At 33.0% G+C, this 70,686-nt stretch overlaps 7 protein-coding genes and 1 long non-coding RNA gene across 14 annotated transcripts; 5 read left to right on the top strand and 3 right to left on the bottom strand.

The window, feature by feature from the left end:
• The first annotated feature begins 8,466 nt into the window (after positions 1-8,466).
• Positions 8,467-11,881, top strand: LOC107905192 (receptor protein-tyrosine kinase CEPR1). The gene is made up of 2 exons (XM_016831780.2): positions 8,467-11,115; positions 11,198-11,881. Exons 1-2 carry the CDS (start codon positions 8,637-8,639, stop codon positions 11,593-11,595), a joined length of 2,877 nt encoding a protein of 958 aa, XP_016687269.1. The 5' UTR covers positions 8,467-8,636; the 3' UTR covers positions 11,596-11,881.
• Positions 11,882-13,759: 1,878 nt separating this feature from the next.
• LOC107905190 (uncharacterized) lies at positions 13,760-14,888 on the top strand. 2 transcript variants are annotated; one of them, XM_016831779.2, is made up of 2 exons: positions 13,760-14,228; positions 14,539-14,846. In XM_016831779.2, exons 1-2 carry the CDS (start codon positions 13,872-13,874, stop codon positions 14,566-14,568), a joined length of 387 nt encoding a protein of 128 aa, XP_016687268.1. In that variant the 5' UTR covers positions 13,760-13,871; the 3' UTR covers positions 14,569-14,846. The 2 variants fall into 2 exon arrangements, with proteins under 2 accessions (XP_016687268.1, XP_016687267.1); XM_016831778.2 differs by having other exon boundaries at positions 13,773-14,251; positions 14,539-14,888.
• A 10,255-nt stretch (positions 14,889-25,143) lies between these two features.
• Positions 25,144-27,096, top strand: LOC107905189 (tubulin alpha-4 chain). The gene is made up of 3 exons (NM_001326948.1): positions 25,144-25,318; positions 25,597-26,202; positions 26,299-27,096. The coding sequence occupies exons 1-3, from the start codon at positions 25,226-25,228 to the stop codon at positions 26,950-26,952; spliced, it is 1,353 nt and encodes a 450-aa protein (NP_001313877.1). The 5' UTR covers positions 25,144-25,225; the 3' UTR covers positions 26,953-27,096.
• Positions 27,097-27,359: 263 nt separating this feature from the next.
• LOC107905188 (xylulose kinase 2) lies at positions 27,360-32,108 on the bottom strand. The gene is made up of 11 exons (XM_016831776.2): positions 31,801-32,108; positions 30,772-31,426; positions 30,541-30,629; positions 30,138-30,202; positions 29,761-29,816; positions 28,912-29,032; positions 28,761-28,835; positions 28,624-28,677; positions 28,242-28,336; positions 27,975-28,149; positions 27,360-27,849 (listed from the first exon to the last, which is right to left on the bottom strand). Exons 1-11 carry the CDS (start codon positions 31,857-31,859, stop codon positions 27,620-27,622), a joined length of 1,674 nt encoding a protein of 557 aa, XP_016687265.1. The 5' UTR covers positions 31,860-32,108; the 3' UTR covers positions 27,360-27,619.
• A 3,406-nt stretch (positions 32,109-35,514) lies between these two features.
• Positions 35,515-41,047, bottom strand: LOC107905187 (protein FAM135B). Of its 5 annotated transcripts, XM_041094204.1 has the most exons (17): positions 41,006-41,024; positions 40,807-40,878; positions 40,068-40,391; positions 39,905-39,990; positions 39,397-39,554; positions 38,965-39,029; positions 38,673-38,867; positions 38,486-38,543; positions 38,062-38,307; positions 37,812-37,945; positions 37,555-37,747; positions 37,372-37,431; positions 37,047-37,316; positions 36,615-36,873; positions 36,333-36,538; positions 36,210-36,260; positions 35,515-36,128 (listed from the first exon to the last, which is right to left on the bottom strand). In XM_041094204.1, exons 3-17 carry the CDS (start codon positions 40,136-40,138, stop codon positions 35,838-35,840), a joined length of 2,343 nt encoding a protein of 780 aa, XP_040950138.1. In that variant the 5' UTR covers positions 40,139-40,391; positions 40,807-40,878; positions 41,006-41,024; the 3' UTR covers positions 35,515-35,837. The 5 variants fall into 5 exon arrangements, with proteins under 5 accessions (XP_040950138.1, XP_040950139.1, XP_016687262.2 ...); XM_041094205.1 differs by having other exon boundaries at positions 35,515-36,146; positions 37,047-37,301; positions 40,807-41,047; XM_016831773.2 differs by having other exon boundaries at positions 40,807-41,007.
• A 5,807-nt stretch (positions 41,048-46,854) lies between these two features.
• Positions 46,855-50,515, top strand: LOC107905186 (amino acid permease 6). The gene is made up of 7 exons (XM_016831772.2): positions 46,855-47,060; positions 47,174-47,407; positions 47,669-47,762; positions 48,549-48,763; positions 48,914-49,056; positions 49,560-49,787; positions 49,893-50,515. The coding sequence occupies exons 1-7, from the start codon at positions 46,949-46,951 to the stop codon at positions 50,316-50,318; spliced, it is 1,452 nt and encodes a 483-aa protein (XP_016687261.1). The 5' UTR covers positions 46,855-46,948; the 3' UTR covers positions 50,319-50,515.
• Positions 50,516-54,228: 3,713 nt separating this feature from the next.
• Positions 54,229-55,623, bottom strand: LOC121217820 (uncharacterized). Of its 2 annotated transcripts, XR_005914025.1 has the most exons (4): positions 55,463-55,609; positions 54,776-54,843; positions 54,584-54,692; positions 54,230-54,493 (listed from the first exon to the last, which is right to left on the bottom strand). It is a non-coding gene; the product is annotated as an uncharacterized lncRNA (long non-coding RNA). The 2 variants fall into 2 exon arrangements; XR_005914024.1 differs by having other exon boundaries at positions 54,229-54,493; positions 54,584-54,843; positions 55,463-55,623.
• A 7,511-nt stretch (positions 55,624-63,134) lies between these two features.
• On the top strand, positions 63,135-66,122 carry LOC107905184 (probable inactive poly [ADP-ribose] polymerase SRO3). The gene is made up of 4 exons (XM_016831770.2): positions 63,135-64,327; positions 64,652-64,890; positions 64,984-65,108; positions 65,776-66,122. The coding sequence occupies exons 1-4, from the start codon at positions 63,345-63,347 to the stop codon at positions 65,875-65,877; spliced, it is 1,449 nt and encodes a 482-aa protein (XP_016687259.1). The 5' UTR covers positions 63,135-63,344; the 3' UTR covers positions 65,878-66,122.
• The last annotated feature ends 4,564 nt before the right edge of the window (positions 66,123-70,686 follow it).

Here is a 70,686-nt window from a genome sequence, read left to right as displayed (position 1 = left end):
GTTTAAAATTTTAACATTTTAGTTAGTATTCTTGTTAGAAAAATATCATTTCGACTTTTTTTTTCAAAAGATTGATAGTTAAATTTGACTCTTTATAAAAGATTGTGGACCAAATTTAGCTTAAAAAAAACAAGAATCAAATTGACAAAAAAATATAAATATTAAGGGCTAAATTTGGCATTATGCTAGATGTTTTTGATGAAAAAACCTTTAGCTATTTGGTTTATTTTTTTGTTAAACTTTGCTATCGGTCCTTATTATGGATTCAACCCATATACTTTAATTTGGTAATTTTAGTAAAGATATTTTTCAAAATTTGAAATTTCAATCTTAACCCAATAGTAGACATTATATTCATTAAGTTATGTTATTTCCAACATATAACACAAAGAACATATTATTGCCTATATAATGTTATGTCATGTTGTTATTTTTATATATTTCTCACTAAAAGGTCGGCTAAATGATTTTACGGTTGATGTTCGCATCAATACTAAAATTTTGTAATTAAAAAAATATAATGATTGAGAAAAAATTAACGAAATTAATATATATACATAAATTAAATCCACACTTAGCATGCAACTAATAACAAAACCTGTCCTTTATTATTGAAAAAGTAAAACCAAGAGATATAAATATTCAATAAATATTGCTAGGCGGGATCTTAAAATATTGTATTTATTATAATATTTTCCTATTTATTAAATATCGATGGCTAGGTCACCGGGCTTTAGCCCACTTAGACAAGATTTTCAATTATCAATGCCCGGGTCTTGAGCTTATAGACACAAACAACCCAAATTAATATCAATTAGTAATTGTCTAAAAAAGGAAAATTGGGTATGGGCCTAGATGCATATAATAAAAAATGTGTTGGTGGAATGATATTATGTGTACTTGCATATAAATTTTGTGATTGATATTTTATTAGTTGGTAAACACATTATGCTCATCGTGCGTCGTGGTCTATTTTGACGAGGTATTCTTATTTTTGTTGAATTTATTGTCTCAAGCATTCAATTCGAAATGAAGACTAATAAAATAATTAAAAAAAATTTTGCAAAACGATTTAGAAAATAATTAATACGATTTGATTCTTCAACCTCAATTAGGAGTACCCCTGAAGCCCACTTCCCATACTACGAGTGAAAGGGAAAAATGTAAAGACTATCATTAAAGCAGCCCAAACAAAACTTACTATATCCATGTGTATTATGTCCCCTATCTCTATGATTATGAAACAAACATGAAGGAATTTAATTTTTCCATTATTGTTCACTAATAATAGTGGAATTACTGGCATAGGGTCAAAAAGAAAAAGGAATTGTGGCATGCCACCGTTGATGAATGACTTCAATAAATCAGCTTATAACAAGCTTTTCAATTTCTCAGTTTGAGCTACGAGAGAATGTACAAATATTCCTTGAATATTTGGAGTTGTAATTAGTTTCTTATCATTCGATAAGCGTCTTGTATTTCATAAAAATTGGGGGCAATGTAATCCTTACGTAAAGGCCACCCTGTCCAACTTTTGGGCATTAAGATACGTTTTAGTCATGGATGATTTTCATAAGAGATTCCCAACATGTCATAAGATTCTCGTTCTTGAAAATCCGAACTTTTCCAAACCCAAAAAACAGATGGAATTCTAGGGTTATTCCTTGGAGCAAATACTTTTATACATACCTCTTCCGGTTGATCGACACCATACTCTATTCTCGTAAGATGATACACACTGGCTAACAGTCCGCTTGATGCTACATCATAGGCACATTAGGAACATAGATAATTGTAACCATATACATATAAAATAACAGCAATGGAATACCAATCCTCGGGCTTTATTTGTAAAGTCTCTATTCCTTGGTAATCAAAACCCAAAGATCTATGAATTAGCCAGTTTTGACTAGTCAAACAGACAAACGACGCTGCATCTTTTTATCTCTCCCACACTTTTCTTTTTTATTTGTCATTCTTGTAAGATAAGTATTTCGCATTTATGAAGTGAATGACACTTCAAAAATTTCTTTCGAATGAGCCGACCTTTTCTCAACACTCATAATTAACACGTTAACAAAAACATTTTTAGATTTATGAATATTGTATTCCTGACAGTTTTAATCATGGTGGGGTAATCAATTAGAGTATTTGAGTCTAGGTTTAAGAAGTATATTTCAATTAAATTTATCTTTTTCTGTTGTCTTAATGTTTTTTTATGCTCGTTTAAAATATTGTAAATTTATATTTAATTTTTATGTATTTATAGGTTATTTTATGTCGATTTTAAAGCACTCTTCTAATTATTTCATATCTTTTATGTTTTGAGTGTTATAAATTTATATAATTTTTCATGACATGTTGATCTGTGAATGTTGTACTCGTAATATTGTTGTCGTTGTTTTTTTTCCCCTTTTTTGTGTCATGTTGTTTTACATAGTTTATAATAGTAGTCCAACTTCGAAGAACATTATATCTATTTTTATTGCGATTTAATTAATTTCATATTTTACATAATTTTTTATAGTAACTCGACATAAGAGGAAAAATAATAATTTGTGTCATATTCATATTATTCATTTCATGTATTTAAAAGATTGTAAATTTGTATAAATATATGCATTTTATTTAATTTTGGATCATATGTACTCTGTTATAATCGTTTCGATGTCTCGTATTTTTCATAATTTATCATAATAATTTAATTATAATCATAATTTATTTATTTGAGAATTAAACCATAACATAACTTAACATTAACTAATTTAATGCATGAGGTAACACAATTCAACGGTCATTTATGTTATTAATTAAAGAGGATATAGTTCCTCCCCGACTCATGAATAGGAGGATAAAACGCTTCAGTGCATTTGAATCCACGTCTTTCTATATATTGATAAAATTAAGACTCAATCAACTAATTATGATAAAGTTGAATATGATTTAATACTATTGTCTCATGAAATTGCATTCGATTTTCGTAGAGTTATTCACTCTCTTTACACACTTGGCAAGTCGTGTTGATATTTCATATTATTTGTTTGTTTTTGAAGTAATATTTTTATGTCATATTCATATACTTGTATATTTTTAAGTTTTATAAATCCTATTACTTTTATGTGTAGATGTCGTCTTTATATTACTTTTATGTGTTATGTTTTGTAGATATATTTAATTTAGAGAATAATTTATTTATATAATTTTAAAGGTGAGAATAATTTATTTGGTAATATAATATTCGTGTTGTATTTTAATTCGTAATACATCTGATAAAATGTATCATAAATTTTTTAAAATGAAGTATTTGTTTCATTTTTTTTTTCGCGATTTTAATTATTTCAAATTTTTTATCAAGATTAACTCTAAATTTATTTTTTTTGTAGGAATTAAATCAATACACTAAACAATTTTAGAAATCATAATAAAACCTTTGAGGATTCCATAGGAAATTATTGTAGGGAATGAGGGAGAGGGAAAAGCTTATATTGGAAGCAAATTTAAAGTTTATGTGAAATATCTTAGTTGATTCTTACATACACTCTCAAAAGTTGTTCCTAGGCCTTTTCTTTATTTATGAATTATTCAGTCACTTTGATTGATGAAATGAAATAGACAAGAAAACTAATTTTCTTTTTCCTGGAAAAGTTGGTGTGAAAGAAAAATGATTGTTATGTATCTAAAGTTAGGGTACACTATTTTATGATTTATTTCCACTTTTCATCATTTACCTTACAAAATTTGTTAATGAAAAACAATATGTAATAGTGAAATTTATTACATATGAACACATGATTATAGATTGAGTCATAAGGCAAACCGTAACCCTTATTTTCATTATATTATGGAAAGTAAATCAAATTGAAAAAGGAATTGAGCCTCCAAAAAGAATAATATTATTCTCCCCCTATATAATAATAATAAAAAATCAGATTTATTATATAGAAATAGGGTTAGCACTTGAGGAACATTATTCAGTGCATTCAGCTAAAATCGATTACTGTCTGGTCATATTTTGGCACCCATTCATCTATTTTTTTCTTAAACGAAAAAATTAAAAAATAATAACAGAATTCTTATGAAAAAAAAGTATATTTAATTGTGTTCTCAACGACCCAAAAAATCAATTGGCTTTTTTTATTAATGGAAATTGTGGGGTTTTTCTGTTAACATTACTGGCATATTTGACAAAAGTCATCAGAAATTGCCAAATGAAAAACTACGTTTTAAAAATAATTAAAATGTGCATGTAGAACGAGTTAGATAAATTTTGCATGAATACAAAACTAAAAAAAATTTAAATTTTATAAAAAAAAAAGTTAAAAAATGTTAATATTTTAAACATAATTGAATATCACCCATATGCTTTATCTTCAATACTCTCATAAATTTCTCTTCATTCTCTGCTCTCTTGATTCCTCTTGTATATGTTCTCGTTACTTGTTTTGAATTTTACACATTTTTACTCATTAAAAAAAATTGAAAAAGCTTATTATTTTTAGTCCACCTACAGAACACACACTTAACCCGATGAATCACCTCATTCACTGTTCTGTCCACAGTCTCCACTATGGTAGAAGAAGTGTGGTAATGTAATACGATCGCAACTCTTGCAATAAGGCAAATGGATTGTAATTACACCTCTTTTTTTTTTTTTATTTGCTTTGAAGGAAGGTCATGAAAGTCGCATGTTTTAGATCCAATTCCATCATCTCCTTAGCCTCCAAGAGTTTTATAGGGTTAAATCTTACATTATAATTTAGTTTTGTTTAATAGTAAGTATTCATATTATACTTATTTCTGTGCCTATGGGAATAATTAAATTAAAAATATCTGGATCACAATGCTCTAATAATCACTGCTTTTTGTAATTTCATTTGTTAATATTAAGAATGGTTAATTAGTATTAAAAATTGTTAATATTCTAATTTTTTTTACAATTTTTAATATATATTTTTTATAATTTTTGAATTCTTTTTTAGTTTTACATTCATCTGTACAACCAATTGTTCATATTTATTTAAATCTGGACAACAATGCGTCCAAATTTATTTTATAAGCACATTTTACTTATTTAAATATATATATTACTTTTTACTAATTTGATAGTCATATGACAGTTTCTAGTGACTTCCATCAATATGTCAATAATGTTAATGATCAAATTGGTCAACTGACGGTTTTTGTTAACGGAAGGGATTAATTGATTTTTCCATAAAGACTTAAACAATTTTTTAATTTTTTACCGAAGACTTTTTTTTGACCCTTAAGCTTTTTTTTTTCTTTTTTTGGTTACTTATTCATCTACTTTAGATCTAATAATTTGTATAGTTTTTATTTCACTTTGGGATAGACTAACATTTACTCTTACAATTTGTCAAATTTTCTTAATATGCTATTTGAATTTTTTTTTCGTTGATGTTAGTTTTTGAAATTGGATAATTTTGTTGTTTTATGATAATGTGACATAATTATTTAAACTTTTTGTAAAATATATTTTTTAGATGTTGAGATAACACTAACACGATATCAAAGTGCTATCAGATTATAAGAATCAAAATTTATAATAAAAAAATTAAAATTTGAAGATAATGTGGACAAAAAAAAATTCAGAGGCTAAGGATTACTTTTATAGGTAGTAATCATACTTATGGTCTAATTTTGTCTCTAGTCCCTCTAATCTTTGAACTTTTGAAAAATTCATTCTTCTGCTTTAATTCCAAGAATTTAGTACTTCTAATTTGTTAAGAATAAGAGTTAGTTAAAAAGTTAGTCAAGAAAGTTAGTTAAGTACAGTTGTTGTATAGTTAGTCAATTAGCTTCAGTTAGTAGTTATTGACCTACTGTATTAAATATTCAGTGTTCATTTCTTGTATTTTCTTAATGAATTCAGTCTATCTTACATGGTATCAGAGCAAAACCATTTTGAAATGGAAACAGCGTCTCATTGAACAAAACATGGCGTGAAACAAATACTCGGCCATTTGTAGCAAGACATTTATAACCCATCTGGTTAGGGCTAAATCCAAGAAAAACACACTGTTGAGATCAGAACTGAAGCTTATGCTGCTGGAACAGTCTTAAGGACGAATAGCAAGCACTCCCAAATACTTTCAGCTGAGAATAATCAGGTTGAGCCTTAAAGAGTCTCTCATAAGGGGTTTGATGCTGCAAAAGAGGTGTTGGTAACCTGTTGATAAGGTGAACTGCATGAGAAAAAGTAGACGACCAGTGTACCAAAGGCATTGAAGTTTGAGCTAGTAACGTGAGCCCCATATCAACTACATGACGATGTCTCCGTTCAGCCACCCTTTTCTGTTCTGATGTGTATGGACATGTTATTCGATGTTGAATTCCCAGCTGAGAGAGAGTATTATACAAGGACCGATACTCACCCCCCATCTGTGTGCAGCATTTTGATGGATATTCCGAATTGCACTTGCACCATCTTGTGAAAATAAAGAAAACATCGAAACACTTCTGACTTTGATTTGAGAAAATACAACCAAGTATATCTGCTATACATATCTACAAAAGACACATAGTAAGAAAAACTATTTGAAGGCACATGGGAGGGTCCCCAAACATCAGATGCCACTAGCTCAAACGGAAATGAATACAATGTTTGTGAGGTACTGAAGGGCAGTTTGTGAGATTTGCCCAACTTACAAGGTGTACACACAAACTGTAAGTTGCTATGTTTGAAAGAAACACTACAAGACTTCAAAACACGAGCAAGTGTATTAGGACAGGGGTGTCCAAGCCTGTCATGCCAGATTTCAACAGAGGAAGGAGTCTGAACATTGCACAGACGAGGAGACTCGAGGCTTTGAGTAGGATTAGGCTTTTGTGAAGTAGATCGAGAGAAATCAAACCTATACAACCATTATGCATGTGGCCCCCCAGTAGTATCTTCCCTGTCTGAATGTCCTTCACAAAACATATCTCTGGACATGATCAAATTGCTGATATTTTGACCAAGCCTTTGTCAGTAGGGTTATTCGACAAATTCAAGAGAAAACTTGGAGTGGCTTCCATAGGAAGGGATGTCATACAGAAGCAAGGAAAGTCTCATGCAGAAACAAGGAAAGTCGAGAAGCATAGGCCATGTTAGGAATAAGAGTTAGCTGAAAAGTTAGTCAAGAAAGTTAGTTAAGTACAGTTGTTGTATAGTTAGTCAGTTAACTTCAGTTAGTAGTTACTGACCTACTTTATTAAATACTTAGTGTTCATTTCTTGTATTTTCTTAATGAATTCAGTCTATCTTAACATAATTATCTTATCTAAAAATTAATATCTAATAACATTATTAATTAATTTCGGTTAAATTTGGATATGTGCTACCTATGGATTTCAATTCTTAACAAGAACTTGGAATATTAAAATATAACATATTCAAATTTAACAACAATGTTTCAAATCAGATATGTAAAAAGACTAAATTTTATGAAATAAAAGTAGAAAAAGAAAACTAAATTTCAAAGGTTTGAAGAGTATAAGGACTGAAGTCAAATTAAACCTAATATGTTAAATATTTAGCTGAGAATCAAAACAACACCAAAGACTTTATGAAGAGTGGGCATCTTTGCTACAAGCTATTCATCCTTGAGCATATCATCTCTATTCCCCGCTCTATCCAATCCAATCCAAAGATTCCCTTAAGCTTGTAGCATTGTGAATATAGTAATTATATAAGCTTGTCAACTGCATCCATCTTAATTTCCACGAATTATCATGCTAACTTAAATCGCCTACCTGCAGATAACATAAGTATTTAACCTAATAAACTACTGGCAGTGTAGTGTTTTTTCACTTACTTTTAGCGTTAGATCAGTTGGAAGGTGATGAGCTTTCCAGCAACTCTCTCTTTCTTTAAAACATTTGATTCGATCTTTATGAAATAAATATTGAGATGTAAATAGAAGCTTACTTAAAATTCTTTGGTACTTTAACTTAATCTAATCCAGACAAACAAAAACAGGATTCACTGTACTATATCATATTATATTATATATGAATCTCACACGTGAGAGCAAATTCCTGTTGGGACATGAAATGAAACAATGATATGAGCATAATTTTCCACAAGCAAATTAACAGCTAGCAGCATTATAAATGTATAGCAGTAGGACCCCTAGAAAAAGGAATTTATATGTTCGTACATTATTGCACCACGTACAGCGATAGAAGAAGAATCATGGTATCTTTCATGTAATGCCAGAAAAGCAGTTGGCTTTTGATTACAAAAATACATTACACACATGCTCTTGCTTTGAATAAATTTGTATATTTGATGCATGTAAGTGGCAATATTGGCAACATATAGACCTGCAAATTTGTGGAACTTTGGGCCATGGCCATCCACGAGAAAGCAGGACTGATCACATCAAGAGCCAAAGGGATGTTATTCCTGTATATGATATGAGGTAGTGGGGTATAAAACATTGAAAATAAAAGCCTCTTTATGCAAAAAGAAAAAAAAAGAACAGGGGAACCTGCTTTCTTTTCCATCGTCGAGGGGTTATTACTGTTGCACCCCATGATCCCCTCAATCAGCTCATTTATATACTCACTTTTCCACCTTTCTCTGCTGCAAACAATTGCCTTAACATTAAGCTTCTTTTTTCATTTTCTATGAAATGGCACCGAAATTTATTCATCTCCTTCTGCTGCTGGCGGTGCTTAGTTTTGTGTTTTATGATTCTTCTCAAGCTATAAGAGATGATCAATTTCGGTTCTTTAACCTCATGAAGGCCTCTCTATCAGGAAAGGCCTTGTCTGCATGGGATGTCAGTGGAATGAAAAGTTATTGCGATTTCCGTGGTGTCAGCTGCAACAATAGAGGCTACGTTGAAAGCATTAACATCTCAGACTGGTCCCTCTCCGGTAATTTCCCGGCTGACGTGTGCTCTCATCTACCAGAGTTACGCGTTCTCGATATCAGCCGCAATAATCTCCGTGGCAACTTTCTTAACAGCATCGTTAACTGCTCTCTCTTGGAAGAGTTCAGTATGAGTTCCGTATACCTTAGAACAACACTTCCGGATTTCTCGAAAATGACTTCTCTGCGTGTGGTCGACTTGTCGTACAACCTCTTCACAGGTGACTTCCCCATGTCGATAACCAATCTCACCGATCTCGAGGTGATCTACTTCAATGAAAATGATGGCTTGAACTTATGGCAACTTCCGGGGAACATTTCTAGGCTCACAAAACTCAGAGTTATGGTCTTCACGTCTTGCATGTTGTACGGTTCAATCCCGGCATCGATTGGGAACATGACATCGCTTGTTGATCTCGAGTTGAGTGGTAATTTCCTTTCAGGTCAGATTCCAAAGGAGCTTGGATTGCTGAAAAACTTGCAGCAGCTCGAGTTATACTACAACCAGCACTTATCTGGCTCAATACCTGAGGAACTGGGAAACCTTACAGAGCTCGTAGACTTGGACATGTCTGTCAATCGGTTGAGTGGAAGCATTCCAGAATCTCTATGTCGACTCCCCAAACTTCAAGTCCTTCAACTTTACAACAACAGTCTTACAGGAGAAATCCCTGGTGCTATTGCAGAGTCAACAACCTTGACCATGCTGTCACTCTATGAGAATTTCTTATCAGGACAAGTTCCACAGAATCTGGGGAAGTCCTCCGCTATGGTTCTTTTAGACTTGTCGGAGAACAACCTATCAGGTCCATTGCCTGCAGAGGTATGTCGGGGTGGAAGGTTACTGTATTTGCTTGTCTTAGATAACAAGTTCTCTGGAAAGTTGCCCGATAGTTATGCAAACTGCAAGTCTCTTATTCGGTTCCGAGTTAGCAAAAACTACTTGGAAGGCGCCATACCAGAAGATCTTCTAGGACTCCCTCATGCTGCAATTATCGACTTGGCTGACAATAGTTTTACAGGTCCTTTTCCAAGTTCAATTGGAAATGCCAAGAACTTGTCCGAACTGTTCATGCAGAACAACAAGTTGTCAGGTTTTTTACCTCCTGAAATCTCGGGAGCTATAAATCTGATGAAGATTGATCTCAGTAACAATCTCTTGTCCGGTCCAATACCAACAGAGATTGGTGATCTGAAGAAACTGAATTTACTGATGTTGCAAGGGAACAAGCTAAGCTCTTCGATCCCCAGTTCACTTTCTTTGCTGAAATCTATCAGTGTTGTTGATCTTTCCAACAATCACTTGACTGGGAATATCCCAGAGAGTCTGGGTGAACTGTCGTATAACACCATCAACTTTTCAAACAATGAACTTTATGGTCCAATTCCTCTCTCGTTGATTAAAGACGGGTTGGTGGAAAGCTTTTCAGGCAATCCAGGTCTTTGTGCTCCTGTCGAAGTTCAAAGTTTCCCCAAATGTTCACACAAGCACAACCAAAAGAAGCGAAATTCTATGTGGGCAATCATGATATCAGTCATTGTCTTTACTATCGGAGCCATCCTGTTCCTGAGACGGCGTTACAGCAAACAAAGAGGTGTAGTAGAACATGACGAGACCTTGTCTTCATCATTTTTTTCGTACGATGTGAAGAGCTTCCATAGAATATGTTTTGACCGGCACGAAATCCTCGAAGCAATGATTGATAAAAACATTGTGGGCCACGGAGGGTCTGGCACCGTGTATAGAATCAGGTTGCGAGGTGGAGAAGTTGTTGCAGTGAAGAAGCTGTGGAGTAGAACAGCAAAAGACTCCACTCCAGAAGACCAATTGATCTTCGACAAAGGGTTGAAGACCGAGGTCGAGACTCTTGGAAGCATAAGGCATAAAAACATAGTCAAGCTCTATAGTTACATCACGAACTTCGATTGCAAAATGTTGGTTTACGAGTACATGCCGAATGGGAACCTTTGGGATGCTCTTCATAAAGGATGGATCCATTTAGATTGGCCAATTAGACACCAAATAGCACTTGGGGTCGCACAAGGCTTGGCATACCTTCACCATGATCTGTTGACACCTATTATTCACAGAGACATCAAGTCAACCAACATCCTATTGGACGCCAATTATGAACCCAAAGTTGCAGATTTCGGAATAGCCAAGGTTTTACAAGCCAGAGGAGGCAAAGATTCAATCATTACCGTCATAGCAGGCACCTATGGCTATTTAGCCCCAGGTATACATCTTGTTTATTCATATATTTTTAGTTTTTTTTTTTAATTGTTCAATTAAGTTCAATCAATGTGTTTGACGGACAGAATATGCGTATTCAAGCAAAGCAACGACCAAGAGTGATGTGTACAGTTTTGGAGTGGTGTTGATGGAACTGATAACCGGGAAGAAACCGGTGGAAGCAGTTTTCGGGGAGAACAAGAACATCGTGTATTGGGTTTCGACAAAGCTGGATACGAAGGAAGGGGTGATGGAGGTGTTGGACAAGCGAGTGTCGGGGTCATTCAAGGACGAGATGATTCAGGTTCTCAGAATTGCGATGCGTTGTACATACAGGAATCCATCCCAACGTCCACCGATGAATGAGGTTGTTCAGCTGTTGATTGAGGCTGACCCTTGCAGATTCGATTCTTGCAAGCTGTCAATTAATAAAACCAAAGAAGCATCAAATGTCACCAAAGTAGAGAGCCAACCAGAAGTATGATCAGATCAGCGGTGTATGATGAAGCAGCAGGGTATCCACCATCCGCCCACCCTATGTTATTCGGATCAGGATGTAAGTTTCAAATATAAATGTTTTAAGTTATTTCATGTATTTGGAAGATTTTACCTTGGTATTCATATCAATATTTGTGTGTGTAAAGACCAATCAAGCTCTTTTTTCTTTTGTTTTGCTCTTGTAAGTTGTAACCAACTTAAGTGCTTTATGATGATGCATAGCACCCTTACGAAATAATTGTGTATATAGCTCTTAATAGGCCTTTCCCCCACCTCATGAGAGTGATTATTAAGAGGCTTTTATTTATTGAAATGGAGTGGGTGTAGTTCCTGGTTCTGATTATAAAAACTGTAAGGCAAGCATGATTCCCATGGTGGGGTCCACACCATACAAGCTATCCATTAAGAGATGATGAAATTGCTTGACTTTTGAAGAAGCATCCATTGTCTACACATGTAAGTTAAGAGACAGACAAAAAACCTGAGATGCCTTCAGGTTTCTCTTCTTTGATTCCATTTGTTCTTTTTTATTATTATTTAGCTGATTTGCACGAGACATGCATTAAGGATTCAAAGGGTTGGAGCTTGTTTCACCTTAGATAGTGAGCCACGAACCATCCACTCACAAGTTGGAGCACCCCTTCATTTCTTGAAAGGTATTTTTGCAAGAACAGGATTTCTCCATTTTCTACATCAAATTTCATTTAAATATCTTCACTAACAAGTTTAAACTAATAATACATTATCAGTAAATAAAACTATATTTAAACTATAATAATGATAATAATCAAGTAAAGAAAGTTGATGGAAGCTGGTATAGTAGCTAGAGACATGTAGACATAGTTGAATTATTTGCTTCAAATAATGCAAATAAAGTGTATGGTCTGCGGGGTCTCCATGGAAAGAATAAGATTCAATGGCAAAATATGGTTGCTTTTGGAGATGGTGGAGAGTCCATATGGAAAAGTGGGAAGCTATGATCAACGGAATTGTTCTCTAAAAATCAACCAAAAGGACAGGTTATTAAAAGCAACTTGGGCTTTCCAATAAAGAAGAAAAAAAGCTTGACTATGAAATGAGAATAGAAGCTGCTTTCCAGGTTAAAGTACAATTTGAGGATAGACATGAGGCACAGAAAATGGTACATTTTTTCAATCACATCAATCTTCCAAGTAAGGGAAAGTCAAAATTATATGAATGATTCTTATCAAATTTACAGTTTCCAACTAGGGTTCCAGGCACAGAAAACGATAATGAACTACCCAAAGGTCAATTAATTACAGATTCTCTTATACTACAGGGTTAAACATCTGATACCAAAATAAATAAGGAATACTACAACATTTAGTCCTTGAAATTTGTAATTTTTCATTCTCTTTTTTAATTCAAATTAATCTAGGAGATGAACTTGGATTCTGTTAAGATATGATAACATGACATTTTGAAATTGTACCACATCATCACCTAAATTTTTTTTAAAATTATAATTTTATTTTTAATATTTTTGTATTATATTTGAAATAAATTATCACTTTACTTTTGTAAAGTGTATAGTTGTAACTTTCTACTGGTTTGATTTGGTTTCCTTCAATCTTTTGCGTTGAATGTTTAAATGAGAAGCCGAAGCAGGAGGTATGATCTCTAATGAAACTCCATTACCTAACTTGAGCCTTATAAAAAAGGCCATGAAAAACTCCAAGTAAGCTTCTCCTCCAAATTAATAGTTGATAAGGTTTCTTATGTATGGTAGTGGAAGGAACCAAACTATAAATATTCATAGAAATTGGTTGCAAAAAATGAACACCAAATCATAGGATAAACATAGTGTTGGCTGCTTGATTTGTTTCTCAGCTTCATTGAGAAACTGCAACAAGACATATTTTTTTAAAGCATTTGGGTATTTGTACAGCAAAAAAGAAAGTGTAGCTTATCATATGTTTTCAATACTCAATATTTTGATTTTGATTTTTCTTTTCTTTTATGTTAGTTATTATATATTTTAAATTTATGTTATTTATATTAAATTTTTTAAATAATATGGGTTGGGTTCGGACTCATCATCTATAATCTGGGCTGGGCTTAGGTAAAAATTCAGGGCTATTTTCAGGCATATCATTTGGGCCTAAAATTATGTTAAGGACTGGCCCGGCCACGAAGACCTCTAATTGGGAGTAAATGAATCAAATGGATGTTCTGTGGAAATTAGAAGCGAGTTGGCTGAACCAAAACTCCTAACAGCAAACAATCCGACTTTGGAAGAAGATGTTGAAGTTTCTATCCAAAGTGAAGATCGAGTTCAATGCATTGGACCCACGCATAGCTTCATGCATGGAATTCTTAGCCCAGTGCAACGCCCGCAAAGCTAAAGAGTCCAACCCCGCCTGCCAACTTCAGGTCAAGCGCCGAACCGACGATCACCCGCCCCAAATCACCGTTACTTTCGTCAACGGAGTGGAAGAAGCTTTTGATGCCACTTCCACTCCTGCTCAAACCATTAGGACCATGATCCTCGAGAAAGGTCAGATGCTTGAGACTGAGCAAATGTTCCGTGAAGCAGGCGAGAAGTGGCCCGTTATTATACCCGAGGAGGAACTTCACCAATCCTTTCCTGGAACCAAGGTTTGGGCACTTTTCTCTTCTAGGTTGGTTTCCAATTGTTGCTCTTTATGTTTTGTTGGTAGAGGCATTTTGTCGAATAATTGGTATGTCTTGGTAAGTTGTGGAATTATCACATAATTTGGTCTGACTTTGACTCTATTAATATTCTGTTTGCTTAAAATGATAACCTTAAGGATTTCAAACCTAATGATAAATAGTTATTCCAAGTATTTGTCTTTTGTTTTTATTTTGTGCTGTTATTTTGTTTAATCTCTCCAAATATATACACTAAATTTTTATATATACATGGTTTTTTCCCCTTTTTCTTCAGCCAAGGAAAGCAGAAGAGAAGAAGCAGTAACGCCAATCTGTCTGACCATTTTACTGGATCTCACTTTGGAAGATCATAGATATTCCATTGTATGATGAAGCCTGAGAAAGTACCCTATATGAACATTTTGAAATCTGATTTGTGGTGCTAGAATGTGTTTTCTTAAAATTTTGGTGCTAGAATGTGTTTTCTTAAAATTTTCTTTATCAACTTCAATTGAACTATTACTGTTTGAGCTAATCTTTAGAATCCCATTTGGGGATTTGATTTCAACTATTCAATGTCATAAGAAAACTTTGTTTGCTGCATTTCGCTGTAGAGGTCTGCAAATAATAGCAGGTTTGCTATCATATCATATGACTTTGTTTCTGCTTACAAATGAATAAACTGTGGCATGCTATATACACCCTATCGCTGAGCACAAGGGTTGAAACAGGCATCAAAGTAGTTAAAACTTTATGTCCCAGATTATATTATAGTGTTGGCTTCTCTTTATATTCAATTGATTGGTGTTGTTCTTGATGAATTCTGTTTGAATCATCAATCATATGTATCATCATCTTCTTCTCAGGTGAATCATCTCAGTTTGCAGATCTTTTTAAGTCAACCAGGCTAGGAGCAGACACCACTGCTCTTGCATTAAGGCCTTAAATGATTTGGTTACCTTGACGTTTGCTCCGTGAAAAATTCTTTTTTTCTTGCATGATTCTGGACTTGTTTTGCAGTCTTACTACCAATCTCGAACTATGGTTTCTGATGTCGAAGAACCTCTGATATCTATGTTTGCATTCGCTAGCATGCCTTTTTGTTTTTTATCTTTAGAAGAAGAAACCTTACCTTGTTCATTCCTATCATGTCTGGTTTTCCATGCAATTTTTTGAAAGAATTGCATTAATTATGTTGTTTTGTTTGTTGGTCATTGACTCATTTCCATTCACTAATAAGAACCCAGTTCCCTTTATAAACTTTTTTCCGCAAGGCTCCATGTTTCCCATATCCAAACTCAGGTGAGTAGTTAAGGGGCTAGTTAAAGTTATTTAGCAAACTAGAATTATTTAGCAAGCTAATAAGAACCCATGTATCCTGACCTCCTGTAGTTAAGGGGCTAGTTAAAGTTATTTAGCAAACTAGAATTATTGGCCATTCTTGCAAGAGCATCGGCCCAACAGTTTCCTTCACGAAAAACATGGATCAAACATGATTATAAATTATTTTAACATTAATTATATATGTTCTATTAGTGCTTTTTGTTATCTCGGTATAATCTTGATGGTTTACGCTTGAATCAATGAGACGAATAAATGAAAATGAATAATTAAAAAAAAAGATTTTATGTATCACTATTCGCACTGAATGTGTTTTATCAGTATAAGCAAGAGAGAACTTGGAGATTAATTAATTTTTTCGAATTATTATTTAATTGATTATAATTAAATAATTGAAGTTCAAAGTAGAAATTAACTTAATTAATAATTGTAGTTTTATTGAACAAAATAATTAAATTTATTTTTTCATATATTCTAGTATGATAAAATCGTCATTATTTTAATGGAATCAGAATTTATTTAAAGTAAATAAATAACATTTTGAGAATATAAAACAAGTTATTGGTTTGATAAAATTATACGGATTGATTGAAAAAACTAAAAAGAACTATTTAATTGTACTTGATACATGAAAAAGGCTCAGTAGGCCCATAATACATGGGATGGGCAACACACAGGGTTCTCGAAGGCAATGTGGGTGCCGCAACCCACCTTATTATTCTAGTAGGGATATGTGTTTTTTGATTAAAATATTATTATTTTACTTCTCGTGTTTAACTAAAACTTTTGTGATTTTCTCTAAAAATAAAGATTATGGACTAGGTCAAATATACAATACTAAGCATTAACACTCTGTCAATTTTTAGTGAAATAAATTCTAGTTTTGAGAGAGTTTTGCTTGTGGTTTTTAGCCCATAGAGAATTTATCGATCTTCTCTACTAGAACATCCATAAGGTTTTCATTGTGTTCATCGATTCATAAATTAGAGCTTGTACTCTAAATAAGCCGATGTTCGATAAGAGCAGAAAATATTGTGTTGGTAAAAAGCCGAGAAATGACTCAAACTGCCTATTCCATAACACGTACAAATTTGGTAAATGGTTTATTGCCATAAATAACATAATTGCTCGGTTTTAGAAAAAAATCATTGTGCAACAAAACTTTTTTCTAACTGAATTTTTCCAATAGAATGATAGATAGTATACAAAGATCTGACAATGGGTTAGCTGAGAACAATTTATTGGGTTTTTTTCCCCTAAAAATTCCAATTGCTAACCCCTCATTCTCTGTTGCAAGTATTGTTTTATCTTATAATTTGAGAGTAGCCAATATGAGACGTGACAATTTTAATTGTTGTGTAGTTGGTCAAAGAGTATTGCTACATTGGTGTCACTAGGGTGACTGGTGAGGTCATCACTTGCCCCTAATTAGGGATGAGCAAAACTCAATTTAATTTGAAAAAATAAAAATAAAAATTGAATTTCGAGTTATTCAAGTCAACTCGAATAACTCAATGCGAGTTCGAGTCGAGTTGAATTCACAATTCAAATAACTTGAATATTTTGAATAACAAATTGATGTAAATACTCTTTTGGTCACTGTCAACTTTGAAAATAAACAAATTGGTCTCTCTCTTAACAATAATTACAAAATAATTCAAAATAATTTTTAAATATTTAATATAATTTTTAAAATTAAAAATATTTATAAAATTTTAAAATTTTAAAATTTTCTAAAATAATAGTTTTGGGACCTAATTAATGATTCAAATGTATTATACTGAAGTATCTTATTTTTATTATTATTTTGCTTTGAAAAATATTTCAAATATATATGGTCTCAAATTTATATGCTCTAACATAAAATTAGTTATACTATAACAATTTTTTTTATTTGACATGTTTATTTTTTTTTAATTTAACTTGATTTGAAATAAATTCAAATAGAGTTAGGATAATAAAATATGACTTGTGAACTCGAAACTTTTTCACTCGATTTGATCGAACGCTCACCCCTAGACTTGTCCATGGGCCGGGCCACCCGGCACAAAGGCCCACCAAAAAATGGGAGTGTTTGAGTAAAAATATAGGCTCGAAAAATGTGTTTAGGCTAAAAATAAGGCCCATTTAGAAAACAGGTCGGCCCTTGTGTAAGGCTTTTTAGCCTGAGCCCGACCTGAATATGAAAACAAAAAAAAACCTCCTGTTTTTTTATTACTTTTTTTTGCTATTTTTTATTATTTTCTTGCTATTTTCTTCTTTATTATTATTATTTTGCTACCATTTCACAATCATGTTGCTACTATTTGTTGTTATTATTTGAATATTGTATAACTCTTATTTTATTGTTAATTTTGTTATTATTTTTCACATTCGTTTGTTAAGTTACATTTATCTTAGTGTTATTTAAGTATACATATTTTTTAATTTATTTTTAATTTGTTAGAAAATATTTATTTAAATGTTTTTTTTTGTATTTTTGATGTATTATATTTTTTAAAAAGGAATTATATAAAATAATAATATAAAAAATTAATATGGGTCGGTCGGGCTTGAGGCAAAATTTCAAGCCCATTTCTCAGGCCGAGCCTAACAAACAGGCCCAATGTTTTTGTTGAGCTCGACCCGAACCTAGCCCGGCTTATGGACACCTCTACCGCCAACAGTTAAAGGAACAAAAGGAAAAAAAAAACATAGAAAAAAGGTTTCTTTTTTGTAACCTTTTCCTCTTTTTTTTTGTAGTTTTTTTACAATATTTTGCAATCGAGTTTTAAAAGTTTTAGAATTTCAATCCATTAAGTTTAGTAAATTCACTTCAATTTTTATTTAATAAAAAATTAATACAATGTCTTTTTTTTTCTTTCCAAAAAATGATAATTTGTTAAAAAAATTATAATATTTTCCTTACTATTTTATGAAATATTGCTTTTCATATTAAAAATTCAAAATTCAAAAAAATCCTAATACAATATTTTTTAAGGAGGTGATAAAATATTTTTCATTATCTTATAAAATAATATTTTTATTAATACACAGAATCAAACTCATATATTTTAAATTACAATTAATGAATCTCACTAAATTAAGTAATTCTCAAAAAATTGAAATACCAGGGAATTACAGCGATAATTGGGATTAATGAGTTTCATTTTTTTTTAAAATATTCTATTATATGTGATTCCAATTTATATTAGTAATCATAAAATGAAAAATTAAAATATAATTACAACAATAAAAATAGTTTCCTTAAAAAGATTAAAAAATAAACTTTTTATAGTTTCATACCTATGATGCTGTTAGCGACAAAACTACAAATAACAAAATCAACCTGACAAATTTGTAGGGATCTTTTGTTGGCCCCACAGGTTTCTCCTGTTTTGTCTCTTGCAAACCAATGCATTCAGGATTAATTTTTTTCCTATAAAAAGATTAATTTAATTTTTCACTTTTTTTTCACTTTTTAAATTTATGTTTTTTTATCAAGCCACCCTAAAATAAAAAGAAAAATTAATGTCTTTTTAAACTATTTCGACACTGCATACACACAGATGGCACATCAGTATTTAATTAATTTTTAAAATTTAAAAATTTTAAAAAATATAAAAAAATTATTTTTAAAAACTAAAATGCATTAAAATTATTAAAATTTATAAAAATTAATTGAATGCCAACGTGTAATCTACGTGACAGTCTTCATGTATGCCACATCAATTCTATCTATTTTAGAGTGATTTGACAAAAAAATATAAATTTAAAAACTAAAAAGAGCAAAAACAAATAAATAAAGAGTTAAAATAAATTTTTTTATAAAGTTGGAAGGTAAAAAAGTCATTACGTTGATTTTTTTTCCTTTTATGGATTATTGGTTTTTTATATTTTTTGAATTAATCATATATATTAAAATATAAATATAAGTTGAGAAAAAATTGGTATAACTCTAAATTAACTATATTTTTATGTTTAATCTCAAATGTAATAACACAAGTATTTGAATGTATCAAATTAATTGCAGTATTGTATTAACTATATAGAATTCGTATAGCAGTTGATATTTTTCTCCTCTAATTTTTAGAGAAACGTAAAATAATATAATAATAAGTCACACGTTCAGCCTGTGTTTTAAATTCCTACAAAATTCATGCCCCTTTTTTTAAAATTTTTTTCCTCTTTAAATTTAACAAATAATTAATAATAAAATAAAATACTTCAATCATTCTATCTTTACTAATCCTCTTATCTCTCTTTTGTTAGAAAGCAGGTAGAATAAGTGATATGGGAAGATAAATGAGTTTTTGATGATTGAATTTCATGCGTTTTATGCCCCAAGAGAGAAATTCGTGTATTTAAAAATATATATTTAATTTAATTAACATTTATATTATCGTTAGGGTTAGGGTAGGAGATCATAAGTTTTAGTAGTAAAAGAGGTTTTAAAACAAATTTATAAAAAAATAAAAGTTAAAGAAATATTGCTATATAAGAACTAGAGGCGAAGTTAGAACACCCAAAAAAAAAAAAGAGAGAGAGAAAAAGAGGCAAAGAAATTGGAGAGACAAAAATGGAGCGAGTCTTACCAGAAACGGAACAAAGCTAAAGTTGAAAATGGCTTTTAACCGGCCTTTTCTTTAAATCCCACAAAAATTAATAATATATTATATAACTTGTTTGCAATTCCCATTTTAGACATAAACCTCATTTTTATCTTCCTCCCCTTTCCACGTTTCTCTCTGGAAAAAAAATATAACCTCAGAAAATAGTAATCAGCTTTCTTTGCTTCTTTTTTTAAGGGGCTTGACCATAAACCCAGCGGCAAAACCTTAAAATCTGTCACTGTAATGGCTATAGAGGGGGGTTCAATGACCAAGCGACCCTTGGTCTTCAAGAGGTGTATCCTCTCCACACCATTGTAAATCGGAGGTTATTTTTGTGAATTCACAGGAGAGAGAGTACAATGTAGCTCTGTTCCTCCCTGTGTAAAACAACTCCCCTTCCCTTATTGCTTGCAAAAAGGCAGACAGGATGGAGCCAGGCAAATATAAATATTTTCATATATAGTTTTTTTTCTTGCTAAAAGTAAAATCTTACGACCTTTTTTAGTTTAGTCTTTTTTTTTTCTGGCGTTTTTCTCTTGTTTTTCTTTTCTTATGAGATTTTAAAGGTGGAGGAGGAGCTTACAGTTCATCATCATCAACTATGGGCATTCGTAATCATCTGTTGAAATGCACCGAGGAAGAAGACGGTGGGGTTTGTGAAGCATTTTTCTTCGTATTGTTATTATCATTTATTTCTCAAAGATACTTTGTTTTTAATATATTTACTGACCGTGATGGTGATGATGTAAGTTTTCCCCTGTTTTCCGTATATTGACTTTGCTTCTATAAATATAGAGATATAGTTACTCTATTTCTGGTTATGCCCACATTTTTTTTCATTTATCTCATATTTTATTTTTCACTATTTGCTTGGTAGATGAAGTGTGGTAGGAAATGTAGGTGATTCTGATGTTGGTATTTGAAATACAGAAGCCACCTGAGGATGGAATGGTTCCATTTGCCTTTAATGACATTTAGAAATTGTTTTCTATCTCTAATTTCATTGCTGCATTTGATTTCATTCTAATGGAATGATTCCATTTTGCCTTTAATGGCATTTAGAAAATTGTTTCCATAATTAGTATTATAATGGTCCCTTGAAAGCCAATTGCAGAAGAGTACTGGAAAAGAATCATTTCATTTGTTTGTGGTCCATGCATGTAACAAGCTTGGAGTTTTTTATTAGTGAAACAGGGAAACAATTGATTTGTCAATTATGAGGTTTGAGAACGCTACTGTGATTGACTTTTCTGTGTTGATTTTACATTGATGCATTGTTGGGGTTTTGAAATTTGAGTGTCTTGTGGTTTTACTTTTCAAGAATTACTTTATAAGTGACAGCAATGGTGATATTTAAGTAAACTTCCTCCCACTGCATGTTAACATCTTAAGTGAATAATGATGAGATAAAGTATGGATTGGTTGATTTCTGCAGCTGACACGATATATGTGTAATTTAAAATTTGGCTATCCTTTCCTTGGTATATTGTGTTAAACATTACATGTTCAGGCAGTTCAGCTCTGTTTGCTATATGTCATCAGTGTGAACTCCGCCTTTTACTGTCTAATGTGCCACTTACTCTTTCCTTGTGCACAGACAGTTGACATTTGGTATAAAAGAACTTACCTAGGTTCCCTGAAAATCTTCTGAACAAGTGTACGCATTGCAATTACTGAATGCGTTCTTCATTCGTAGTCTGTACTATAGCTTGGACTTAGATATCTCTTTCTGATCTTATTTGTTCTTGTATTAACCATGTGGAACAATGGTTCAGTAAATCAATTTTTAGTGCAGGCTTTACTAGAAAATCTGATGACAAAAGGCTTGGCGAACCATGCCTGCTGATAGAGAATAGTTCTTTAATTAGATCCATGGATTCTGTTATATGATATGCTTTTTGTGTCCCCATCCTACTTTATGTTAAAATCATGATTGCAATTGCTTTCTGTTGATCAAAATATAGATATACGCATATTGTTTCCTGTCTACCTAATCAAAGTAAAGCTACAGTAGTCCCATTAAAAATTCACCTAGCCAATGTAACTATCAACTCAATATACGTTAGGCCTGGTCCTTTCTGTCTTTAATATCTCCTATTGGCTAATTACTTTGTAGTTCCTCAAGTTTTGATATACTGCTGAATGTTACTTAATACATGTACCTTTCGATATCTCTGCATCTAACCGCTTGTGAGGTAGTCGGTCTTCCAAACTTGCTATTCTTTCACTTTGAGAAGTAGCTTGCTCCAATATTGTACTCCTTTACTCAAAGGCTAGTTCGTACCCGTGTTCATGCAAATATTTTATAGCTTTCTCATATTATTTAGATTGCTTTTATCCAGGTTTCAATGATTCAATTTCTGCTTATATTGTTTCTTTTGCAGCCTTCATCTGCATGATAGTCTTAAGTTCTCATTCTTGTGGCATGAGTGTCTCTTTGCCAATTACACATGTACACAATATGATGCCATAATATTTTCTTTGGATGCTATTACAGATGATTACTTCCTCAGAATCCAATTCTACATCTATTTTCGTAACGAAGTTTGTTTGAGATCATTCTTTGTAGAATTAAAAACCTCATTTAAATATGACCTACATGGTTTTTCGCTACAAGCACGATTCATGTCCTGTCATCAAGTCTAACCAAGTACAATGATGTGACTCCGTAGTACCTTTTTCTAATGCCTTCCACCATTTTCTTTCATGCATCAATTCAGTCTTGACTTGTTTACGATCTTTCCTGTTGTCTTGAAGCTCGGTTTTGTTACTTATTCAAATGCATGGGTTTCTTCCAGTAGTGCGTGTATTTAGGATAACATTTTCGTATGTAGGACAGGACATACATTTTCTTTAGAGAAAAATCCGGCAGAACTTTGAAGAAATGATGATTGTCTGTCGTTTTTTTCATGTTTGTTTATGGAGTTTGCTCGGCCTGCATTTTTGTCCAAGGGACCAAATAGAAATAGTCAGACTCAGAGTAAGGCTTCTGTTTATGACATTTATGAAAAGTCAAATTGGTAGGTTGGTTCTGTTTGTGGAGTATTGAATTTGAAATTTCAGTAAGCTGCGTTTAGCCTCAAAAAGAACAGATATTTCAAGTCGGGGATCCTGGAATTAATGAGTTAATGCTGAACAGCACTTTCTCCATGTCTTGATTTAGACAGATAAAATAGCCTTTATTAGATTATCATCTCTTTTGTCGAAACCTTCAAACTATTGACAGTTGATTTAGACAGATATTCGAATTGGATTAAGAGTTTCAAAGCTTTAGTATTGTTAACATGACAACATGATATGTCATTAAAAAAAAAGGAGGGTCTTTCTTTGACAAATGTTCCAGCCATTCATGGCTTTTTTCTTTTTCTTTTTTTTTTACAATTTTATTTTTTACATTAATAATGGTTAAATTTCAATTCTGATCCCTCTATTTTCAGGTTATACATAAAAGGTCAAATTTTAATTTGATCCCTATGCTATGCTCAATTTTGAGGTTTAATTTTGAATGCAATTTGGTCATTCTATTTTTGTAATACCATTAATTAATTTAAATACTTAATATTGTTAACTATTTTAATTTAAATGTCAAGGTCAATATTTTGTAGGAACATTATTCCAACAAAAAAATTATTTTAAAATAACAAGTTTGAGTGAATGTTTTTAAGGGAAAATAATCTATATACACATTTTAAATGCTATTTTTATTGTTATATGACTATCCAATAATTTTTTTTAAATTTCCAAATATCACATGTAAGAAGAATTTAATATAAAATTGAAAATAGATGAGGTAGATTTTCGAAATTAAAAGTAAAGAGACGTAAAATAGGTTTAACATTTTAATTTTATAATATTATACATATAAATAAGGAAAAACATACTAGTTTTAGATAGGAGTGCAGCGTATAGGTACAGAAATTGATTTGAAAACAGGTAAGAGGTGAAATTCATTGGTCCATTCTATCAGATTCGGGGCCCACTGATAGAAACGTAAAATCCACTCTTCTTGTGATAGCCCATCCACTCACCAGCCCCTTTTCATTATACTCATAATTTAGTTCTCCCCGCAATTCTTAAATCTTTTCTATATAAAAAAATTCCTTATGAATTATCAGCAATAATTCAGACAAAAACACTTTAAATCAATTTTTTAATAACTAATATTATAAATATCATTATAAGAGTATTATTGTTTTAAAAACTCTTTCATATAATATTTTTGAATAAAATAACTTAAATCACTTCATAAAAACATGCAAAAAGATACTTCCTTAAAAAAACTATCAACCTCACGTGACAAACTAGATTATGTAAATTACTAAAATATGTTCAATTTTTAATATAAATATATAAAATGTAATAAAAAAAATTCATTCTTAAAAAATATCAGAAAAATATTCAATATTTTCATTTTACAAAAAAAAAGAGAGGTATTTTTTAAATCTTATTCTGAAAAACAAAAACTAAACCTTTTTTCTCTTATAAAAGAATCTCTTTTAATAGATCAATCAGTTAATCATTTTTAGGCATTTTTACTTTACATTTAATGATCATAAAAAACAAATTTTAAAAAATACAATAAAATACATAATTTTATTTAAAATCTATAATTTATTTTAAAGATAAAAAATATATATTTATATTTTTGTCTCACCCATGCAGATATAAACCAGTAATTTAATAGCTAAATTTTATAAATTTTCTTTTTTCAAAATAACTAAAAGAAAAATCAACCCTTTAAAAGTAAAATTAATTAGTAGGTAGTTAGAGGAAAGCCAGCCAGCCAGGCAGGTACTGGCTTAAAAATAACGACAAGCCGAACCTCTCCTCGCTGTCATCATTAACCGCGGTTAACTAACCCTGGTTTTTCCAACCTCAAATGTTTTTTTGTTTTTCGAACCTTTTTTCCTCCCTATATAAACCCCTGCTAGTTTAAACAATACCTCAGATCTCATATTCCGGAAGGCGTCTTGATACACGCCCCCATTTATTTTATTTTTCAAACAAATTTTCCCTTCAATTTTCGTATAATTTCCTAGGAAAAGAAATATGAGAGAGTGCATTTCAGTTCACATCGGTCAGGCCGGTATTCAGGTCGGAAATGCTTGCTGGGAACTTTACTGTCTCGAGCATGGCATTCAGGTATTTTTTTTCCGATTTGTATATTTCATTTATTTTGCTGTTAGATTCATTTTTTTCCCTTTTTAATTATTTTAACATTGTGATTTGGTTTGACTATGTTTAAATTTATTAATTGTGTTTCTGTTGTTGTAAATTGTGATCGGACTCGTTAAAAATGGATAGATCTGGATTAATTGAAATGTTAGCTGAACGATTTCAGTTCTATAGATAATTTAGGCGAGATCTAAGGTTTTGAATGTGGATAATGGTGGTGATCTTTTAGAATTTTCGATTTTCAGCCTGATGGCCAAATGCCAAGTGATAAGACTGTTGGTGGAGGAGACGATGCTTTCAACACCTTTTTCAGCGAAACTGGTGCCGGGAAGCACGTCCCTCGCGCCATCTTTGTTGATCTGGAGCCTACTGTTATCGATGAAGTGAGGACTGGTACGTACCGCCAGTTATTCCACCCTGAGCAACTCATCAGTGGCAAAGAAGATGCTGCCAACAATTTCGCTCGTGGCCATTATACAATTGGCAAAGAGATTGTTGATCTCTGCTTGGATCGTATCCGAAAGCTTGCTGATAACTGTACTGGGCTCCAAGGCTTCTTGGTTTTCAATGCTGTTGGTGGTGGTACTGGTTCTGGTCTTGGATCTCTTCTCTTGGAGCGTCTCTCTGTTGACTATGGAAAGAAGTCGAAGCTTGGTTTCACCGTCTATCCTTCACCTCAGGTTTCTACATCAGTTGTAGAGCCTTACAACAGTGTGCTGTCCACTCATTCACTCCTTGAGCACACTGATGTCGCTGTTCTTCTGGATAACGAAGCAATATATGACATCTGCAGGCGTTCTTTGGACATTGAACGACCCACTTATACGAATCTTAACCGCCTTGTCTCTCAGGTAACTATAAGCATTTTTACTAAAATACTCGTCTTTATGTTATGAAATTTAATGATTGTTGTTCATACATGTGGTGTTTTGGCATGTATGATTCAGGTTATCTCATCTCTTACCGCATCTTTGAGGTTTGATGGAGCCCTGAATGTGGATGTGACTGAGTTCCAGACTAACCTGGTCCCATATCCCAGGATCCACTTTATGCTTTCTTCTTATGCCCCTGTCATTTCAGCTGAGAAGGCTTACCATGAGCAGCTATCGGTGGCTGAGATAACCAACAGTGCTTTTGAACCCTCTTCAATGATGGCCAAATGTGACCCACGCCATGGGAAGTACATGGCTTGCTGCCTTATGTACCGAGGAGATGTTGTGCCCAAAGATGTGAATGCGGCTGTGGCCACCATCAAGACCAAACGCACAATCCAATTTGTGGATTGGTGCCCTACTGGATTCAAGTGCGGTATCAACTACCAGCCACCAACTGTTGTTCCAGGAGGGGACCTTGCCAAGGTTCAGAGAGCTGTCTGCATGATCTCCAACTCAACCAGCGTTGCGGAAGTGTTTTCCCGCATTGATCATAAATTTGATCTCATGTATGCCAAGCGTGCATTTGTGCACTGGTATGTTGGTGAGGGCATGGAGGAAGGAGAGTTTTCCGAGGCACGTGAAGATCTCGCTGCCCTGGAAAAAGATTATGAAGAAGTTGGCGCTGAGTCTGGTGAAGGAGACGAAGGGGATGAGGAGGAGTATTGAGGGATGTACCGTTATCCGTTTGCTACTGTGATGTATTTTCTTGTTGATTTTGGATGTGTGTTTTCAGGGTTGAATACCTCGGATAATGTACTAGTTTTTGGTATTTTCTATGAATAAAGTGCACGGTAAAATTATAAGATCGAAGCCCTTCAGATTGCATTTTATTCTTTTTACTCAAAAAATAATAAATTAATCTTTTTAAGATTTTTAAATCATTTGTCATTTTTTAGTAAAAAAAACAAAATGTAACTTGACGATACTTATATTGCACTGCACGTCAATGTTTCTTGTTAGGAAGATTGTTGAGATCCGATCAATATTTGGCAAGTATTAAGGAAGATAGATTTAAAGCTTTTCTCACCCGAAAGCACTGTGGAGATCAACTTGACATCATTGGCAAGAGTAAATAAAAGGAAATTCTTGAATCACAAATAAACTCTTTTTACCAATGGACCAATCATTCGGGTTCCCATTATTGCCTATCCAAGTTAAAAAATATGACATACCTCTTCTTCTTCCTTTTTTAACTGAACTCTGATAATACCTTTTATTTGCAATGATTTAAATAAAAGGAAAAAAAAAAAAAACTACAACTGTCCATGTTAAATTTGAATTGAACTCTGATAGTACCTAAAAATCACGAGATATAACACACTATTATTGACTTCTAGTACCGCCCCAACTTTTTGACAAGGTTATTCTCTAGTTCCATTCTCTTCTTCATCAATAAAGCATACTTGGAAACCAGTTTCTGGTCTTCAGCAGCCATCGAGAGCTTGCAGCTCAGGGATGTCTTGTCTAAATCCTTGTACATACAAGACATCGGCACAAAACTGCCCCTTTTGTTGCACAACCAACCATGAGCAGCCCTCAATGCAGCTCCCAGAGATGCTGAATCTGATTAATTTAACGAAGCATGTGGTAATCATGTAATTCGGACTTCAGATATAACAAAAAGAATGGCAAAAAAGGATGAATTCATTGGCTTAAAAGAAGGATAAGTACATATAGCAACAACATACCAGGTCTTTGAACCGTATATATATCACAGCCAAAGATTGATGCAATTGAGCTGAGAATGCTTTTATTTGCTGATGCTCCACCAGTAGCAATGATTCGTTTTGGAGGAGAAGGCATTCCGAACCTTTCTGCATGAGCACGCATCGACAGAAATTGGCCCTCAATCAAGGCACGAACCTGCAAACAAAACCCATTGTTTTTCAAGAAACAGCGATAGTGATACTCATCAATGTATAAAAATAAAACTAATTATTTCACGAATAATTTACCTCGGAAGGAGGGTCAAATTCTTGGACTTCTTGTAAATTCAAGCCATCCAGAGTTTCTCCATTGAAATTTTGAAGAATGTAGCGGTGGAAGCCAACTGAATTTCAAAAAAGAAGCTTTAAGATAATCATTGGGCCTAGGAAATACACAAACTTCAGCAGATTGAAGATTGCTCAACAATATAAATTATCACATACATGTGCTTCATTCCAGATTGCAAGTGTAATCAACTTACCACATCATAAAAGTTTCCTATCATGTTCTTGCGAATTCCATTATTTTAATGGCTTTCATTATTAGTTAGCAATATAGCTATGAAACTAGACAACCCATGGTATTTCATTACTCAAACCTAAGACCTGAAAGAAAAATCTTGAAACCCACCAGGCATTGGAGGAAGAATCTCATGGTCCTTGTAATAGAAACCTATCTTCCCACCTGTTGCAAGAAATAGAATAAGAAATAAAGAACAAATAACTTTCATATACATGAAATGGCCTTAGAAGACATAATTTACTGACCATTTAGTGGAGGAGTTTGCTTGAGAAATTTGTTAAAAACATCCCAAGATTTCTCAGCATAGCAATTACGTACATCTATAAACATGGAGACTTTGTTAGATAAATACACAACCAGCTTAATACCAAACAAATAGGAGGAAGTTTCTGATACCTTCACGTGTCAAAGACCCATTTTTGTAGACCAACATTACCATGTAGCCTTCTGTATCAACAGGATTCGGGAAAACATGCCCTTCTAAACCAGGTTGAGGATCCTTGGTGATTCCAAAGACCTGCAACAAGAATGGGCAGAATCAAGTTGGAATACATCCATGAGGGCACAGCTTAAGACAGACATCAACACTTCTTTGCACAGCAGACTAAACAATAAGAACTTGAAAGCGTAACTTCAAAGCCTTGAAAAATACACCTAGTGACAAAAGCTGAAAATTATTACCAAAGAAAAAAATCTAATACACCTAGTGACAATAAGTGTTATTTGATCCATTTGTATTTCCCGAATATGTACTTGGTGACGAAGATCAACCTTGTAGTGCTCTAAGCTCAATGTGTTCAAGGATAAAGGAAAAATGTATATAGTGCAGAACAAATTGACAATTTCCAAAGGAAAATTCTATCTCCTTAAAATCATTTTAGAAAGTTTTAGAAGATTACAGGAAACAAAGAAGCAAAAGAAACACAAAGCAAAATATTATTATCAGTAATGCATGCGATTAGAATCATGAAAAGTAACTCTTCCAAAAAAAAAAGGAGGGAACATTCTGACTTAGTTGTATGGTCAAAGCAAAAATAAAAAACCAAAACTTCAGGGGAGTGTCAGACATGAACTCTGAGAAGTATAGGCCCTACCACTTAAAAGTTCAAACAGGAATCTTTGTTAACATGGTTGGGACTTAAACAAACTAAAAGATTCAGGTGATGTTGCTTACATTGATTCTTTGAGTCATTGTAAGCATGGAGATAATCACTGATCAAATAAGGAGGCATAAATAGCACTTACAGTGTCACTAGTGCCCAAACTGATTGCTAGATCCCCAGGAGTGTTTAGAGTTAAACCTGCATGCCCAAACTATTTTAGTTGATGAAAACAGAAGAAATATAGACTAAATATTTGAATATTTAATAGATTAAATACATTTAAGTGCATATCAATTTGGTTGCCAATACATATTACGCTCTATTCACTTCTATGTGATAGATTGAATATTTGAAGGAGAGAATAATACTAAATTTAACTATAGACTTTAAGTGCATATTGAGAGGAGACTGCTATAAACATACATTAGGGGTTGATTAGAAAACTAGAACAATTTTGAGTAGTGGAGATCTAAGTCACATAGAGAATTCAATTAATAATAGATGAAGAGAGTCATGGACCTGCTAAACTGTTAGGATTGTCTCCAGACCACTGAACCACCAAGCAATTCTTATTGAACTTATACCTGAAAAGACATTAATGAGTTTCAATGTGTCTCTACAGGCACAACCTGTCTCTAATTTATACCAATGCATGCTGGGAAATATATGCCTTCATTCAGTATAAGAGCTCATATACACAACCACTGCCCACAACTATATGCATGGTCAAGCAAATACTTTATCAGTATACATACATAGGCCGTAACAATTTGAAGGCCATACACGCTATAACCCACATGCAGAGTGTTGTTCATCACAAAAGAGAATGCAAATAGTAAAGTTTAATACCAATTTTTAACCCTTTGAAATGTCGGTAACAAATCAACAAAGGTGAACCTCCAACAAAAAAGATGCCACTAACCTCTCCACAAAATAGGATGCAATAGAACCAGCAACAGCATGTGCAGGAGCTAGCTTTCCAAGCTTTTCCTCCAAACCTGGAGCTGTAGCCTGTAATAGAACTAAAGTTCAACAATACCATTATTCATTGATTAACATCGAAAATAACAACCTTAACATAAGAAAAACCAATGAAAAAGATTCAGAGATTGATAAATAAACTACAAAAAATCAGATAGCATGCAAAACAAACCTCCAATGCAGCTTTAGACCAAGCCCTTTGCTTTATATCCATCAAGTTCATCCCTGCACCATCAGTTGTATCAATACAAGCATAAGCCCCTAAGAATAGACATGCCATGAAAGAGCTAACAAGAGAGATCCTCTCAGTGTTCTCATAAGTTTCTTGTTGTGTCTCAAATATCTTCCGAATTTGTGGTCCTGTGTATCTCTCATAAGCTCGAGAACCAGTAATTTTAGACAACTCCAATGCACCACCGACAGCTTTCTCTATTTCTCTACACTGAGCAGTTGTGCTGCAGTCCATCCATATCGGTGATTCCTTAACAGAAAAGGCATCGCGGAGCTGATCAACTAATGGCTTCTTGGGGTCCAATGATGATAACAATGCAGAACTACCTTTCTTCCAATAAACACTGCCATGTTGCTGTCCACTACCAGAAACGGCAGCAATCTTCCCAAAATCCAAATTGGATTTAGAAAGCCTTTGAAAAATAAGATCCAAAGCCTCCACCCACATTATGGTGGGTGAAACAATTCTGCCATTAACATTAGCGTCTCTGTAAACACCATCCTTAGTCTTATAATGAGGCAAATCAGAGTCAAAGTGGATCATCTCTGAAGCAACAATAACGAGATTGGAGTCCAAAACAGTTGCCTTCAACGACCTTTACTCAAAGGGGGGAAAATAAAAAGATCAAAACATCAGCTTAAAAAGATTCTAATTTTTCATCCAGCAGAGTCCTAAAGAATAACAAAACATCAATTGAACCCAATTGGATAATCATTAAACCTTGATCATAACAGCTTCTACAACTCAATTTCTTTACAACATAACAACAAATCCGCTATTTGGCTACATGGGCTCTTCCAGTTTTCGGTTTAGAATCTAAACCCTGATCATAAAGGCCACAAGTTTTCAACCTATTTTTATTTATAAAAAAAAACATTTTTTTGAACATTATAACATGAACAAGTAGGTAGTTTAATGACATTGGAATTTGGATCATGTAACTAAACGGAGATGAAAGAGAGAGCTTACTGAGTAGAACTATCAAATCCAAGGAAGAGGGCGTCATTAGGAAGAGATAAATCCCCCATAATTTTAAATGAAATCAGAAGAGAACTGCTTTGAAGAAAAACAAAAAGGAAATCAAGAGAAAGAGGCAGTGGTAGGTGTTTTGGTTAAATAGCAAAGGTGATTAAAACAGCTAAAGAGTTTCCATAAGACGGGGATAGTAGATAAGGATGAGGACAGATCTATTTGTTGGATGATTAGTAATCAAAGAGTTTCTTTTTTACTCCTCCCTCCCACCGAACGAGATCCTACTATCCTAGTTCACGAATCATGTCTTGATATTTTATTATAAATATATTTATTTATCAAAAAACCTTAAATTATTATAAAAGTTTAACATATCTTACTTTCTATAATTAAATGTAATTTCTTTTAGTTACATCAAATAAATTACTAAAACAAATTACTTGTGATGATCAATTTAAATATGTTTAAAATCTCTTTTTCCTTAATTGAGATTAATTATTATATTTAAAATATCTGTTACCGAATTCCATTTTGTAAGCTTTTTCGTTAAAATATTTGTTAATATCATAACTAATCAAATTAAATATCTTTTTATAAAATTAAAATTTATAAGGTTTTAATATTTTTATGAGAGTAATTATTTTATATTTTATATTTTATATATGTATTTATTTACTTTAACAAAAGAGTTAAGATGGAGATAAAGATATATCCTCTTTACCTAACCAATTAATTCAAATTGTAGTTATAGTCTAGACTTTCACTCATGTGTTATTCAATTTTTTCATAAAAGTTATAATTGTTTTGAGGAATAAAAGTTGGAGGAGATTAATATGGTGCTTGGTTTAGAGGGTCGAGAACCATAGATGATGGAAGAGAAGAAGGTATTGTAAAAGGTTTGAAAGGAGATGTTAAGAGGGGAAATGTGTTTTGATAGAGCAGTGTTTCTATTTCGTTATGGGGAATGGAAATGTATTTAAGGGAGACATTTTATAGGTCACTTATTTTCTTTCGGTGGGTTGTCATTCGTTGTAAATATCTCTTTAAATCGACTACGCTTTCTCAAATGTTAGAGCTTCCATTCTCTTGGCAATAGTTAAACAATCCAACCAAAAGCCATGAGTTATACTCCATATTCTTAGCTTAACCCCACGTTCTAGAAACATGCAGAATCCTTAAAATAGTTTGATGCCCATAACTTTGTCCTACGTACACAAATGGTTAAGAACCTTACCCACTTGCTGGTTTTCTTACTTTTCTAACTCCATTCCCGTGACGTCTTCTCCATGCAAAACCATCCAAGGCTACTCCTTCTTTGGGCCATCGAAGAAGATGAAGAACGAGAGAAATTGGAATAAGGTTGGGAAGAAAATCATCCATAGGAAGCTATCTCCTAGCTATTTAGAGCCTTTATTGCGTTAATTACAATCCTATGAGAGCCGTCCATAACTAATTATGATGTCTCCCACTAATGAATCGGCTGGTTTGGTTCTCAACCTTGTTCAATTCAGTTTTTAACTTTCCCATTTCTCCCAATATAGGCCGTCAACTTGCGGTCTCTTCCAATTTAATCCCTTATTCATTCTAAATTTTAGATTTATTGAAAACCGGGTGTTACATATCTTGTTTACAAGATTTGCTTTGAACTTGTTTACTTTCCAAGTGTGTCATTTTCACCTTCAATGGTTAACCTTTGTTTTTTAAGGTTTGAATCTAGGGTTGTCTCCCTATTGATTAATATGGTTGTTACAACTTTTTCGCCTTTATTTCTTTGTGAACTACCAATAGGTATTTAAACCTCAAGTTTGCACAACCAACTAATCCTAACACCAAATAAGAAGAATAAGAAGAATTGGTTTTTGACATGGAGATGTTGGACCTCCAACTAGACAAACAAATCTGCGAAAAAGATTAAGAGAAACTCTTTCGTGGGTAAGGTCATAGTTGAAAAAAAACAAGAAATTAGGTCTTGTTAAAGCCGTTCTCTCTAAAGCCCGACCCCTCCAAAGGCCGTTAGAAGTTCACAATCTAAAGCGAAATATCTTTCTATTTATTTTTAATAATAAGCATTACTAGGAAGAAGTCGACAAAAGAAAACCATGGTTAGTAACAAACTATTATTTTCTCCTAAAAGATTGGTTGGTAGGAGCCACCTTCAAAGAGATAGACTTCTCAATGTCTAAGTTCTGGATTAGAGCTAGCAGTCTTCCTATCTAGATTATCACAACTAAGAATGTGATCAAGATAAAGTGCTTTCCGTTCATTACAATACCTATAAAAGTCTCCACTATATGAGTAATTAAGACTTGCTAACATATTATGTCAATTACAATTAATCTTCCCTCAAAACAAGCAAGGTAATAAGCATAAATAATATCTTCAGTTAACTTAGGATAAGCCTTGAATCTTCAGGATATACTTTCAAGTTTTTCCTTATTCGATCCTCCAAATTCGGGAAGTTAATTGCTTCGATCCAAATCTAAATCAATCTCCAAGATATATTGCTACGTATAGTTTAGATATCAAAGTTGGGTTAATTGTCATCCAAAGTATTAATAAAAAACATAGTTCAAAGATTTTTGTTGTCAAAATTTATCAACTTAGTTATTACAAATTTTTTGAAGAGACAGTGTTACTACTAATTGTCTTTGATCTAAAAATTGCTCAAAATTTATCTTAACAACAAGAATTTGAAAGTAAATATCAAACTCAAAAACAAAAAATCTCCCATGTATAAAAATGGCTTTCCCATACGAAAGGATACCTAATTGTTGCTACATCTATAAAAATGTAGCATCAAGTTAAACGAAGCAGAAGCCAATATATTTGGACCATGGTTAAGGTTCAATGCTAGGAATTAAAAAAAATGTTAACGTTTTGAAAAAAAAAAGAAGAAGCTTAATTCAATAATAAGCCCTCACGTTATATTTTTTTAGTCTAATCGAATATTTAAATTATAATTTCATGATCATTATTTCAATGATTACCCTCTATTAAAAAAATCAATTTAAGAATATTTTTAATTATTTAAAATTTAAAATTAAATATTAAATAAAATTGAATTGAATTATTATTAAATATTGTATTCCTCTCCTCTATCTTTATCTTCTTCCTTTCCAATTCCTCCATTTTCATCCTCTCTCCTCTTTCATATTTTCCCACAAGCCCCTTTCTCAACCCCTGCTCCCCCCCCCCATAAATCTCCACAGCCCTCCGTTATCTAAAATCTCTCTTTCTCTTCCCTTTTCCAATACACCCTACGCAAAGCCCACTTTCCATATTGCCTCCATTGTTCCACCTCTCAAACAATCGTGGCATCAAACTTCTCTCTGCTTTGACCCTCGCTGCCATTATATTTGTTTGTGTGGCCGTCATGCCGCCCACCACCACCATACTATGTCGACACCATCACCTTTCTCTTCATTCGTATATAGCTCCTCAGTCCTCACTCATATAGAACATGGCAAACTATTTGTCATTTCCTATGGAATTTTGGCCAAGTTGGTAACCTTTTCGATGTTATGATTTGCACAACTATGAATATAAAATCACGAAGTCCCTTTCGGTTATTGTTGGTGATGAGCGAAAGCGGATGAAGGTGAAGATTTATTATTTAATATTAAATTTAAAATTTTTATATAATTAAAAATGTGTTGTGTCAGCTCTGAAGAGTTTGTTTCTAACAGAGATAAATGTTAGGGTCCATGTTGGTTACAGAAGCATCTTCAAACCTATATTTTACGGTCAATACCGATACAATTATCTACCTGTCAGATGTGTGAGTAATTATTACATAAACCCTTCTCACCCCAATTAACTATTGGATTTTCTTTGAATGTTGTGCTACATGTTATGTGGTGAGAAAATAATGTTAATCTAGCAACTGCACTTTCCTATACGCCAATGTTGCTCTTTTGCGACTGCGATGCTCGAAAACTAGAAACCGAGATCACAAGCTCAGCATTTCGCAACCAATATGGAGACCAGGGATCGAATAAAGTGGAACAACAGAAATGATGGACTGCTCGTGACAATTATTTAAACAGATTCGGAAATGACCACATAATGAAGCGAGCAAAAATGTCGGACTCCAAAAACTCGATATGTGCAGCCCGTCCAATGAACGAGTTTAAGTTCTTGCCATAAGCGGATGTGTCAAAGTTGACATCGGATCGCAAAAACACTCGATCTTCAGTTGTAGGAGCTCGTAACTGGTCCAAACAGGAATTCAACATCTCCAAAAATGCTTTTCCCTTTTTCGAGTTGTCCACTGATGCTGCCTTGCATGACTCAATCCTCGCAGAATGATACGGGACGTAGCCATCCTGAGAGAAAAATCATGTCTAAATGACCTTAAACGTAGAACATTTTAAGTTAATACAGTTATTGGAAATGGCATGGAATACCTGGGGTGAAGAGAGGAGGATTATATTCTTGAAATTTTCCAGAGTTTTTTGCTGAAAGAAGCAAAGAAACGATTTCAGAACTTTGGAGCTTAAAAAACGATAATGCTACTTCGATCTCAATACCTTACAAAGTTTGTAGAAGAAAGTGTTACAGATATCGGGGTCATCGGTGAAAGTGAGCTGATGGATGCATTGTGTCCCCTTGAACTTCTTCAAAACCCATAATCCGGAATTGAATAAAGAATTTGAACTGTATAGATATCCCAAGTGTGGACCAGATAGAGATAGGTATGTATGAAGGTATCCCAGGTAAGGTTCCATAACAGTGTCTGCAGAAAGAAATGCATATATATCTAGCAGGCATTTCGAAATACAAAAAAGGGGAATCAACAAGAGTGTATCTACCTCCTATTGCTGTTCTTATTATGACGTTTCCAATAGAGTGGCCGACAAAACTAAGTTTGATATCTCCTAGGCGTCCATATTTTGCAGCTTTATCCATTTTCTTTTTAAGGAAAGAAATCACCTCCTGCGCCAGCCTCAGTCCCATTTCTCTGAAGTCTCCAGATGTTTTCTCTTCATTTGCCTCCGACATGAGAAACTCGATCTTTGGATCCAACAAAAGCCATTGGTTGCGAACAAGCCGCAAATCCAGATGATGCCCCTATTGTATGCAACTTAGGATTAGACATTCATTAACTGACTTACCCATCGGTCTCTAATAAAAATTACTTCAGGACATACTCAGACTCAAATGGTTCATTTGGGAATAGACAATATCGAAATAAGGCATTAAAGGTACAACCTAAGGAACAAGTATATGAGAGTAAAACTTGCCTGAAATCCGTGCACAAAGACAACAATCTTCAAATCACGGACTTTTTTTGCAGTAGTTGCACTTGATGGCTTTTTCCCATCTTCAGAACTAACATCAATGCGTGAGGGAACTGAATCCTTTAGGTCCAAATTCTTCATGTATGAGTTATAACTTAAACTACGTTTAGGAGTATTCAGAACACGTTCTACAATTACAATAGGAATCGCTGAAGGATCTCCAAATATTTGCATGTCTTGGATTGACCGATTATTAATCTGTGTGCAAGCAAACTTTGCCACTTAAAACTGGGAATAAGGACTATAACTGTTAAATAAAGTAACTTACCTTCATTTGTCCAATACTCCGTCGATGAAGGTCAGCCCGCATAGCTGCCATATGCGCAGGCTGCATTGCACAATATCAATTTCCCAAAATTAGAAACGAGCGAAAAAACTAGTGTTGCTCTTCACTGAGTATGTAAGTTAAGAGCAACATATTTACTCAATGAAAACATAAATAAGTGTTCACATCATCAGATAACTTCCACAAACTTGAACCCCTCTTATGCCCAACATGGTGGGTTGTTCTCTCATCAGAACTGCCATTTATATGATGTTGAGGCATTTCAGACTTAGAGTAAACCATCCATATCGACCATTCAGCTTTCCGATCCTTAGCCCATGCATCATGAAGGACTTCCATTATCTTTGTTTTATTATCCCTGGAATGAAATACAATTTCAACACCTAAAATAAGCACTAGAAGTAAAAATGTAATGAACTAACCTGTGGAAAGTCAGAAAAGTGCTCCACAAATGTAACACTTGATCACCAGATATATTAAACATTCTAGTTACATCATCTTTGGATAAGTTCTGGGGCAATCGATCACTTTGAAAATCTAATCCGCCATTAGCTTTCTGTTAAAAGAGAGGAAAGTATTGTAATTTTAATCTGTAATAAAACTATAAAACTGTAAAAAAAAATGTAAAAGATAGGAAATAGACTGTGCTGCTGGGTAAAATAAAGCAAGGACCTCAGGACCGTTTTGTGGCTTGCCTTGTCCGGAAACTTCATTATCAGCAGTAACCTGATTTGCTTGGAGAAATGAATCAAATAACTTCGTATCATTCATTCTGGAGGTATATTCAGTCAAATCAACAGTTCGGTTAATAGCACTTCCAAGCTTTTGTAGTTCTACAATCAAGGTTTCACGAGCATCTAATAATGCCTTTACAAGCATGACCTGTTTCAGGTCACTAGGAGCCGCTTGATTCAGCGCCTGCTCAATCACATAATTGAACTATCAGTACATAGAATATTGATTAGCAAGGACAAAAAGAAGCCACATTAAAGAAATAAGATGATTTTCCACTATTGCTCAAGTAAATACAAAAATAGACCAAGTTGCGATTAGGGGATGGGTTATTGTATATGAATATTCAATGTTTAGAACAAACTTGAGTTGATCCACCAGTGCTTTCATGTGCAACATCAGCGGTGGCAGTACGCGAATTGCTGAAACAATTCAACAGTTCAAGTTACTTCAACAAATCGATAGAACACAATTATCTTTATAAATAAACTACCCCTCTTCCTTCCTCTCATTTCCACGAAGAACCATTATTTCTAGAATCTGTGACAAACCTGGATACCTTCATTGAGTCATGGTAGGAACCAGCTTTTAGGAGAGTGATGTGAACACTTACATCCACAAGAACAGCGTGAAATGCATCAAAATAAACAGGGCAATAGGAATGCAGTCCTAAAAGAGCTTTAGAAGGTATCCGAAATTCATGGACAGCAGCAGGGCAACTATCTGGAGAAGCCTGAAACTCAGAACTGAATACAGTGCATTCGGACAGATTATGTGACCTTTTAACTTGCAGAAAGAAAATAATAACCGAAATGAAACACACATGCAACTTGTCAAACTTACCCATTATCCAACAGAGGAGCATACAAAAGCTCAAACTTCAAAACGACAGCTGATGTTGAAGGACCCTGTCACACAATGTTACATCAACACCATAACGGGATATAAGAGAACATTAGCAAACCAATAGTCAAACCAATCAAGGTAGAAAAACTTATACGCTAGTCCTTTTCAATACCAAAATCAAATGAAGCGAATACTGGTGCAAGTCATAACTTTCAGGAAAATCCATGGTCATTTCTATTGGAATATAGGTTTTAGTATCTACTAGGAAACAACGATCAAAGCATTCAAAACTATCATAGACTAACATAGAGTAATATATTATTCTAATGAAAGTTTATAGAGTCTGTAAGTTCTGCAATTGGTTTGCTCTCCGGCTAAAAGGAGTGTGATGCGTGAGCATGTCGATATGTGCACAGAGAGATGGCGTACCTCATTTCCCTTTAGAGGTAAATCAAATGCAACCATGGTAAATAAAAGAACATCCTGTCTCGCATATTTGATTCGAAAAGGCTGTGTTAAAAAACTGTTGTCTTTTTCATCAATCCTCCATACTCCATATCCACCACCCTCACAACCAAAATTTGGAGCTGCAATATTTTTCTAGTCTTATTAGCAAAAAGCTGCTTGAGAACACTATAACATTGTACTTTGAAAGCATATACAAACTTAAAAATAAGTAGGAATAAACAACATATAGTTCCAAATATATTCACTATTGAACAAGATGAAATTCAATGGTCGATCTTAAGTATCAAAGGATATTAAATTTGTTTGCTTCAACTGCATCAAAACTATTCTGATCAATGAACCGCCTACCATAGCATATTCTTCTATCAGCAGTGGCGCTTCCCAATTTAGGTCTCTAGAGGGACCGGTTTTCAGTAGAAAACACTACAGTGAAGCTACATTTAAATTGTTTCATAAGTTAACAAGTTACCTTCATATTGCAAGACTCTCGAAGGCATCGCGGTCGTAGCATGTGCATCATTGTCCCATCTCACGGTAATCTTAAGTTGATACCATCTAAACCCACAACAAACGTAAGAAGGATGGTGTGCAGAACTCAAAACAAACATAAAACACAAAAATTCCTTCCATACCCTTGCTGGAAAAGATCGAGGTTATGAAACCTATGAAGGTAAATTGCAATCTCATGGGAAGTATCCAACATGACCACCGGCTGTAATATAGCCGGGCCCGGCTTTGCATCTGGTAACCCCTTTGCTTGTCCCCCTTGCCTATTATTCAAACAACTTGACCACCCAAGACATTGAAAAGTATGTAATCAAGTATCCCCAAATCTTGCATCCCTCAAGTAAATTCCCATAGAATTTGCGTTTAAATTCTCATGGAATCTTAAAAGAAGCAGCTCTTTATACATCAAAGGTTTTTAAATTCTCCTTGTACAAAACTAGTGCCAACAGCTGCAAATAAGGAATTACAATAAACAAAATTTAAGAAAGAAATAATCATACTCTTTTTAGAACTTCAAATTAGAATTTAGAGACGATAATGCTAATAAAAAACTGCTATATTTTTTTTTTTGCATTGAAGGATAGCTGCTACATTATAAAAATGTGCTGTTTAAACCTAAGGTAAATTCTAGTTTTTTATTGACAAAAAAAGCAAAAGAACAACATTTTGATATTATAAAGAAAATCGAATTGGCTTTGTTCAGAATAAAATTGTACTGTTAATTTACAACAAGTTATAACCTCAAAAATAAAAATAAAAAAGACTACGAAATTGATGTTTAAATTAAAATGAACACGAAAAATGAAAAGAAAATGATGGGCAAAAGAGAGAAAATTACGAGATAGAAACAGAAGAAGGACAAACCTGGGCTTAGATCTGCATCCTTTTTTGTGTGCGAGATGAAAATCTAAACTAGGTTTTCCAAAACCAAAAAACCTAAAAAGGGGAATATTAGAAAAGAAATGAAATGAAGAGAGGAGATCTCTCGGAATGTGGTCTTTTTTCTTCTTCTTTTTTTTTTTGCTTGATTCTTTGTAAGGAACAAAAAATAAATTATTTTTACCTATTGATAATGTTCCCTGTTTTAACGTGGTGTTTTTGGAGTTCATTTCAATTTCACATGCATGCATATATACGAGCCTGGATGGGTATGTTTTTAAGGAGAAAAAAGTCATATTTTTCTAAAAGAATATTAGTGACTTTATTTCGTAAGTAAAAGAAACAAAATATCTTTAATCTTACTGTGTATTTTCCCTTGACATTAATGATTGATAAAAAAATTTAAAAAAAAAAACTTTAATCTTAAATACAATTTTATACATAAATTTTAATTTGATTTAATTCTCACAAATTATTAATATAATTATTGATATAAAATTATTTTATGTTTATATATTACATACACAAATAATTATATTTGTCCAATTTAGAATAAATTGGTGTATTTTTTCTTTTAAATGTGAATGATTAAATTAAAATTAAAGTTTCATGTATACATTTAAATCATAATCAAATTTTTATTTGTATAATTGCACCAGATTAAAACATGAGATTTGTCCCAAATTTTAAAAAATAAAAAAAAAAGACTTTGACCTTTGTTCTATTATTTTTATTCAATTTAGTTCAAAATTTTCGGGAAGGTTAATTTTATGATATATATAATTTATATATAGTTTATAAAGCAAATGTTGTTGAAGTAAGGGAATCCGAATCAACAAGCCTTGTTATATTTTAATTTGAAGGTTTTTCTTTTTCAATTCATATTTTGAAAGATGTGAATTAATTGGATAAACTAAAGAAAAAAACAGATTATGTTGACTATTGTTCTATTAAAATTTTAATTTCTGAAACTATAATGCAATAAATTTTAGATTAAAAGGTATTTTTAATCATGCTCAAATAAAAATTTATATATATATTTTTCGTTCAGGGCTTCAAATATTTTTTATGTGTTTAAATTTTCGAAATATGATTTAATTAATAAATACACACCCAGAATCTTACTGTGCACATCCAGGATCACGCTGTTGACTTAGACCTCAGTGGATTTCTATTCTACTTTAACTGATTTTCTTTTTTTTTTTTAAAGTTTGATACAAGTGGTCCCTTGCTATTTGATCAATCAATTATTCGTAAATAGCAATCCATGTGAAATTCAGTTTCCCATTTTGTTTGTTCATGCTTAAACGTATATATAGATAAGTTATTCCTTAAATCTAAAAAAAAATTGTTTAATATTTGAAAATTTTGTTAAGTATCTTTATTTATTGAACAGGAAAAAAAAGTGTGGCGGCTGCCATGACCATACCGTAGACCCCTCTGCATTAGAGTCATCTCTATCACGATACAAGTATGGCACGTGGACCCATATTCTTTTTCTTTTTCTTTTCACTGTCGTTGTTTATGCAAAAGCCATAGCCCATACGCAGGTGGTGATAAGATAAACGCGACAATAGGCGTGCAATGAATAAAGCTCATTTATCGTTGTTTTTTTATTGATCCTTTACAACCCTTCCTTCCACCATCCTCTCGTTTGTTTTGTCAGGTTTTAGGCGTTTCATTACCGTTTTGTTGAGATCTTAAAAGACCTATCCTATTCTTGCAAATTTCAGAGCTGTCAGATTTGAATTTTTTCGAGGGATATCGTGGATTTCAGGTGGCTTTCGATGATTGTTGGATTGAACCGAGCTGATGGGCATATAATTGAAGTCTCACAAAATAAAGTTTAAATTCATATGACTGAATTTGACTGGTTAAATTGGCAATTATTACGACCTTTAGTGCTGGTTTTGGTGATGTTTTCTAGTGGCCGCCACCAAGTCCGTGAATCATGAAGAATTATTATTTTTTGAAATAAAATATAACATAAATTCAGTATTTTCGTTACAATATGAAAAAGTATGTATCTTCAACATTTGGTTCTAAAAAATAAATAAAAAAAAAGGGTGTTGATGTATAAACAAGCGTGTGTTAAACATATGGAGATACTTTAAAGTAATTAGTCCAACTGGTATCTCTATATGTTAAATACCTTGGGTTTAACAGGGGCGAATCTACGGACCGCAATTTTTTCATTTTAACTTTTTAAAATTTTTAAAATTTTAAATTAATAAAAGTAAAAATCTCTCCTTAAAAATAATAAAATTTTAATTTAATATTTTAAAAATTATATTTTTATTATCATAACAATTATAATTTAATTTCGATCCCTTAAAAGAATTTTCTGACTTCGCCCCTAGGTTTAAATCACCATATACTTTTATTTAGAAGTGATCATGGGTTGGGCGGCCCGGCCCAACGATCCAACTAAAAAATGAGAAGGTTTGGGTAAAAATATAGGCCCGAAATATAAGTTTAGGTAAAACTTTTTTGGCCCGGCCCGAATTATATATTAAATATATATTTTTTATTTTTAATCAAATATATTTTTTAATCAAATATATATATTAAATATATACTTTTTTGGTGTTGTAAAATTTAATATGGGCCGGGCCGGGCTCGGGCTTTGCAATTTTTTCGGGACGAGCTTGGATAAATTTTTAGGCCTATTTTTAGGCCGGGCCTAGAAAACGGGCCTAAAATTTTGTTCGGGCCCAGCCTGGCCCATGATCACCTCTACTTTTATTCTTCAATTGTGATTAATATTTATTCAATAAAGGATTGTATGAAACAAAGACGTTACATCATTCTGTATCCTTTACTAATTATTTAATGCCATTTTAGCATATTTTTTTATGTCATTGGCTTATCATTTTGGTAACTTGTTAACCTAAATCTTGGACCTTGAACTCTAGTTTAAGGTTCAATGTTTTAAAGTCCAGTGTTTCAAAGTTTAAGATCCCAAATTTTAGAGTGCAAGGTTCAAAGTTGAAGGTCCAAAATTCATGTTAAAAAAATTATTAAAATGATGAGTCAATTACATAAAAAAAATTAAAATGACATTAATTAATTAATTAATAATATAAAATAATGTAAGATATCTATTTCATACCGTCCTTTCCTGTCTATCCTCGTCTAACTAATTATGAGGATAATATTAGGTAATATTGTTGACGCACCAAGCAAGTTTTGTTTTAGTTCCATCCAACTTCTCATGGACTTCCAAGTTGAAAGTAAAGCTCACCACGTTTTTCAGAAATGAATGCAAGGTCAATGAAGTCAACTCATTCCGTGAATCTAAATTCCACTTACGTCAAATAAAAGTGAAAAAGTCGAACCCAAAAAAGAAAGAAAAAAGAGAGAAAAAATGAAAAGGAAAGCAGAGGAGGCTCTGTTTCAGAGCTATTGTTGTCCAAGGTGAAACTCTATGAAAATGCCTGGCTGTTAGCAGCCAGCAAAAGACAGGGCCGCCACTAGTGAACTGACATAATAGATTCCGACCAATAGTACAACAATCAAAACTACTGTGTTTCTGTTAACTTGTCAACTTGAAGTAAGTAAAGCTGGTTAAGCTTTCAGACATTTATAACAGGCTGTTGCTTCTTGTCTGTTGTCGTACTTTTCTCTTTTTTCTGATTAAATTCGCATCATATTTTGTAGATTGTATCAATCCAAAAAAATTATAGCGCATACGGGTTTTTTAAGAACCCTGTTTCGTCCTTGATTATTTTGATGGGGAGATGTCTCTGTCTCTGGCCTTCCCCTTTAATGTAAAAAAAAAAGAAGTTAGGTCAAGGAAAGAGCCTGCTGGAAAGATACTAAATTGAGACAAAACTTAAATATATAAGTATATATATATTGAGAGAAGCTGCCGAAGGATCGAAAGTATCGTCATCCAATTCGTGAGGAGTGCACGAGAAAGTGATATCAATCACAGTAGAGGGAGGTGTATAAAGATCAGACCCATACTCCTCAATGTAAAAGTTGGGGCATTATCTAGGAACAAAGTCAAGGAAGTTATGATTAGGGAGAGCCCCCCATTACGAGCACGGTCCATGGTTGTGCTCAAACGTTTCCAAATTCCATGGCTAATGTGTTTGAGCAATGCTTGCCTGCCTAAAATTATATATATTCTATAGCCTTACCTATATATCCTAATTGGAAAAAGAGCAAACACTCAAAAGAGTAAAATAAAAGCAAAACACATTCAATAAGATGAAAAGAAGAAGTCGTTGACATCCTCCAACGTAGGGGCCGATTCTTTGAACAATAATAATACCTAATAATAGCTGCACTACGATTCACTTTTTATTTTTAAACTTTCCAAAGTCTTAAAAGAATTACTTGTTTTAGTTGAATACGAAAATTTAGAATTAATGAATTTATAAGCTAAAACTTAATTAACTAAAACCATAACCATACAAATTATAAAGAGTTTAACGATATGATAATCAAATAGTTAGAGCTCTTTTGAATAGATAAAATGTTTATCTACAGTTAACGCATTGCATTAAAAATAAACACTCGTCCGAGAATATGGTAGTAAAACTCTACTTTGCAATTCCGCGTGATCAATACTATTTTTCTTTTTCATTCACGTTATGTTCTCTTTCTTTGTTTAACATTCTTAATTATCTTTATATTTTATTTATTTATTTTTATTTCTATTCAACGTTTTTTTTCATTAAAATACTTATTATTTTAATGTTTTATTAAACTTTTTGTTAACACTTTTCTTCATCCTTCCATTGATACTTTTACTACTTCAATATTATTTTAAATTTTAATATAATAAAATAATTGTTTTATATAGATATGATTTTAATAGAATACAATTTATTTATTAATTTCACGAATATCAAATAAAATACAATGTTTGTTATATATTTCTGATTTTTAAAAAAAAGTGGTCAATAATAATATACTTGATGGTAATTTTATTTTTTTATTATAATTCATTTCATTAAGGTTGTCGGTCTTGAGTATTTAAATTCGAAATCCACCACACACAATCATATGTGTGGGTCTTTGAGTCTAAGTGCAATTGACATATATGGGTTTTAGTCCAGTTTGTTGGCTTTAGTCAGAACTAGACTAGTTCTTATTCTAGTTATACTTTAATGGTTTGGTTTTACTTTGTAATTCCTTGGAAAATCTGTGCCATAATAGTTTGATACTTGTAGTTCCTTGAAAATGTATTTGTATTAATACTTTGATTTTACTTGTAAGACTTAAAAAAAAAATCTATGGAGATTACATCTATCTCATAATTTTAATGGTGAAGACTTTATTCTATTTTTATATTTATAAATTTAGTGCTCTTGACCTGTTAAAAATAGTTGAATCTATCATTAACCTTTTGAAAAAGGTTGAGTTGTTATTTTTAATGAAAATATTGATTAAAATATTAAATTTCCAAATACCGGAAAATCCATATATATTATGTTAAATTTATTAACAAAATAATTAGGAATCACATGCATTAAAAACTAGTATTAACAAAAATGAAAGTGATTAGTATATGTCATTATAATGAGGCCTGAACTACCAAAAAATCTAATCAAAGAATCCATTAGGAGCATTGCTTTGAGCACCTAACGCATAAGAAAATGATCTTTCCCTGCCTCCGATATTATTCATCACACCATCCAATGTCGACCGTGGAGGGGTCAATCAAATTTCGAAGTACGCGTGTTCCTCGGAGTGCTGGCGTAAAAGGGTAGCTCGCTTTTAGTTTTAGTTTTAGTTTCCCAAACCCCAAATCATGGAACCTACTACTTGTAGTAAATAGAAAAGTGGCATAGTCAAAACCCAGCTTTGTTGTAATATCACAATGGATCGTTGGTTACCATTGGAATATCATTATTTTTCCCCAAAACCTTAGTATGGGAGTGGGGATATCAGTGAAGACCACAAGCTCCAAACGACGACCATCCAACGTGCCCAAAACACTTTCAGTGATTCCACTGCCCCACTGCCCCACTGCCCCACTGCCCCAAGCCTCTACAACCATGCCTATATATGCTTGCCTTTTCTCTCTAAACTCCGTATCTCTTCTTGCTCTTTACTTTTCCAATATATTAGCTTGAAACACTTGAGAGACAGAGCTTTGAGGCGAACTGAAGAGATGGCCAAAGAGATGCAGAAGACTAGCATGTTCATTGAGAGAAACCCTGGGGATTATGAGAATGGTGATATCTGCAAGAACTTGGATGATGATGGTCGACCGAAAAGAACCGGTAGTTATTTGTTTTCTTCCCCTCAAAATGCTTATTTTTTTGCATGGTCATTTTTCTTCTTTCAATATGCTTGTTCTTGCTTTGGGATCCTGATTTCTTTTTTTTACTTGAAGGGACTTGGGTTACTGCAAGTGCTCATATTATCACTGCTGTGATTGGTTCTGGAGTGCTATCTCTTGCGTGGGCAATTGCCCAGTTGGGTTGGGTGGTTGGACCAGCTGTCCTCATGGCTTTCTCCTTCATCACCTACTTCACCTCCACCCTCCTTGCTGATTGCTATAGAGCTCCTGATCCTGTCCACGGAAAGCGAAACTACACCTACATGGATGTTGTTAGAGCTTACTTAGGTACTAATTTCACCGGTTAATCTTCACATTAATACTATATTAAATGATTATTTAGTGTTCACTACGTATTATTTCTTCTCTACTGCTACCTCTTTAACATGTTTACAGTTCCAAGAATAATATACTATATTTTAAAGAGAAAAACTACTTCCCCATGTAGATATTTCAATTCAATCCCAAAATCCAAGTCGATTTTCTGTCACGAACATTAATGGAAGCACACCATATTCAATGTTTATATTTTTCTTATCTTTTTTGCAGGAGGAAGAAAAGTCCAACTTTGTGGATTGGCTCAATATGCAAATCTTGTTGGAGTAACTGTTGGTTACACTATCACCGCATCCATTAGCATGGTGTAAGTAGTAGTGTGCAAAATTTGGGTAAAATCGAAAAAATTCGGTTAATCGACCGAATTCGGTTAATCGGTCTGTTAATCAAATTTTTTCGGTCGGAAGTTGATTAATTATTTTTTAATTTTTCGGTTAATGGTTAATTCGGTTCGAAACCTGTCGGTTAACCGAATTTTTTCGATTTAATCAAAAAAATTAATCAATAAAATTATAATATATAAATAGGCTCACTATTTACCTAAACTCAATCCAAACCCAAATATCTAACCCAATCCAATTACCCAACCCAATCCAATCATAAAAATTACAAATAATTTAATAAATAAAAATAATTTAATTTCAAGACTTATGTAATGTTAGTGATTCAAAGACTTATGTAATGTTTTTAATTATGTAGTGATTCAATTCGGTTAATTCGAGTAATTCGGGTAATTTGATTAATTCGAATAATTCGGTTAATTCAGTTAATTTTTAACCAAAAATAAAAAAAACATATAATTTTTGGTTAATTCAGTTAACCGACTGAATTAACCGAAAAAATTTCGGTTCGGTTAATTATTTTGAAAAAATTTCGATTCGGTTAACGGTTAAAAATTTTGAAAAGTCGATTAATTCGGTTAATATTATTTCGGGTCGGTTAACAGACTAAACACTCCTAGGTGTAATTGTAAAATTCTTTTACTTATACATTAAACTACATCCCCCCACCCTTTTGTTACTATAAAATTTTACAGTAACAATGATTTTATTAACTGCTTGTTTTTGTTGTGCGCTATTTGCATTTTGACCAGGGCTGTCAAAAGGTCAAATTGCTTCCACAAGCATGGCCATCACGTGAAGTGCCAAACATCAAACAACCCTTTCATGGTCATCTTTGCTTGCATCCAAATCGTTCTCAGCCAAATCCCAAATTTTCACAACCTGTCATGGCTATCCATTCTCGCAGCCATCATGTCTTTCGCTTATTCTTCCATTGGCCTTGGGCTCTCCATAGCTAAAGTTGCAGGTAACCTTAACATCTAATAAGAATGACAGTAGCATATCCCACTTAAAATTAACAAACAAAATCAATGATCAGTTTAGTAATCTGTTTTGTTTACTTGATAAAGTGGCTTGAATTTAATCTAAATCAAACTGTTCCCTGGATTACATCAAGGTGGTGAACCTGTAAGGACAACCTTAACTGGAGTGACAGTAGGGGTGGACGTGTCAGGATCTGAAAAGATTTGGAGGACATTCCAAGCTATTGGAGACATTGCCTTTGCCTATGCTTATTCTACCGTCCTAGTTGAGATTCAGGCGAGTATATAAGATCATGTGATGATTGTATGAAAGTTGAAATGTGTGCCTGATTTAAATGCCGGAATTGAAGACTTGGTTGTCTTTCGTTTCTAGATACTTAGTCAAGTTTTGGCTGTATAAGATAGATATGTAAGATAATAGAGATCCAAAAGATTCCTATGGCCAAAATGCTGCAGAATTTGGTCCACAGATTCTATTGCCTTTTTCCAAAAGGAAAAATTATTGAAACCTTTCCTTTTCCAACTTTTTTTTTTTTGTTATCAGTTATCAAGAACCTATTAGCAACGGATTGTGACGTCCAAAGCTAAGTTGAGTTTCAACTGTTTTTTGTCCCATCTAAAAAAAAAGAGAATCATTTTCCAAAGCACAGACTTTAGATTCGTAGCAATCGATAACTAGCACATGCTGTTCTACTAAATGGTGTAAAGGGGATATATACAAAGGCATATGAAAGTCATGCTCTTATTTATTTATTTTTTTGGTTTCTCTTATGATTTCAGGACACGATCAAATCGAGCCCACCAGAGAACAAATCAATGAAGAGAGCAACCACCCTAGGTGTCTCAACAACCACTTTATTCTACGTACTTTGCGGCCTCGTAGGATACGCAGCCTTCGGGAACGACGCACCGGGAAATTTCCTCACCGGCTTCGGCTTCTACGAACCCTTTTGGTTGATCGACTTCGCCAACATCTGCATTGCCATCCATCTTATTGGTGCATACCAGGTAAAACACATACATACATACATACATACATACATACACACACAGATACGTATATATATACATGAAACAAGTTCATTTCCATTGAATATTCCAACGTGCATCCAGGTTTTTGCCCAACCCTTATTCGGATTCGTCGAAGGCTGGTGCGCCAGGCAATGGCCCGATAGCAAGTTCATTACAAGAGAACACGCCGTTGACATTCCATGCTACGGTGTTTATTACCTCAACTTTTTCAGGCTGGTGTGGAGGACATCCTACGTTGTCGTGACAGCCGTGGTAGCCATGATTTTCCCATTCTTCAACGATTTCTTGGGTCTTATCGGGGCGGGCTCGTTTTGGCCATTAACAGTCTACTTCCCCATAGAGATGCACATTGCTCAAACGAATCTGCCCAAATACTCTTTCAGGTGGACGTGGCTGAAAATACTAAGCTGGGCTTGCTTGATCGTGTCGCTCATTGCTGCAGCCGGATCGGTTCAGGGACTGATTCAAAGCCTCAAGACATATAAGCCGTTTCAGACTCAGGAATGAAGGCATTAGGGATCCTTTTGCCTACAGTGCTTTGATTGTATGTAAAATATAAGAAATTGTGGACAACTGTAATTTGTTTTCCCTTTGCTTTTGTTTTCCAAATCAAAATTCACTGCCTGTATGTATTTTGTGTTACCTTTCTGAAAGAGAATGTTCAGAAAGTCGTGTTTTTACTATAAAAAACTTGTTAAACATAACTAGTTGAAGTACTGGTTTGTGATGTTTGATGGGCCGGGTGGATTAACCGGGATGCAGATATGGGCCTTCTTTTAATGATGCAATGGGCTAAGGGAATATGGCATTGAATGTTCTAATGGGTTAAGTGATTTGTGCGAGTGGGTAATAACAAGGATTTTTCAATTTTGAGTGAGTTTGATTTCTGATTTCAAATTAAATATTTTTTATTTATTTAAATATAAAAATATTAATATAATATTAATTTTTACTTTTTAAATAGTAAAATAAGCCATTGTGTTATGGGACTAAAAATTTAATTAGTTTTGCAAATCGCACAACCTTGGGCGATTTCTTAAGTTCAAATTCTATTAAGGTACCAAAACAAAGTAAAGCAAACTCAAAACGAAAGAGCAGTGAACGAACAAAAAAGCCACAAGAAAAATAGTGCACACAAGTGTTTGAGTAAATGCTCTCAAAAGTATTCTATTACTTTGAAGGTTTGTAATTGAGTGATTACAAATGAGGGGAAAAACATTTATTTATAGTTGAGCTCTTGTAGATTTAACGGTATAAATCGAATTACATTGACAACTAAAATTGTTGCTTATCTACAAGATGAGAGTCCTAAGAGACTTAAACTCTATACATCTTTATCCCTTAAGGTTTACAATAATTACCGTAGTAACTCTATTTTTACTGGAGTGTTTCACTGGACCATTAAGGTTTCAAGTAGATAGGCTTCTTCATGTATTTCATGAATCGGGTCAGTGCAAGTGGATTAAATGAGCCACATTTAATCAATTGACCTCTATGAGACAATCTTTGCGCATTCATCACGGGTTTTAATCCGCGACCCATGACAATTGCGACAAGTTAAACTGAGTTGGGCTCAAGCCTAAGCATTAAACTTTTTTTAAAATTAGATCACAATTCATCTTAACTTATGAACACATCTATATTAAACATTTTTTTTGTAAGGATTAATTTTTATTTTAGCCTCTAAACTTTAGTAACTTGTACTTAGTTGGTACGTAAATTTTTTTTAGACTTAATCAATAATTGAATTTGGAAATTGTTAACCACATTATTTTTCTTAGTGGCGGATCCAGAATTACAACTTACAGGGAGCAGGGGCGAAGGTAGAAAATTAGTTTGGGGGTGACGAAATTAAATTATATATTTTTATGATAGTAAAAATACAACTTCGTCATTTTAATAGCCTATATCTTTATAATTTTTAGAGGATTAAATCATTTTTTTATCATTTGAGGGGAAAAGTGTAATTTTACCATTATTAATTTAAAATTTTATAAATTATAAACGGCCTAAATGAAAAATTTTCCATTTTAAAGGGGTTGAGGCCCCTGTCAGCCTTCTCCCTAGATCCACCCTTAGCCTTTTTGATGTAATTTGGCAGTTTAAGTACCCAATTAGTGCAAAAAAAAAAAGACTAGGGGCTCAATTGCTTTTTTTGAAAAATTTTGAGGGCCTTTTTTTTATGCATTTTGACAGTTCAAATATCCAATTTAGTGCAAAAAAAGAAGAAGCAAAGGCTTAATTGTTTTTTTGAAAAAGTTTGAGAGCCTTTTTACACCATTAAACCTTTTTTATACTTGGTAGACGTGAAGTTATAAATATTTAATTGTTAATGTGATTTTTAGAATTTCTAAAGAATAATAATATTTAAAAATCTTATAATTTTTTTATTTCATGTGCATAAAAAACTTAAATAAATAAGTGTTCAGATTTAGATTAATCACGCTGTACATTTATTCAAATTCATTCTAGAGGTATAACTTTTAGTTATTTTATATGTTTTTATAATTAAAAATAATGTTATAAAAGTCGATTGAGTTTTAGCTCAATTGGCATAGACATTGTTGCTAGTATAGGATGATGTGGGTTCGAGTGCGCTAAAGCGCATTATCCTCTTATTTAAGGGTTGGAGATGAGCTATTGGTAGTTCTAGACATTGTGTGCAAAAAGAACTATATATGATAAGAACCTATAATGAGATTAATGTTAAAAGAATAATAATATAAAAAGCTAATATTTTTATAAAAGTTTCAGTTTTTGGATTTTTCTCATACATAATTTTAGAATTGTTTCTTGAATTTTTATAGTTTTTCTTATTATGATTTTATATAATTTTAGATTTTTATACATCTTTAATATTTTTTTAGTTTTTTTATTGTTTCTCAAATAATGCTTGGTTGATGTAGCTTGCCAAGTGGTATCGTGTTATTGGCTGTCAATTTCAATAATAAAAAATTTTGGAGTTGATTAGTTATGAACTAGCTCGATTAATCGATTCCAAATTTAAGTACTAAATAAGTCTAAAAAAAGTTTAGATATCAATTCATGCAAGTTGGATGGCAATGAAACAGGATTGGGGTGCGAATATTGTCAAATTCACTATTGTTTCATAGTTGATGTGTTTTGTCCCATCACTCACCCCCGCTCCACTATGGATGTTTAATTTTGAAAACCACTCACCCCATGGATGTTGGATGCATCCATCCATCCCCACTTCACGCCATGCCATTTCAATTTAATTTTTATTAGTTTTTTAAAATATTTTCAATCGTTTTTTTTTAATTTTTAAAATATTTTCAATCTTTTTTAAAACTTATAAATATTTAAACATAATTATTCAAGAAAAACATTTAAACATAAAACATATGGGTTTTTTATAACATACACTTACCCTTTAATAGTTATAAATATACAAGGGTCAAATAGTAATTTTAAATAGTGAAGTAGAATAGATTGAAACAAACAATTACCATAATTGCTGCAGTCCGATGATCTATTTCATCCCCGCCCATGTTCCCTTTTTAAAAGAATCTACTCTAAATGAAACAAACCAATTCAAGATCCATTTAACATCCTAAATTCTAAAACTAAAATACCTTTTATAATAAAGAATAGACTTTAAATTTTAATATGAAGTCTCAATTAAATTCAAACAATAAGAGTGCGTTTGGTTCGCTGTATTGGATTAGAGATGTATTGGATTAGAAGTGTATTGGATTAGAGGTGTATTGGATTAGAGGTGTAATAGCAAATCAACTGTTTGGTTGAATGTAATGGAATAGATGCGTAATAGTAATCTTGTGTTTGGTTGAATGGAATAGAGGTGTAATAGCATAGTGGAAAAAACTAAAATGACTAGAATACCCTTAGCATAAATTTATTTTGGTAAATGATTATTGTTATTGTTATTTAAATTTTAATAAGATTATTATTATCAATAATAAATATTTTAATCATATTTAAACATAATTATTATTAAACATATTTTAATTAAAATATATAATTTAATAAAATTCTTAATAATTACCAGAAATTTGTTTTGGTAAATTATTATTGTTATTGTTATTTAAATTTTGATAAGATTATTAATATGAATAATAAATAATTTAATCATATTTAAACATAATTATTATTAAATATATTATACTTAAAATATATAATTTAATAAAATTCTTAATAATTAATATTCTTATATGAATTTACTCAAATCATAATATATTATATGATACTATAAAAGATAATTTGAAATAATTAATATTAAATATATTTTAATTAAAATATATGATTTAATAAAATTTAAAATAATTATAACTAATAAAATTTAATAAGTAAGAATTGAACTCTAAAAAATAAAAAAAAAACATAACCATATCGAATTATCATCAAGAACTCGATTGAATTTACAACAATTCTGAATTAAACGGAAGTACCGCCTCAATATCTCACTTTCAACTAAAAATATAAAGCAAGCATTCAATAGAAGAAATTCAAGCCGATACAATATCTCTTTCACCTTGCTCTCAACTCCAATTGGCCTTCCATGAAACCGATTCTTCACTTCAAACAAAATAGCTCACCAATCTAGCAGGAAAACGAATACTGTCCAAAGTTGCCATTGAAAATAACCTCCAACTTCATGTGTCCATTCCACAAGTTAAGGGAAAAAGCAATCTCTGCCAATTCTGGATTTATATGATGCATTGATAAATCAGGAAATAGAAGGCCATGAGGTAAGGTTGCTAAAAAATCACAATGAATCAAAAGTAATTTACCTCTCCAGGAAGGCTAAATTGCCAAGAGCACATGTTTCCTCTAAAGCACCAAAAACCAGAAGACATATTTGTTGACAAGTTGCAGTACTGCCTCAAGATCTTAGTTCAACTACAATATAAAGCAAGCATTCAGCAGAAGAAATCAAAAGCTTACTTGTTCCTCGTTTTCAGCAGAAGGGAATCTCTACTTACTCTGCCTATGTCATGAGCACCAATGCCAGAAACTAAACAATGAAGCTGAATGATGTCCATCACTGATCCTATGAATTAAAACAATCAATGCAATCAGCTAAATTCAGAAAAACAATTCAGAAAAATAATTACATGACAATGAAACATGAAACATGAAATAGTATAAGAACAATTTTATTACCATAATCCAAGTTTTGGTTAGTTCCCATTGCAACGGTAACATAGACACAGAAACATGCTCAATCATAATGACAGATACAAACACAATAACATCAGTCGAGGAAGATTACCACCATTTGATTGATACGCATGAACCCCGCAATAGTACATTCAATGACATAGAGTTGCAACCAGTAGCTAAGGTTAAATCCAGACGCACCATTGGCAGTTTCTAATGAAACTCTGAGTCAGTTTTGTACACCTCTTCTTAGACTGCCTACGACTCTTTCCCATTTGACTATCTCTAGATTTCAGAAGGATGACTTACAAAGATCATCTATGTGACTGTGTCTGTTATAAGAGAATGACACAATAGCACAGTAATTGTCTAATAATAACTCAACAACAAAAGACTTCCACACAAAAGGTAAGAACACAAGGAAGTGTTGGGGAAGCTCATTAGCAAGTTTGTTATAAGTAACCTATGAACATTTAAACATGTCAATGCTCAAACTCGCTCACCACTACCTTCTGATTCCATGGCCTTTAAACTTTCTGCCATCATTTGATCTCTGTTCTGTCTTTGTCTTTCTACAGCAACCATATACAGGGCTACATAAGAACTAATTGTGAATTACCAGCAAGAACAAGGAAACAAGATGAAGTTTATAATTCAAGAGTGAAAATAATTCAACAAAAAAGTGAAAATAATCCAATTTATCTGTTCGCATCTATCCTTCCTACAATTCACCTTTTAACAATTATAGACCTAGTAAGAAACCTATAACAATCACAAAAGGCACCAGCACTACTAAACAAACCCACACCAAAATAAAAGTATAAGCATTTACAAGTATTCTGAACAAGATCCAAGTTAGTAAGCAACTTTCCCATGTTTAGTTGTTACATGGCATGTTGAACATCTGCTATTCTGCAAAACTCCAAAAACAAAGAGTACTTCAAAAGCTGCTTCAAGGTGTAATTCATAATTTGACGGGACACTAGGATGCGAGATTGGAAAGAAAAGAGTACCTTTGTGCAAAATGGTTAAAATATAACTGTAGAAGCTAAAAAGAAACTACATATATTTCTACAACTTCCGATTTGACCTCGTCCTCATTCCAATTTTCTCATTCTCATCTAGTTTGGGAACTACGTTGTCTTCAAGCTTTGTGCCTCCTTCTGACACGTCTTTCATTGGCTACAGAATAAAAACACTTATGAACCGCAAGGATACAAAATAGAAAGACTGAAAAAGACACCCAAAAACAAAAGAACCTGATCAACTTGTATAACTATTATGAGAAATTTAATAACTTGATCATAAATGGGGAATGCTACTGTTAAAGACCCGGGGAACACAAATGAGGGGAAAAGCAAACAAAATACAAATGCACATTGTAAATAAGAGCCTAGTAAAATGTTGATACTGTCATCTGCATGCAAGAAAAAAGGAATTTGCATATAGCTAGAATCAGCCTTTACCTGATAGGGCTTGGTAACTTGAGAAACCTTCCCCAAATGTGCTTCTTGAACAATTACTGGATCCCCAGATCCACCATTCTCTCCTGAAGCACTTGCAAGACTGCACATTCCTCCACTTTGAGGAATACCCTGCATTGATTCTGCTACAATATCCTGCAAATGATCAGTATTTCCTAGATTGGAAGAATCAACTACAACCTTTTTTTCAAAAGTCTCTTCCAAAATCTCTGTTATTTTATCAACAACCAGTGCATTAGTCTCATCAGCTCCTCCTTGACTCTGATCATATGACAATGATACAGGCTGATCTGGAAGCGAATTTGGTTCAGTTGAATTTACACTGAAAAACAACAAACGTAATTGTAAACAAACCTCAGTTATCTGAATCAAGAAATAATCAGAATATCAGCACATGGTTAAATAACATGCCAAAAGAAATCAATATAAGAGCAGAAGTGGATACCTGTGAGCACAATCCTCTTCTTGAATTACAGAAGCATCTTTTGTTTGCCTCCTTTTTTTAGTACCACGTGAAGGTGAGCTGTCAACTCTTCTTTTCCTTCCAGCTTGAATCCCTTCTTCAGATACTAAAGACTTTCCCGCATTGCTTTTTTAAAATCCAGATTCCAAATGATGAATTCCTCCTTGACTCTGATAGAAAAAGGAGAAATTAAATGAAAATTTGTAACATAGGGTAGAAAGAGTGAAGAGAAACAGAGGGATTTTCCATTACTCGAGTGGCGAGCTCGAGAGACTAAGCGTTGTCGACGATAGAACCAGCAATGGCTACAGTGACAGTGGGGATATCGTCGGCTTTTTTGGTTTCACTGGTTGAGAAGAAGAAGGTCGACTGGTTGAGAAGGCAATCGAAAGAGTGGCAGAGCGAAAAAGAAAAGAAAGGAAACGGAGGGAACAAATCGGCAGCAAAGAGGCATAATGGACTGGGAGGAAATCAGCAGAAAACAAAAGCAAAGAAATAAGGAAGGAAATCGGATGAAGGAACAGAAGAGAAACAAGGGGATGGGGGAGGGCAAATCAGGGAGGTGATGCTCAATCAGTAGCTAATCTGGGCAAAGAGGGGGGAATAGAAATCAGTGGATTTCACCGAATAAGAAGGTAATGGATTAGATGCGTATTACCAATACATCAAACCAAACGACGTGTTAGAGAAGTATTAGGTGGGGCCCACCGATTAAGGGTGTATTGGCTTAGCCAATACACCAAACCAAACAAGCTGTAAGGTTTTTTTGACATGGCTTCTATATGAAAACAACAACCATTTCCCATGATGTTTGCGGCTTACCATCAAATCCTTCGAGATTTTCAACGTAGAAGAAAATCATGAAAAGCAAATTAAAAAAGAAAAAACTCCGGTTGGAATTTGTTTGATATGGAAAACAGAAAACAAAACTTAAGTTTGTCAAAATTACCAACTCACTGCTGACAACATTTTTGTTGTAACCAAACATTTGGAAGAATTTAAGAGCTAAGAAAATAATTAAACACAAGAGCACGCCGTTGACCTGTATTTATTTTATTCTTCAATTCTATTTAATCTTTAAGCTGTAACCAATGATAATGAAATCTTGACTTGCATAAAAACCAAAGAAAAAATTTTTTGAATGAAGCAGAATTTTCTACTACAAATGAGTAGTAATTTACAGAAAATAAAATTATGGAAAAACTATTGAGAGTCGAATTTCATATTAGTTTAATATCGTTTTTTAAATAATTCTCATGATTGTCTTTATTAGTACGTAACAATATAGAGTATTAATTAAATCAAATTTCACTTTATATTAATTTAAATTAAAGTTTTAGGTTGAATAATTAATAACATCACACTTATTTTTATAAGAGATTAATTTGTACGTAAAAATTAAATATTAAAAATTAATGTTAGAATTTTTTTTTATTTTTCTTCATGAGGTTTTATAACTAATAGATTACATGTAGAAAAGGGCTCTTATGCGAAAATACTATATTGAATTTGTTTATTTAGTATATGAAAAAATATATAAAATTAATCGTGAACTGTTATATTTAAATGGAAAAAAGAAAGAGGAGATAGAATGTGTACTTGATAAATATTAGTGCATAAACTTTCAAACTGTTGGTTAAAGACCCATAATTCATTAGGTATCCATGAACTAGAATGTATTTAAAAAGAAGGATATTGACCTTGAGACTACTTGCAAGTATCGTAGAACCGATGGAGACATTAACCATATGTTAATTTCTTGTCCTAAAGGATGTTAATGCTAGGTCGACCATTGGAATTATATTAATGTAGTGTCTAACGTATCAATTGTTGAATGCTTCATAGTCCTTATGGAGCATTATCCTTGAACTGGTTTAAAGGATGTTGCATCATTGGTGGGCGAGGAAGGAGATGGTCTAGAACAGCTCTGATTTACATGGTTCAATCATCATAAACTCAGCTATTAGGAATTTAAGGGAGTTGCAAGATGCACAAGCTGTTGGCCCTCTGTATGGTGGCGTGAATAGCTTCAAATGAGATCATGACTATGGGAGGAGGGTCGTGTTGTTGGGTTGATGCATCATAGTTCGAAAGGAATGGGAATGATTGTTCAAAAAAGTGAGGGTTCTTTTATGAGGGCCCTTGCATTATCATCTTCGACTTTCTAGGTTGTGGAACTGTTGGCATTAAGACAGACATTAAGGTGGGGGATCCAAAACTTTGAGAGTGAAGGGACAGTCAATATGAATGCTAAAAAGGCTTCATTTGCGATCCACTCAATGGAGGAAGATTGGTCCAAGTTGGGTTGAATCATTCTCGAATGCGAGGATCTCCTACACAAACTTTAGGGTCATCAAAATTCAATGGATTCAGCGCTCATAAAACTTGCTAAATGTTCTGTCTTTTAATTATGCTATGTTGCACCAGCTTGTCTTTCTCGATAAGTTATTAATAAAACCTGTTTATCTTAACAAAATGGGAAAAAGAAGATGAAGGTATTATAAATAAGTGTGAGATATAAAATATAAATTAATGATTAGGATAAATAAAAAAAATTAGGAAAAATAAAAAATTGATCTAAGTCGAATTGTTTGAAAGATTTTTGGAATACAAATATACAAATTAAATAATCATAGTTACTCGTGTATTTGATTTATAATTATTTTAATATTTTTATGATGAAAACATTTTATATAAACTATTTTAAGAAAAATCATGGAATTTTTATTTTTAGAAATATTTATAAAAAAATAGTTTGAGACTTTATTAAATAAAGGATATTATTTAATGTTCTTTTAATTCTATTAGCAGGTTTAAGAAATTGTCAAGTATCGTTAATTTATATTTTAAGGGGTTAGTATTTGATACACTAGCAATGTATTTTTTATTTATTCCACAAACAATTAAAAAATTGGCATGTGTTTTTTTAAACATTTTTAAATATTTTGCCATACCTTATACACTTGTTAACCCCCCTAACCTTATTTTTAAAGTCTAAAAGCTCCACTAATAATTTTTTAAACTCGCTTGTGGAGTTAAAAAATTCCACCACTAATACATCAAACAATAATTTAAAAATAATATCTAAAAGATCATTAAAAAAACTCATATTATTAAAATAAATCCTAAAATCCTAAATTAAATAAAAAACCTAAAATCAAATCCAATTATCGGAAAAAATCACAAAACTTTGAAGCCTAAGATGCAGATATCACTACGTGTGAGTTTGACATAGGTGTATTAATTGTAATGAGTTGCTAAATATGCTCTGCAATTTATAATTGTAATGATTGATTTATAAAAACATTAAATATATAAAATTTTCCGATACAAACCTTAAAAAACCCCTAAAAAAATTTTATCAGATATAAATCTAAGTTGAGTTTAAAAAATAGATATAATGATAAATTTAATTTTTAATATTTATATTTTTTATTAATTTAATTTTTAAAAAAAATTAAATTTTGACTATTAAACTTTCAAAGAAGGTTAAGTTAATTTTCTTTAAAAGAAACGGAAACTAAAACATTAATTTTTTTAACAATATTGACATGACAATTTTTGTGGTAGTCAATGTGTATTTAACTCATATGCCACGTGAACAAATAATTTAAATTATAATTTATATAAATCCATTATTTAGAACTACCATCTCTATGATTAATAAATTAACCTTTTAAAGACAATTCTTTAATGAAACTCTAAAAACTTTTCTCTTCTTTCTCCAAATCGTTTACTTCTTCTCTTTTTTTGCTTATACATGTAGTATTGCTTTTGCAAGTGATTTTACAGATGGTTTTGTTGCCGTCCTCTCCAGTTTGGTGGATCCTCAGTTCTTCTGTCGATTTTTGCTTGTCACTTTGGACCATTCAAGACCGATTTCCTTATCGTATTAAGTGCTAATTACAATCAATTCAGATATGTCATGATTGATTTATGACAGAGCCAATTGTCAATGTGCCATAATATTCTATTGATGTTGAGGCTGAATCCTTTGTTGTATCGATGGAGTTTATCCTTTACCGCCTACGACCGATGTTTGTTTTTTTTTCCGAATTGTATGGACTCATTCACAGAATGAATTAATAAATTTTCCTTTTAAAAAATAATTTAAAATTTATAAAATATTCAAAGAATAACCATTTTTATCTAGTTTTTGTGTTGTTCAATAGGGCTATAACCATGAAACTTGATACAATGGACATGTGTGTTAATGTTAGTTCCGGCATATGAGGTAGCAAATGTGAAACTATTTTCTTTTATGTTTCATGTCATGTTATTGTTTAAATTATATCCATTTGGCTTCTCTATTTATTAGTTAACATTTTAATCTCAAGACACAACATGAAATTGTGATTATCTTCATACCCATTAAAGGGACCAAAACTTGAAAATTACTCGTCTTCTTGCTTGATCTCTTTGCCAAAACTGATATGGGTAGAGCTAACATCAAATGAACTTCAACTTGGTGCACTCGCAAACATGAGAAAAATAATTTTCTTTATTAGTAACAGTGCATGTAATTCACCAAAGTCTCCAAAGTGTGAATAATAGAATAATTAGTAGCCAAAGTAGTGTTGTCATTATACAAAATATTAGATTGAAATGATGACATTGGCTTATAGGTCGTGAAAGATCTGGTTGGAGTGTGATAAATAATTCAGTCTTTATATAAGGGTGATAAAGATTGAAATGAAACAAAAGGAGTGTGATGAGAAGATGCTAATGGTGGTGGTTTTTTCTAGGATTGAGAAGTCATATTCATGGGTAGAGTTTCTTCTTACGTTTGGTGTTCCGGTAGTTCTTGATATCATTGTTAGTCCTTCCTAATAACTACCCAACTATTATTGGTCATAAATCACGTGGCATCGAACTATTAAGATCCTATCTATATTTGTGAATTATGTAAGTCTATAAAAATAGCCACCAGTATTATGTTGTGAAGAATATCAATAGTCATGATTTTATTGTTTGAACCAAATCAATCTTTTACAATTGCTTTTAATATTACTCAATTAATGTGTTTAAAGGAGATGTTACAAGCACATATTTATTTATGTAATTTAAATTATAATTATTACTATATTTATGAGAATTAATACTATTTAATTTTAAAAAAATTAAAAATATGTCAAAAATTATTTTGAATAAGAAGAGAATCTTTTAGAAAACCTACCAAATACCATAAAAATATTTTACATAAAATCATCAAAAAGAAAATATCACATTTTCTAACAAATAAGTTCATTTTTCAAAAATTATTTTTTGTAAACTGTTTTTCATGAAGCAAATAGACCCTTAGTTGAAGATGGGTGGGTATTTGCTTATGGTTGCTACGGGTTCTTCTTGTTCCGGTTGTTTAGGAAGTGGAAGATGGGTCAAGACATGGTGCTCCTTTCTCATTGGCCGGAGCTCACTACAGTGCCTGGTGGCGGTTGCCGGTTGGTGAAGGTGCTAGTGCCCTTTGGTTCTTTGTGATTTTTTATTGGAATGGGCTTGGCCTTTGTTTACTTTTGTTTGGGCATGCTGGGCCTCTTTTTTGGGCCCTTGATGACTTATACTACATGTATTAAGCGCTTTTCAATTATGAAACTAAAATTAAAATATATATTAATTTATGTTAAAAATATTGGATTATGTGACATCCAAAAGGCGAATGCGAATGAAAGAAAAAAAATTATGAAACGAAGATATATTTAAATTTAAAATTAAAAAAGTAAACACCATTGTAGACCATTGGTTGAGATTTCTTTGTTCACTTTAAGGATTAAAGTACAAACTTTAATAATATATTTTAAATAATAAGTTATTAAAAAAATAATTTTACGATAATATTTATTATTTTAAAACTTAAATCGGAGTATTTAAAAAATAGAATACTTAATTTGCAAGTTTGGAACACGGATTTGAAGGGAAGTTGAGAGTATAAAAGTCGGCATTTTGGGGGGTTGACCTAATGTAAGGCATAAATTCATTTTTTTTTCTTTTTAAATGTCTACTTTCTTTGGGCCGAAGAAAGAACAAAAAAATGTCCGAATCCAACATCTGACGTGGCAAAGATAAGTAGACGAAGAGAAAAGCTACTTAGCCAAGAAGTTGTTGTTTAATAATCATCGCTCTCGTCTCGAACAAACGTTTGTTGCGGGCCCCACAAATCCGTAACCGCCTCAAAGCGAATTATCTAAAACACCCCTTATTCATTTCCAGCAACGCCGCCTTAACGGTCATTAATTCGAAGACCTGCTTTTGTAATTTCATATAAAACCCTAATCTTAATCTTTCACGGAATTTTCATGCTTTGAGCGCCTTTATATAAGGCGGGTTCTGTTTTCAATCTCTTCCGATTCTACTGGTTGTCTTTTTGTTTGAATCCTGAAGAATTTCTTCAGTTCCTTTTGGTTTTTAATTTATTATTTATAGTTCCAAGAAATCTCAACAGCGACGATGACCATGAATCTGGTGGAATCCGTTGGCGTTAGGGTTCCTCCTAGTGCACCGGCATCGTTTTTCTCCTCTAAAGGTACGTGTAAACGCGGCGGCAGCGTCCGATCTGGTTTCTGCAAACGAGATTTCTCACAGAACAACGCAAATTTCGGATGGAGCGCGGTTCCGTTGCGGTTCATGTACTTTCGTAATGATTCATGGGTTAATTTCTCGGCCGATGTAGTAGAAACGCTCCGAGCCGGTTTCTTGGAGCGGAAACCGATTATCGAGACGTCGATTGACGGTTCGAAGTATATATTTGATTTCAAGAGGATGCTGCAGATCGAGTACTCGACAGGTAATTGCCGGTCAATTTCTTGGATAGACGAAAGTGGCAAGTGTTTTTTCCCTAGCGATTTTTTTAGCGAAGAAGAATTTATTGAATCAGAATGTAGTGAGTGGGATGATTATACTAGCTGTAATTATAAAAATAAGAATTGTAATTGCAATCCTAAGATTGAGATTGAAGTTAAGATTGATCGACCTTCATCGAAAAGAAAGAGGGAGGAGGAGCCTGAAGTGAGTTCCTCTTACAAAGCCGCGGGGAATGATGCGGTCAAATGTCAGCGTTTGGAGGAGGGAGGAGATGCTAAATGGCCTAATACGATACGGTTAAATGAAACAGATATGACGTCTATGCTCGTGAAGGATAATTTCTTGAAAGGAATTGCGAAAGTTGATACTGGAGCTTTAGTTACTTCAATTTTTCAATGTAAGCGAGAAACGCATTTGGACAAAGCTCGTCACGAAGTTTTTCAAAAGCAGAATGAGGTTACTAAGGCTGCCAGGGGCTCTTCAAATATGGTTTATGCATGGTTTGGGGCTTCCGCCAAGCGTGTGGAGAGTGTTCTGGCCCATGGGTTTGGCTCACCTACTATGCTTCCCGCGGCTGATGCTTATGGGATTGGCATTTATTTATCTCCCGTAGGCTTGCCACACTTGAGGTAAAATCTTTGTTTGCTACCATTAATAAGTTAGTTTTCACTCAGGGACTAAGGCTGTTATCCTATTAGATTACTATTGGATTCGAGATTGAGGTCAAGGCTCAAGCCTAGTTGGTGCAAGGGGAAATTCTGGCTTGAGCAGTTCTCTAGCTGAAACTAGAACTAGAAGTGGTTTAGTATCATATATTTATGTAATATCTATACCAGGTTTTCTCAGTTTTTGATCGGGTTTTATTACTCCTTGTTACTTCGTTTCTTTTCTGGTAATTTTTACTGTCATGCTGTCATTTTTCTATCTGTTTAATGTTGGGTTAATGGTTGCAGTGCAAAGCTTGCTGATGTTGATGGAAATGATCTAAAACATCTTATTCTGTGCCGGGTGATATTGGGAAATGTCGAAAAAGTAGAAGCCGGATCAGAACAGCATCTCCCATCTAGTGTAGATTTTGACACTGGTTCTGATGATCCCAAGAACCCGAAGTGGTATGTGGTATGGTCAAATATTGCAAACATGAATATTCTTCCCGAGTCTGTTGTGAGTTTCAGACCTAGTAACATGCAAGGTAAGCTTTTCTTCTCTCCTTGGTACCCTTTTTATTGTTTCCTTGTATATTTTAGTAGTTAACGTTTTGTATGTTTGTATGATTCTCTTGTAGGTCAAGCTCCACTGAGGGCAGTTGCTGGTGTCAAGTATTCCCTTGAAAAATTATTTTCGAAGATTAAGAGCTCTCTACCTCCTGGCAAAGTCCAAGAAATATTGATGATATACAGCACATATAGGGTAAGTAGGTGTGCCTGTCAATTAGATTAGGTTGAACGAAACTAGATCTTGTGGAATCATATTGAATATTTGACTATACACCGTACTTTGCTAAAAAATCGATCCCTGTTTACCAACTATACATTGTCTAACCAAATCTAATTCTCACTCGATATGTTCCTCAAAAAATCCGATTGGTGTGGATTCTTCCCCCAACTAACGAAGAGATCTTGGCGGAATTGCTACATATGAAATTGAACACAATTTTGCAAAGAAATAGCCACTTGCCTCCCGGGAAGAGATGGGAAACATGCACAATATCATTTGATTGAATAGTTGACCCACCTCCTTGTTGTTTGACGAAACCCTTCACTTCAATTGATATTTTTTCACGAAAAGCGAACATGAGATTACAAATCCAGTCTTTCACTCAAATTTCGAATAGCTGTCCTGAGTTCAAGTTGATTATGTTTCGCCTCTTACTGAGTTCAAGTTGATTATGTTTCGCCTCTTACTCGGATAAAGACGATCAAACAATTCCCAATCATTGTCCTTGTGGATCGAATCATCTATATAATTTACAAAAAGGAACTCCAGATATCTCTTGTTGCTTGGAATGGAAGTCGCATTCTAAAATCTAAGCATGTTTTGATAGCTCTTTTTTTTTTTGCCCAATTGTTTACCACAGGCTGGAATGATGGCCAAGGATGCTTTTATAAAGAAATTACGGCGGGTTGCTGGGGATGAGGTCCTGAGATCCGCTATTCAGGATATCAATGCTTCTGGATGATTTGGAAGTTGGAATTGTTTGGGTTACCTATTTATTTGCTTATGCTGTTTGAGAGAGGGGAAATACCAAATGTAATTGTTACCTCACAACTCTTAGGAAAAGCAAATGCCTAGACCACTAAATCGACAGAAGTCATTCTTAGTTTTTTATTGATCGGGGGATTTAGGATTTCTCTTTGTTTTAAACCACAGAATGTGTAGCAATCATGATTTAAGTTATTATAAAGTTCACAATTTCTCTCTTAATTTTTCATTTTCCTTTCTCATTGTAGATTTTATTTTGTGGAAGCTCACTGTTAATTTTATTAAAGCTGCAAGCTTGACACATTTAGTTTTAAAATCTCTGAAAGGCATGTTTCTCTTTACTTTTTTAACATTATTACTTACCCTTAGATCTCACCCATATCCACGGGTTCTTTTTGCTCTCGAAGCGTCATCTAATTATTTGTGTTCGGTATCTTCTTATGTTTTGGTGGTTTTCATTTTAACGTGGTTCCGATTTGTATTTTGTTGGCTTTTAGTGTGTTGTGGATCTATAGTATTCTTTTGGGTTTAACATGCTTGCTTATTTTGCAATTGTGCTTGTCACCTTGCTCTTGTTTTAATTTATGTTACTTAGTTCTATTTTGTCCATTTGGTTTTTTGTCATGGAATTGGAAACTATTTCGAAAGAATTGGGGAAAAGAAGCCTAATCGATTGAATTTAAGAGGAAATTAGGGATTTGGTGGAATTAAGGGAAGGAGACTTTCAGTCAACGGACGAGAAGGAAAGGCCAACACCGGGCGATGTGTCTATTGACGGTGGGCCCGTTGAAAGGGTTGCAAACAAGAAGACCAATCCAAGGTGGACTCCGGAAATGGAATGCTGATGGTTAATGGGCCGAGATGACACAAGCCCAATGCTTAGATCCAACACTAGTCATTTTATTTTCTATTATGCCAGCAGTGTGTAAAAACATAAGCCTCTTGTACAGTTTGTTACAACAGGTACGTCAATGTCTTTAACAACGATTCAAATTTTGAAATCAATTCAGCAATTTCTTCTCTATAATTTCTTCTTCTTCTCTTAAGTTTGTCCAGTAACTATGAATTCTAGTTAGCTACTTGCTGAATAGTATACTACGACAATTCATCATTAAAGATTAATTAAACTAACAATTAGAAGGACTAAATTGTAAAACAGTCAAAAGTACAAAATATCATTTCAAAAAGTTAAAAGTGGTCGGTTGACTTTTATGCTCCTAGTCACTCCTTGGATTAGGGGTCTAAATGGTTCAAACTCCTAATTAGTTTAATTTTACATTTTGTTCTCTATTTCACTAAATTAGGCGATTTAGTTTGGTTTATCTTTCGATCTCACTAAATTAAATTGGGACAATCGAATTGGTTCTCAACGTGTTCTCTTCTCTGTCTCACATATCTAATTGTTCACCTAGAGGCGCCAATTTTAGGTTTTGAAGTCTATTCGATTTAGTGTAACTTTTACAATTTAATTCCTAACCCAAAAACTAACCATGCAACACTTCCATCATCTAACTACCAAAAAATTTATTTATTACCCATCATCAACACACATTAATCAAATATATGTTCAAATGATTCATTAAAGAAAGTATAAAAAGCAAGGTTAAGAAAATCTTAGGGACTCTTGATGGAGCTTTTATAGAAGATGACAACAGCAACAATGAAGAAGAAAGTATGACTAAAGCTAAGATTTTTACACTTTTAAGAGTTAACAAAGCTTAAATGTATTAAAGGTTTTAATAGAAATCAAAATACAAAATAATATTTTTGCATCTAAGTGTAAAGAAATAAAATCTATAGGAAAAACCCTAGAAAACTACCAAGCTGAGAAAGGTAAAGAACTAAAACCTAAAAATGTAGAAGAGAATAAAAACTAAGCTAGAATGATGATAAAAGATGGCTCTTTTAAGTTTGACAACAAAAGTATTTTTAATACAACCAAGATTCAAGGTTGTGGGTACTAAAGGGTGACGATTCAAAGTGATTGCTTGGAGGTGGTCAAGGTTCTCCAAGACACTTTATCGGCAGCATCGAGTTCTTCTTTGATCAGGTGTATCTAACAACTTTTGAATCATGTCGGGCACTGACGTTTACGACAAGTCTCAAAGGAGGATAACAAAACTGCTGACCATATAGCTAAAATGGCCTCAGGTGGGAAAGAGGGCTTATAGGTATTCGTTGATCCTCCTAGAGAGATGCTAGTAATCCTTTATCTGATAAAGCAAGTGGTGTTTTTGCTTAGTTTAATATAATGTAATTCAATTGTTTTGTTTCTTTTCACCAAAAAAGAAATTGAACACTAAATTTTGACAAAAATGCCCTTAAAGTGTATGGGTTTACTTGTGTTTGTGTTGGACATAAAACTACCCTTGTAATAGTTTTCATCCTGTCAAACATCGATGTCACGACACCCAAGATTTGGTGTCGCAATACCCTCGACAGTGGTACAATCTTGGCTTCAGAGGGTCTTGATGTCACAACATTGAGTAGTTGGTGTCATGAAATCTTCAGCAGTGGCCTTAACTCCTTCACTTCAACAAGCAGCAATGATATTGCAACCTTGGAGACTTGGTGTCATGACACAGCACCCTTGGTCTCGCAATATCCTCAGCAGATTACTCCAGGTTGGTTCTCGTTGAAGTATTGCTTTCTTAAGGTGATGAAGGCTCAGTGTCTCAACATCCTAGCATCAATGTCGTAACACCAATGTCAAATGCAATTCTCCTTAATGTTTGGTCGTAGTCATCTTCCTACACAAACTCAAACTCAAGCACACCATTAGATTTCCAATGGCACCATTTTATCAATTTGGATCTCAAAAGGACTAAAACTAAATAAAAACGATCATTAATACTAAAAAATAAAAATCAACGAAAAGCATAGAAAATACTCATAAATTGCTTGAGAACAAACTCATCAAGTGTTCTAGAGAGCCTAATTTGATGTATCAAATTACAACAAATCATCATTAATAATTTCTAAAACAAATAGCAAATAATATATGGTTACAAAAATCTTTTCTTATAAAAGTATTTTTTTTTTAGTTATTATAACATTGTCACATTTAAAAGGAACTTTCACTCCAACTTTTCCTAGTAATCCAACAAAAACCAATTTGGTTCTAACTTTAGAAATATGAAGCATCTCACTTAGGCTAAAGTCTTTCTAAACGTAAAGTTGAACAAAATATTGCCTTTTCTAAGCAGATTTGTAGTTTCCAAAGTATCTAAGATAGACAACATCTTCTCATTTTTCACTTGAGAGTAGGACGTAAAGGTATTTTGATTGCCACAAATGTGTCTAGTGGCACCACTGTCTAGTACCTACTCTTTCATATTAATCACAATATTGACACGAGAAATGAAAATAAAAAATTATATCATTTTGTTCAACCAAATTGACAATTGGCTTAACAATATTATCGTTTCTTCATTCTTCGTTTTTGCACAAAATTATATAATGTCCCAATTTATCATCACAATTGGATTCTGGAATAATGAGCATAGTTGATGAATAAAAATCAAACAGGTTCCGAAGAAAGAAAGGTGATGTACATGACTCTCTTAAGTATCGAGTTTTTCCTAGCTAGAACTGTTTCTAGACCTATACTTTCATGCTATCACACTTATTCCCAACAATCAATTTGAGATTGTGACCAATGCAAAAAATATATACTTGTCATAAATCATGTTTAACATAAATTCAAAGTATTTTTTAAAATAAATAAACTAAACTTACATATTCATTCAAATCGGATAACATGGTATATAAGAAATTTTCATCGTAGTTGCAATTTAATCCAATTTCAACAATTGAGTCAAATTATTAAACAAAGTTCATGTTAAACCCAATGTTCAATTTAATAATTTATTATTAAAAATTTTAGTCTTTTTAAGTGTGTTTGATCCAACTCATATTAAAAGTAAAATTAATATTAACTAAGTTTTGTATTTTGTCGTATAGCATATTCCCTAGGATTTAACAAGCTGGTCCTTATAAAAACAAGAGCTTTTAGGCCCAATTTACAAGTACACCCTTTCAACTTAATTCTTATTAACCTAATGAAGTATAATGACTTATAAAAAAGGGTCTCAAGGTTTTCTTAAGGAATGTGGGATTTGATTCTTTTGAAATATCTCAAATTTTCCAACATTTTCTAAAAGCAGCTTAAGATTATTGAGAAGCTTATGTCGAGGCTGTGTAAAGGAAGGGATAAGGGTTGTTCAAAGATTGTACTCAAGATTGTTATCAACTAAAATTTTGAATATAGATCTTTTGCCACTCTTCCATCTCAATGGATAACAGTATTATTGATCTAATGAAGATTTTAACACCGATCTTAAGAACCCAAATTCGTATGTGGTATGATCAGAGAATACCACACTTGTATTCTTCCTTAATGTAGTACGAATTTTAGACATTTTGGAGCCTCTTGATGATCTCAATTCAAAGTGTTGTTGGAATTAGTTCTTGTTGATACTGGGAATCAGTAAAGAGGAAGGCTAGCGGCGGTGAAGAGAGCTTTTCCTTATATGTTCTCTTTCTATAGAAGTAAGAGCTTTTATACGAAAGGTTTGGGATACCACATGTAGGCATCTTACTTGTGTATGGATCACCTTCTTGTCCCCTAGTGAGGGTGATGATGTAACCTTATAGGTTAGCAATGTCATGTCGTAGGTCTACTTGACAAGTGATCATCGTTTCATCATAATTGAAGGGCTCTATGAAAGATGTTGAGTGTCAACTAATCTTGCTTGATTTGTAGTAGTTCCATCGGACTATCTCT

The sequence above is a fragment of the Gossypium hirsutum genome, chromosome D05, assembly GCF_007990345.1.
Source record: "Gossypium hirsutum isolate 1008001.06 chromosome D05, Gossypium_hirsutum_v2.1, whole genome shotgun sequence".
Taxonomy (NCBI): Eukaryota; Viridiplantae; Streptophyta; class Magnoliopsida; order Malvales; family Malvaceae; genus Gossypium; species Gossypium hirsutum.
The sequence above is the reverse complement of the archived record's forward strand: the minus strand, read 5'-3'. Positions and strand labels throughout refer to the sequence as shown.

Bases quoted from the DNA above. Each gene is read 5' to 3' on its own strand.
- LOC107905192 (XM_016831780.2), top strand. From the start codon at position 8,637: ATGGCACCGAAATTTATTCATCTCCTTCTGCTGCTGGCGGTGCTTAGT. The intron at 11,116-11,197 runs GTATACATCTTG...TTTGACGGACAG, and splicing joins CTATGGCTATTTAGCCCCAG to AATATGCGTATTCAAGCAAA.
- LOC107905190 (XM_016831778.2), top strand. From the start codon at position 13,872: ATGTTGAAGTTTCTATCCAAAGTGAAGATCGAGTTCAATGCATTGGAC. The intron at 14,252-14,538 runs GTTGGTTTCCAA...CTTTTTCTTCAG, and splicing joins TGGGCACTTTTCTCTTCTAG to CCAAGGAAAGCAGAAGAGAA.
- LOC107905189 (NM_001326948.1), top strand. From the start codon at position 25,226: ATGAGAGAGTGCATTTCAGTTCACATCGGTCAGGCCGGTATTCAGGTC. The intron at 25,319-25,596 runs GTATTTTTTTTC...TTCGATTTTCAG, and splicing joins GTCTCGAGCATGGCATTCAG to CCTGATGGCCAAATGCCAAG. The intron at 26,203-26,298 runs GTAACTATAAGC...TGTATGATTCAG, and splicing joins TTAACCGCCTTGTCTCTCAG to GTTATCTCATCTCTTACCGC.
- LOC107905188 (XM_016831776.2), bottom strand. From the start codon at position 31,859: ATGGGGGATTTATCTCTTCCTAATGACGCCCTCTTCCTTGGATTTGAT. The intron at 28,337-28,623 runs GTGGGTTTCAAG...TTTGAAATTCAG, and splicing joins GATTCTTCCTCCAATGCCTG to TTGGCTTCCACCGCTACATT. The intron at 28,150-28,241 runs GTAAATTATTCG...TTTTGTTTGCAG, and splicing joins AATTTGACCCTCCTTCCGAG to GTTCGTGCCTTGATTGAGGG.
- LOC107905187 (XM_041094204.1), bottom strand. From the start codon at position 40,138: ATGTTGGATACTTCCCATGAGATTGCAATTTACCTTCATAGGTTTCAT. The intron at 39,991-40,067 runs GTATGGAAGGAA...TTGTGGGTTTAG, and splicing joins CTCGATCTTTTCCAGCAAGG to ATGGTATCAACTTAAGATTA. The intron at 38,868-38,964 runs GTAAGTTTGACA...CACTGTATTCAG, and splicing joins GCTCCTCTGTTGGATAATGG to TTCTGAGTTTCAGGCTTCTC.
- LOC107905186 (XM_016831772.2), top strand. From the start codon at position 46,949: ATGGCCAAAGAGATGCAGAAGACTAGCATGTTCATTGAGAGAAACCCT. The intron at 48,764-48,913 runs GTAACCTTAACA...GATTACATCAAG, and splicing joins CTCCATAGCTAAAGTTGCAG to GTGGTGAACCTGTAAGGACA. The intron at 49,788-49,892 runs GTAAAACACATA...ACGTGCATCCAG, and splicing joins ATCTTATTGGTGCATACCAG to GTTTTTGCCCAACCCTTATT.
- LOC107905184 (XM_016831770.2), top strand. From the start codon at position 63,345: ATGACCATGAATCTGGTGGAATCCGTTGGCGTTAGGGTTCCTCCTAGT. The intron at 64,328-64,651 runs GTAAAATCTTTG...TAATGGTTGCAG, and splicing joins GTAGGCTTGCCACACTTGAG to TGCAAAGCTTGCTGATGTTG. The intron at 65,109-65,775 runs GTAAGTAGGTGT...TGTTTACCACAG, and splicing joins TGATATACAGCACATATAGG to GCTGGAATGATGGCCAAGGA.